The following is a 72089-nucleotide window of genomic DNA, read 5'->3' on the forward strand; positions in this document are numbered from 1 at the left end:
GGCTGACATTCATTTGCATTCAGAAGCCACTGTTGTATACGTATACACTAGAAAATAACCATGCATTTTGCACAAGGTATAGGTACAATATGTTTGTTAGGTAAAAACTTGTGTCTAAAGTTTCTCAAGCAGAGAATTATTTATATGTTATTGAATTGAAGGTTAAACATGCCACATCTGCCACGTTAACTGTACAAAAAATCACCCAGAGAGCCAAAGTTAATCGAGATACTAACAGCATTTTGGTTAATACGATTTATGGTTTTCATAATACGATGAGTAAATGTTTTCAAGAATTGATATTTTGTATTGACCACTTCTACCCTAGTTCAAAGTTGAATACAAACTATTTGTTGAGCACCCAACTGTACTTAACGAAGCCGTGCTCTTGGAAAAATAAAACCTATTTTCAAGATGGGTCTAGACTGAAAGTATGTGGATTAATACAAAAAAAATGTTAATTACGTATACAGTAATCAGATATTGCTGTCCTTTTTGGGAAGAGCCTTATGTTGTAGAGTACTGAGTACGTAGGTCAATCAGGGGAAACCTCTTCATGTTTTCAGACCACTTCAGAAACAAACCAAAAGTGAAGTTGACATACTTGACTGATGAGTAATAAACTTATCCACTCAGTGTTTACTTTGAACATTGATAATCGGCTCCATCATAATCAAGGACTTCAGATAGTTACTTCTGTATATCACATCTTTTGTAACATGCAAAATACCCTGATTTTCTTTTTTGACCTTTCACGTTTTTTACTATCGATAGGTATAACATTAGTTTGACATTTGACCCATTGTCTACCCTAAGTTTAAACATGGCACGACAGTAACACCACAAGTCTAAGTCAAATCAATTCACATTATTATCTTCACATAGTGTTTAGGTCCAATGTTGGTTAGGTAAACAGCTTGTGTTGCAGTTTCACAAAATGGCAGTTAGGGTCTGACCTCATTGAAATAGGATTCTAGGACAACTGCTCCCCGGACAATTGCCCCTGGACAATTGCCCCCGAAGGACAACTGCCCCCCAGACAATTGCCCCCGAAGGACAACTGCCCCCCGGTCAATTGCCCCCCCCCCGGACTAAAGCCCCCAAAGGACAACTGCCCCCCGGACTACTGCCCCTGAACGAAAAAAAAAGCTAGTACATGTATTACAGATGAACGGGTTTGTCATTCATTAAAAAGTCACCGTCGGCAACTTGCCGCCGCAATTTGCATACTTATACTCACTACATTCACATGTTTTACTCTATTGTTATCTATGATAATTGTTACGTCATTCATAAATGTCGGCATGATGATTTAACTTACCGCCGTAATTCACATAATTTTATGGAACATTCTTCTCCTCTTTTCAACCAGTTAACAATTCTTGACGTGTTTAAGTTACACAAGTATTTTGTAGGTGTTTTTGTTTACAACTTAATACACAATAATTTACCACACTCTATAACCCAGTATTGCACGCTGTTGAATTATGAATACAATACACGACAGAAGGTTCAGGGCAATTTATGTATTCCTCCAGTGAAGAAATCAGTTGAACAACAATCAATATCATATACAGGTGCAACTACATGGAACGACATCAAATACAATATCAGGAAAGAACGAACACGACATAGTTTCAAGTGGTTACTTAAAATGGATTTACTAAAAGAATATATAGCATAGTTGGCATTCTTTACCGAACTTTCTTCTCATCACTTGTAAAATGACTGGGATTGGGATGGGGGGGGGGCGTGTAGGGGGGACGTTTAGTAACACCGTGAATGTTTAACTATTAACCATTAATGTGAGGGGTCAGACTTGATTAGCAAAGCTATTTTCTGACTCCCATTACCTGTATAAATTTTGTATATATATATATCGTTTTCAAGTGATCTGAAATTATTTCTTGTACAGGTAATAAAAATCAATCAATCAATCAGTCAATTTATTTGTACTCACATTTGCACGTTTTACTCTATTGTCATCTGTGATAATTGTTATGACAATTATAAAAGTCGGCATGAGGCTTTAACTTAACGGTGACTTTTTAATGAATGACAAACCCGTTCATCTGTAATACTAGCTTTTTTTCGTTCGGGGCAGTAGTCCGGGGGGCAGTTGTCCTTCGGGGGCAGTTGTCCTTCGGGGGCAATTGTCCGGGGGGGGGGGGGGGCAGTTGTCCTTCGGGGGCAATTGTCCGGGGGTCAGTTGTCCTTCGGGGGCAATTGTCTGGGGGCAATTGTCCGGGGGGCAGTTGTCCTGTTACCTTGAAATAGTAGTCGTGTTAGACGTCCTTCAAGACAACAGGTGAGATAACGTCGGTCGACGTTTCATTCAGAGATTCAGAGGTAATCTAGATACCATAGCATTTTGACGTTATTTCATTTTCACATGTAATCTCATTTCCCCAATATGTATTTATTATTTAAGAATTAAGTCTATTAAGTGCATACTAAGAGTGAAAAGAAGGTTTCAGTTCACTTTATAATTATAATATATGTACTATAAATTGAAATAAGAGTGTATAACACAACTTTTTAGTTCTCTCTTCCAACCACTTGAAGGAATATATTCACAATCTAGACATAGGCACACGTCCCTAGGATTTATTGATAGTGAAGTAATTTACCAAATGTCTGATGAACAGTAATCAGTAATCATAAAAGGAAATTTTATAATTTTTTTATTCAGAATGAGCGGCGCTCACCCATGTTAATTTATGTTAGTATGGATATGACATTTGATTACTAGTCCACCATAGCACAGGTTATAAAGTTTAAAGTTTATCTAGTATATATTTATTATAGGTTATAGATATTGGATACATGACAACTCGATTATAGACAAATCAAATCGCTTTATATGAGTAGAGCTCGACAGCAACGAATCCCACGAACTTCACGTAGAACTGTCAAGCGAATATAACTCCTTTAATATTTTTCTAATCCATTCTACTGAACCGGAAAATTCCCATGGACAAAACTCCCGCTTAGTATTATAGATGTATTGAGTCTATTTAGTTTGTGCAGCGATATGACAAGTTCTTTACTGACTGAACTACATAAAGTGAACAAAGATGTTAACTGATGTTATTATAAGTTAGACACTGTGAAAGAAAGGACAATACAATTAGACAGACAGACAGACAGACAGACAGACAGACAGACAGACAGACAGACAGACAGACAGACACAAATAGATGATCAAACTTTTTTGGACTGATTAATTTGCTCTTAGTAACTTTTTAGTTATTTTTTAAATTCTTTATTATTCTGATGTATTTTAATTTTATTTTAAAGCAGATTATTTGAAGATGACACAGCAACTTCAAGGATACGTCGTCCACGGAAAAGATCCGTCTGGCAAAACTCCACCACTCTTAAGTGGGAAAGTTGATGAATTCGAGGAATTCCATGAAAACTGTAATCAAAAAGGTATGTTACTTATTTCAACAATAATAGGACTTGTGTCGAGTACCACTCACTAGTACTGTCAACATGCTGTCAGGTGCTCTAGAATGTGTTATTCGGCGACATCCCAGTCTCCGTTCGAGAATCGAAGATATAGAGGATCCAAAATCTGGAAAACTGTTAAATGTTACCTTGAGATAAAGGGAAACAACGTTTTGAATTTGAAAGTCGAAAAAATATGTTTAGATGAATGGGATCGGGAGGGTGTGATATCCTCAGAATTGTCTACGAAGATTAACTCTAAGAAAGGACCACTTTGTTGTGTTCGAGTACTCAAGAAACTCGGATAGCAGACAGATGCAGCAGCATTAATGATTGAGGAGACACGTCTTGTGTTAACGTTTGGCATGTCGCTTGGCTCTAGTTAATTTTTTGATCAGCTACTGGAGATGTTGAATCGAATTGTTGAACAGAGTACAGGAAATGCTGATGATGTGGTTCTAGGACCATCAATTGCTCGACCAGCATTGCATGAATGTTTACCTGAAATAAAGATGTCTTGGTGGCGAAAACTTGTCTTTAACATTAAACTACTTGTTCCTAATAACAGAGCATTAACCGCCAAGACCAAAGAACTCATAAGTAAGATAAAGACGGGGAATAGAGATGATTATATGCAAACGTGCATCTTTCCGATTGCTTCTTCACAGACATTAACGGGAAAGCTTCTAGCCACATACACCAAACCACTCTTCAAGGAGCAGCGACATGGGTGATTTGGTTGACATTATGACTTCGAATACACGTTCAAATTGTAATTGTATTTGTCAAGGTTTTTAAACCAACATTACACTGAGGTTCTGTCTATAAATAATACCGTAAACCATACAGTCCTAACCCAAATATTTCAAAGAGACTGAACTCCTCTTCATCGGTGGGTCTCCAGTTCTGTCAAAGAAATCAACTTCTGTTACAGGTTAAATGTTGAAGACAGCAGCTATTGTCATACAAATTAGTGCTACTGTCCTGGAATAATAATAATAATAATATTAATGATAATAATAATAATAATAATAATAATAATAATAATAATAATAATAATAATAATAATTATTATTATTATTATTATTATTATTTATTTATTTTTTTAAAAGTGAACGCTTTCCATATAAAAAAACATCTCAAAGCGCCTTACGACAAAAGGGCAATTAAAAAAATATGTAAAACACAATGGAGGAATCTGCCAGTAATAAAACCGTCATTCAAATAAAAAGGTATGTTTTAAGATTTGACTTAAAAACGCTAACATTCTTACTCAAACGGAGTGACAGTGGCAGCCTATTCCACAAATGTGGAGCACATGTCGAAAACGCCCTATCCCCATAAAAAGCTGTTTTAACTCCAGGTTGGTGAAGTGTGCATGCACCTTCAGTGGAGGATCGAAGTGTGCGGCCACCAGAGCGTATATTCAAGAGTTCCCTAAGGTACACTGGGGCCTTATTAGATTATCTAACACCTTGTATGTTAAGCACAGAATCTTAAACTCAATCCTTTTCTACACAGGGAGCCAATGAACCCTGTTCAGTACTGGGGTGATATGTTCAGTTTTCCTTGTTTTTGTAACCAAACGTGCTGCGGCATTCTGAATAGATTATAGTTTAGTAATCTGATAATTTGGTAGGCCATAAAGCAGACTATTATAGTAGTCAAGCCGAGAAGTGACAAAAGCGTGTACTATTTTTTTCTGTTGAACCCTGGTCTAAAAGGTTGTGGATTTTACCAATTCACCATAGAGACTATTATAGTATACGTAGTCAAGCCGAGAAGTGACAAAAGCGTGTACTATTTTTTTCTGTTGAACCCTGGTCTAAAAGGTTGTGGATTTTACCAATTCACCATAGAGCAAGAGACGCTGACCTGCATAGATTGGAAATATGTGATGTCATGGTCATTGATTCATCAAGTGTTACGCCAAGGTCACGAAGCTGAATGAACACTGACGCCCCCCCCCCCCCACTTGTATGTCGCATCCCCTTGGCCGGTCCCCATTACCAAACTTTGAAGAGAATCGTATAACCTCAGTCTTGCTGTCATTAAGAGCGAGCATGTTATCATTCATCCATTGTCGAATTTCGTCGACACAATCCCAGGAGCACACGACATACAGCTGAGAGTCGTCAGCATAAAACACACATTCTAAACAGTGTTGTGTTATCATGTCTTCTAAAGGTGCAATATACAGACTACATAACACAGAGCCAAGGACAGAGCCCTGGGGGACACCACAATTGAGGGATTGTGCTTCCGACATCACCGACCCACCACACATTCCCATTGTTCTATCTTGCAAATATGATGTGAACCATTTTAGTACAGTACCATTAATGCCAAACCTAGAACGTAACCTGTGAATCACAATGTTGTGGTCGATGGTGTCGATCTCATTCTAGTAAAATTAAAATCACGTCGTTCCGCCGATCGAGAGCCCGATATTCCTGGCCACCTACAAATACTGCCTTCGTACATTCAGACAATATTGGAGAAAACTAACAATTAAGAATAGAGATCATGAAGAGGGTCCTGTTGAGATGTCCAGCATTCCGATGCTATCCACTCAATCTAATGATAGTATGAACAATAGTAGTAAGGACATGACACCCTTGACTGTTTGTACGATTCATGACAACCCCTTAGAAGGCCCCTTCATTCATGAAAATAAGGACGCACCGAATGCGAATATTGGTGTACCAGATGTGACTAATACCCGGTCTCATAGTGTTGATACTAGTAAATCCAGCGCTAATATTAGTAATAAGACCTTACGTACTCCGGTTAAATATGATAAGGCTAATTCACAGTGTGACCCCTTGAGTTTAACTTGGTTTACAATATAAAGGTAGCGTCACTGGAATTTTGATGGTTGACTATAGTCAATTTTGATTTCTGACTTTGAAATTATTATTAATGGTAGAATTGGTACTACCTATTTATAATGATGATTTCAATTTTGACGTCAATTCGTAACATTTTATTGAGTTTTTTTGTATAATTACTTTTGAACTTTATTACTTATTGAAATGAGAACATTGAACTCTGAACGTTGAGATTTCAACTATGACTGTTGAAATAATATTGAACTCTACACTGTGAGACAACTTTGAACTTCTACTGATAAGAAGAAACATTTTCAACTATGGACATTTTGAGTAATAATTAAGATAATGCGTTAAGATTAGATATTTCAACTTGTTGAAGATAAGTATTTTACGTTTATATAAGACACTTTTTCCATTTTAAGATAATTAGATAAGAGTGTTTACGATTATAGGATAAGTATATTTTAACTTTCAATGCCGACGTGTAATTTTCTGTCGACATAAGTGATTGCAATAATTTTATTAACATACTTTTATTAACATTCTAACATTTAAGTGATTTCAGAGACTTTGAACTTTTACTAACATTTTAAAATTTTAACTACAACAAAAAAACAACAAAAACCAAAACAAAACAAAAATTAATTATTACCAATTTTCTATTCTTTGATTACATTTTACCTTACACAGAATGCCTTTGAATTTTGAATTTTACTCAAATTATTAACATTTCTATACCTTTTATTACTCTTTTATTATTCTTTTCAATTTCAATTGCTTGTTTTAGGGACAAAACACTATGGAGTAGGGGGTTGTGTTACAAAGTATATAACTGTATTATAAACACAGTAATTGTATCTAGGTTACCCGACCGTGTGAGGTCTAATTGATCAATGAGATAGTAATACGAGCTAGGCCATGTTATTACTTGTAATTAAGTGAATGCTGCAAGTGTCACTACAAGTGATAAATCACAACTTTTAATGAATTCAGCCTTAGTAGAAAAGGGTATTTTCAAAATAGATTATCTCTGAATTAAATTAACTGTAGTTCATAAACACTTCCTATATAAGGAAAAGAATTGAAGTTTACTGTAAACATGTTATTTACTAACCATATTTGTATTACGGAATGAAGATTTAGATTTGAATAAAATGTGAATGTTGGGTGTATGCTAATAAGCTACTTAACACAGGGAGAGATCTTGTAGGGCAGCGAGGAGAGCAACACGTCTTTAACTTACAGTAACTGATCTGCATCGTAGTAGGAATACTACGGAGAACCAATTGTTTCGATCTAGTCTGGACTGCTGTAAGTGAAGGAAAACGAATCCAAAGCTCTCGTATTTTTGGTTCAAGCATACACCTACTTCACCAAAAGTAATATTTTGTGTGCTTGTGAGTTTATCCCCTGAATACGTGTCCTGAGATTCTGGTACCTCTCAGATTGACTGTGTGCGTCTGAAGTTACAACTTGAATTTGGTCAATAACTACCAACACCAAAGACAAGTCTGTAGCAGTAGCACGTCATTCTTGACTCGAATGAGCGCAGCCATAGTACGTTCAGCCAGCTGTTGAGTATTGGTGGCTAATTGTTGCTATGTTACTGTTTTCTATTGATACTATTGATGAGTGTATCTAGTCGTTTGAACCACTTTGATTCACGTAGTTGACAGTAGGTTTTATCTGGTGTGTAGAGTTTTTTAAATTGCCATGATCCTGAGTGAGATAGTCCGTTAATGTAAGTTGGTACTGGTTCATATTTACTGAATCACCTATCACAAATCAGAAAAAATAACACGTATATTTTAACCAGTACCAATTCACTTCAACGGACTACATGTATCTCGCTCAATCAAACACTTCAGGACATTGTATTAAAGTGCCGCGTCAGCTGTAAGGAATAAAAACCAAAACACAAAACGACAATGGAAATTGCTTTGTACAAAGTCATGGCAAGGTGCTAACCAAATATAGTTATAAGCTTAGTTACTATGACAACACAGAATCATATAAAACATTAACGGTATAATCCTTTCTGACAGCAATGAAAGTGATTACTTTTATTATCACGTTACAACTGAGACTTCGTCAGTGCAATATAGTAGAATGGTCCTTCATTGCATTGTAGTTGCTTTGTCTGCTTATTTCTTTCGTTCTATTTTTTTCAAAGAATTGTGAACTATTTAATCTCTAGTTATGACTATTTTGTTTGAATCTCTTCTTGAAGATGAGACAATGATTGAATGTTTTTGGTCAGACTGTTGAGCCAGCTTTTAGGCAAAATAATTCTTTTTTTTCTTCTAAGGCTAAGACTAAGGCAACTCAGGAATACTGTATCTCATTATAACGTATTCTATGAAATCACATTACTGCCACTAAATATTTCACGAATTTAGAAGTAACATATATTGGAAGAAGTGAAAGGGGTTATTCTCGGTATTGTATTTCAAAGTAGTTATGACGGAGCTGATGATGAAATTATGCATCATTTCTTTGATGAAATAAATAAAAGCGTGCTCAAATTTGATGCGACAGCAATATGTGTATGTATGTATGTATGTATGTATGTATGTATGTATGTATGTATGTATGTATGTCTTTTACTCGTAGTCATAAAACCCCTTATGTTTCTCATATATTGCTCGATTAAGTAAAAAAATTAATAGTGTGGTATAATATATAATTGTAAGTAGAGCACTAAATATAAATAGAATAAAAAAATGGGTCGACGACCAGTGTGTGTTTTTAATTTTAGCTCATTGAACCATGCCGCACAAATATAACTTTAACAGCTTAATGTAAAGTAGCTAGTGTGTAATATTTGCGATCAAGTTTATCGCCAGCTGTCATTCTGCACATACGTGAAGTGGTAAGTTTACAACCTTTGAAAATATATTTACATGGTGAAAACCGTGACGTATAAGCTAGCAAAGCCGCCCCTATTGACAATATAACGCAAGTGTTAAAACTTTAGTTAGCTTCTTGTCTAGGGTAGTGATTCTTAGAATATTATTCTGTGACTTTACATCACCATCGCCGATAGATATCCATTGATGAGGGATCAAATCGGCTGAGAATGTATCAACTGTCGAAGGCGGAAATAGCAGTTGGTCGTGCCTTGAGAGGGTTATAGTACATTTACCACATTCTGGACAAAGCATAAAGCTGACAAAGATGGTACAATTTTGATCCGTGACATCCGACGAAATCCCAAACTCTATCGTAGATCCGGGCAGTTCACATTGGTAACCCAGTCTGCCAGGTTTCCATCCACCATCCATTCCGAGTGGAATTAATTCATGGTTTACATTGAGAGATTGTTTTGCATAGCGGGGATTTGTGATCCAGCAAGTGCTCCCAGGGATGCTGTTGCTCATCTGTACCCACTTGCCTTCAGGCAAAATGTTTAAACAATCTACACCGGACGTAAATCTTGTTTTATCAAGTTCTTGAAAAGTGATACTAGTTGATTCTACATCAATAATACCACTAAGGATAGCAATGGTAAAATTCAGTAATAAAATGGAAGTTATTTTGTGAGCAGTCTCACTAGGATGAATCTCATCATCTCCATACAGCAATCTGAACTTTTCCTTCAAGTCTGGACAAACAGCAGAACGAAAACTTATTGACGGGATGGAATAGTGTCGACTAAGAGGAGTGATCTCATCAGCCTCTGAGTTTAGACAACTACCGTCGTTTAAGAATCGACCAATTAAAAAATTGATGTAAATAATTTGTGGTCGTTGAGGCAAACACATGAGACGTCTAATTAAAGTCTCTTGGGGAACTACAGAACGATGGCCGTCATCATTGACAGCAAAATCTCCTATTATCATGTCCATTTCATTGAGCGGTAAATATTCTTGTGCACAATATTGAAAATAGTAACTACCTCTAGCATTTGCTGCTCCTCGATACACCTTAACTGGTCTACCAAGAATTCTTTCTAATTTCCTTCCATAGACGTTCACATACACCTCGTCTTGGTCTGGTAATAAATAACCATTCGTTATAGAGCCTCCCAAAGCACCTATATTTAACGGTCTATTGGATTGAAGAACCTCAATTAGAACAGACTGCAATCTGTCAATAGAGCCATGGTTGATAAGAGCCCTCATTACCATCTCTTCAGTTAGTCCAAGTGAAGCAGCTTCCGTGGCCAAAGCTACTTTTTCATCATGAAGACGTAACAAAAAGTCCGAAGAAATCTTTGATTCATATTTAGCGTTATGATGCCTTGACAGTTGTACATGCCAATTATTGTTGTAAATATCTCCATTGTGGCCCACTGTCAAAATCGTAACATTTGATCCTGACCTTGCGTTCTTCAATAGATGTGTTACCAGGGTTAGATCTGCAATGTAGAGATAATAACATAATGAAGTCAATGTGAAGACTGTAAACGTAAAAATATAACAAACAACGAAGGGACAGGCACGTTGCATTGGAAAGAAGGACGCCATCATTGAATTTAAGTCCGTCATCACAGCTTGACCATATAACATTTATTATGTTAAACTCACTCTGAATCATATTGTGATATTTGGATTATATGTAAGGCAACAGTCATCAGTGATTACAAGGGGGGGGGGCTGAGGTAAATCAAGCACCGTCTCTTACAATAAAATGTTACCCTCCTCAATTTCCTTTCTATAAAACACATGGCCGTCCGATTTGTTTCCCGCTACTACCACTCCATTGAATTTGTATGAGGGCAGTCAATTAATCAATAACATGGTTCTTTTATCTAAATGGCAGAGCTGGAGGCCAGAACATGGTTGTCAGCAGTGATTTAACTCGTGATATATTCTGATATCATGGTGCAATGGTGGCAGGGATGAGATCTTCCAGCAGTGTGATTCGCAACGGGTGGCAGCAGTGGGATGCATAAAATAACGCAAAGTTAGATAATACAATGAGTCAATAAATGCGACACTTATCTTATAACAGTCCCTTTTCCTAAAACAGTCCCCTGAAACCGATGTGTACAATATACCACCCCACCTTGTAGCTATTGAAGGTTCCCCAAGTTGTTGTTGTGAAATTGATATGCATGTGACAGCTTTTAAACTTTCAAATTGTATTTATCGTATTGTGTTGTATTACCCTCATTGAACATATGTTGCCAAGAACAAAAAATATAATACATGATTAATGATGCCAATGTGCTTTACAGCAGGCCAATCCATTCTATGATATAGGTACTCACCACTGCTATACACAGGGACTGTATACGTTACGCGTGAATGTTAAACTTAAACACGTGAATGGTAAACACCCCTATTTTAAACGGCGTGAAATGTGAATTGGTGAATATTGTGTTACTGGTGAATGGTAGTCATTTTGGAACGTGAATCGTCAGTGGTTACAAATAATATGAAATGTGTGAATGGTGAATTAAATTATTTTTGCGTTCAGGAAAATGGACACTGACACTTCTCCCTGTTTGGTTGAATAACACGCGCTTGGCCATCAAGAGGCTCCCGATCAGTGTAAAAAAAGATCTGATACATGCAATAAATGCATTGGATCACACTCGTCTCGTACTAACCTATGAGAAACACAAGAATGGCAAATAACTATGCTGATTGAATTAGTGTTTTCATGGATGTTACTGAACTATTACGACCAGTAAATGTACATAATTATAGTCTACGTGTCAACCTTCTCTCTACTCTACTGAAATACCAACAATATATGATGTGTCCCCACCTTCACCCCCGGGTACATGAGCAAAAGGTCGCAGATCGCCAAATTATCGAGGCTATACTTAATTTCACTGTGTGTGTGTGTGTGTGTGTGTGTGTGTGTGTGTGTGTGTGTGTGTAGCAGTCACCGCTGAGGGCGCACAAGGAGATCGGAATTTAGTGCATGGCAAATGATGAAACTGATCAAGTAAAATGAAATTGGGAGAAATCATTACGATTTGGAACTTTTAGTTTCACATTTTGAGCACTGCAGAACCAGTGACATAGACACGGATTGTGACGTTAGTAGAACAACCAGGGCATATAATCCATATTTTCTGTTCAAAGATAATAACTTGGTTTGTGCATGGTATAATGATGTGTAATATGAAGTAAACTATAATCATGTTACCTAATCACTGTCATACAAAATTTAAAAATTGTACATTAGAATAAAAATAACATTAAAGATATGATTTAGTTGATATAAGCTATTTAAACTAAAACTGCACTCGCTGCAACTAAAACTTTTCTCAAAATGTTTTGTTTGGTAGAATAACTTACTCATAATATTGTACACTGTAATCACCTGTGGGTGAATTTATTTTTGCAGCTGCATACAAGATCAATCAAATCAAACCAAATTAAATTTTGGGTCCGCACCCAAACATCAGCGCCCGCAACCTGTTTCTGTAATGCTTATGGATAAAATCGATCACTGATTAACATGTGAATGTCGAAAATGACACACCAGTTAAAATTAGTATAATTTCAACATGGTGAGTTTTAAACTTGCTACAACACTACCTACAGATAATTATAATATTGACCACTAATTAACAAATACAGTGTCTTTTTATAAGTAATTGACCTATATTTAGTGATTATCTCTTTGGTGTGAATTGTTTGATGAAAAAATGATCCAGTTTTACTCAAAAAAATACTTACATAGACCCCGATTGAGCTATAATTATTCTAGTAGGATATCAATGTCAATGCATGCTTTCTATAACATTACAAGTTGTCTTCTAGCATTATCAGTACAGTTGATTGCATAGTAGGGAGTTCGTCTACATTGTTTGGTACGTATGATAAATGACGTGCACATCATTGGACTATTTATAAGTTATACCTTAACACCAGCTTTGACTTCAGTCGATTGCGAGAGATGTTCACATACACTTCAATAAGTCAAATAATACTGTTACTAACTTTTAAAATTGCAGCAAAAAATTCGACTACATATAAACTCGACTTTTTGTCCATTAATTAATCAAGTCCTTTGTCAGATATCAAGAGTACACCAATTTCCATTTTCTAAAATATGGCCACCGTAGCCACCCGACCGATATGTTAAAAGTAAAAAGTGGAATGGTAAATGGAATTTTTCGTATTTCTATGTCTTGTAATTTTTATTAGTAATTTCACATCAACTCAAGTTATGTGTGCTAGATAAAAACTAAAACTTCAGTTGCTTCAGTGGTAATATTTATCAAATCACACTTTCGCTGCTCGTACATGTGTGTGTCACTTTCTCTCTCTATGTCTGTCTTTGTCTGAATCATAGTAACTATTACTACAAAGACGAAGTGTCAACTCAACAAAGAAATTGAATTTCGTTTACTGGTACATGTATATATAGTACGGCTTCGTTGTCGATAGAAGTAAATCCCATAATAATACCGGTATATACTTCCATTGGGTTAAGGTAGTTGTCAGTTTGCCACTTGTAAATACACGTGTATATCCTCTCCAAAAATCGTAACTCTGCCCTCTTGCCTAAAACTCCCAATCTTTTATTCTAAAACACGCGTATCTGTGAGGACAATAAGGAATATTTCCAATCTCAGTTTTGTTTCCTGTTCATAGACACTCACTAGTTGTTATTCTAGAACACTCGTTACTATGCATAAATTGTAATTCAATAATTGTTAGACAAAAGCGTCGGATGTTCGCTGGATAGGTATTTTTAAATGTTTTTTGGAGCTGGAAGTGTTGTTCTGAGCTATCGTCTGGGACTTCATGCCCCAGGTCCTCTGCGATCGATGAAATAGAAGTCCTCGAGTTCTAAGTTCTACGTCAAGTATTGGATGCTCAGACCTCAATTATACATCCATGGACTGCTGCTTGAATTCCCTACATTCCCTACAATTCCCACGCCCCCCCCCCCCCCCACCATAAGGAATAACGAAAGGTTAATGCGACCTGGGATGTGACGGTAAAACAAATACTGCCATCTTGTGTTAGCAATGCATGTGGGGAGTATTTTGTTTTCATCTTAGGAAAAATGGGTAAAGGGAGCCGATAAAAAGAGGGTCATATAGTATAAGCAATGCATGGGGGGGGGGGGTATTTTGCTTTCATCTTAAGTTAAAGGGTTTCAGTTTATTTGCCGAATTCTTATACCTAATTTGACATACTGTATTTGACCACAGACCACTATAGTGGTCTGGGATGTGACCGAGTTCGAGCACATGGTTCCAAGGTATTTAAAAGGAAATGTGTCGCGTCACGGTCGAGTGTACATGTGGGTATATACCTACGCAGAGTATCAGCACATTTAAAGTCGTCTGTAGTTGGTATGGCTTCAACAAGCCTCAAGTATTTTTTTTTAATGTCACCAAATGACGTCATTTGAATTCCAAAGTAATTGTCAGACATTCAGCATATATCCCCTTCTCACAGTATTATACTGTATAACTTGGCATCAATTTAAGAGTCTCTCTCCAAATAGTCTTCAAACAGAGAAAAAGGATTTAGTTTATATTTGGCCTAATCAAAACTTTGGTTACTCAACCTCGCCTACATTTTCACTGCCGACCCTAAACTTTTTTTTACATATTGGAGAAAAAATAACAAAATCGCGAAAATTGTGAAATCTCGCCATAAATAGTTGAGGCGGAAAGTTATGTTACTTAAAAACTGAGACAACGTAAAACTGTCCTTCCAATCTGTAATGGCTGTACATCTATGATAAAACCAATGACACAGAGACCATTTGGAAAACAACGGAAAACACAACTACCTGAACTAGACACTCATATATAAAAAATATGTAATTAAAATATAAAAAAACATACCCACCCTATTCTAAACTTCAGCGTAATCGGAACCATACAATTTTTTTTATTATTCCTAGTAATTATGTAGGTATCCGTTATTTATCTATTAGCTATTCGCTAGTTATCTATTAGCTATTCGCTAGTTATCTATAGCTATTCGCAGGTTATCTATTAGCTATTCGTTAGTTATCTATTAGCTATTCGCTAGTTATCTATTAGCTATTCGCTAGTTATCAGCTATTCGTTAGTTATCTATTAGCTATTCGTTAGTTATCAGCTATTCGTTAGTTATCTATTAGCTATTTATTAGCTATTCGTTAGTTATCTATTAGCTATTCGCTAGCTATCTATTAGCTATTCGTTAGTTATCAGCTATTCGTTAGTTATCTATTAGCTATTCGCTAGTTATCTATTAGCTATTCGTTAGTTATCAGCTATTCGTCGTTAGTTATCTGTCAGCTATTTGTTAGCTATCTAGTAGCTATTTGTTAGTTATCTAGTAGCTATTCGTTAGTTATCTAGTAGCTATTTGTTAGCTATCTATTAGCTATTCGTTAGTTATCTATTAGCTCTTCGTTAGTTATCTATCAGCTATTTGTTAGCTATCTAGTAGCTATTCGTTAGTTATCTAGTAGCTATTCGTTAGTTATCTATCAGCTATTTGTTAGCTATCTAGTAGCTATTCGTTAGTTATCTAGTAGCTATTTGTTAGTTATCTAGTAGCTATTCGTTAGTTATCTAGTAGCTATTTGTTAGCTATCTATTAGCTATTCGTTAGTTATCTATTAGCTATTCGTTAGTTATCTATTAGCTATTCGTTAGTTATCTAGTAGCTATTAGCTATTCGTTAGTTATCTATTAGCTATTCGCTAGTTATCTAGTAGCTATTTGTTAGCTATCTATTAGCTATTCGTTAGCTATCTATTAGCTATTCGTTAGCTATCTATTAGCTATTCGTTAGTTATCTATTAGCTATTCGTTAGTTATCTATTAGCTATTCGCTAGTTATCTATTAGCTCTTCGTTAGTTATCAGCTATTCGTTAGTTATCTATTAGCTATTCGTTAGTTTATCAGCTATTCGTTAGTTATCGATTAGCTATTCATAGCTTTCCAAGGGTCTATTTATCCCTGATATAATTTTTCCATAGATTTCCAAGCATCATAAAACTAAACATTATTGAGGAATTGACAAAATATTTGGACTTGGATTTGGAATATTTGGAGCTAAAAGAAATTTGGTTTAGCTTTGAATTGGTTTATGTCATGCTTAATTGTCCAACTATTTAGTTTTGGAAATTCGTTTGACCAGCCCTAAACAATGTATACAGTTAAATCTCTGAATCCAACGGATAGGATCGATGTGAAAGGTTAAGCACTAATATTTGTTATCAAAGGCCGGACCAAGGTAGTTCCAAAGAACACATATCAATGGCTTAAGGGAGCCTTCAATAATTACAAGGGGGGGGGGGGGGGGGGCGGGGGAATCTGACTCAGGCTATTGCATAAAATATGACCAACCCCCGATTCCGTCGTGTCAAAAAGTGGCCTTTTCTCAACTTTCTTTCTCGTCCATTGGGTTAAAATGTTGTCAGAAATTAAAAAGAACATGAGTCTCAAAATAAATGGTAAGGACTTAATCCCACCTCTGCCACCATATTGAAAATGTTAAAGGTATTGGTTATTTCCCACTACTAGCGCCATCTGAATGTGTGTAAAGACACTGCATTAGTAATCAATACCTGTGTTTTGGAAATCATTGACTGAGTTGACGACCACAAACTTCCAAACATTAGATTGGTACACTCCCGACATCGATTTTACTGAGGTTAACATCGTAGGTATTTTTTATCAAGGGGGCTCCAGACTTTTTTTAACAAAAGACTATAAGGGAAGACAGGTGGTTTTCTGGTGAACGAAATAAGTATTTTGAGGCCCACCCCAAGCTTAAATTAACGTGACTGATAATTCTCTAGCAGGACACTTTTGGGGGCAAACAACGTCTGCTCACTCAGACAAAATAACTTTTGATATCCGAAAAGCGTCCTGAGTGTTAAATCATTCTAGGCGAGACGTAACAAAGCGGTTTGAATGCGATGAGATTTTGTGGTTTTCTTCCTCAGTGTACTTGGCTGATAACTGTCACTCAACAACCAAGGTAAACACCTGAGCTCTGTATTTTACACTTTGGCCCAATAGAACCAAGTCGGCACACCCACGCGTCTTCATTGTTCAATAATTCAATTTATATACATGAATACGCCCTAGAATATGCATTAATGAATTACTTTTAGTAATTGGGTTTGGTCGGCAGTGTACATGTATGCCACCGTGACTTATGGTACATTTTAATGAAGGACGAACCCTCAGAAATTCGTTTTGACATTCGGCACCGTGTAATTTTCACACAAAGGTATTAATTCAACTATCATCCGTTAACAATACGTACGAGAAACCCGACGTTATGCAGGTAACCCACTGTTTGCTACGGCGTTGACGTACGGATGTAGACCTCAATAGGCGAAACTTTGTCAGGAACCATAAAATGTGTCGACTTCGTTAACAGCACGCCATCGGTAGGCAGAGCATCGTCTGCATAATTTATAAGCCTTCTTAATTGAATCCACGCTGGGACGATACGGCTCACTTCAGAGTGGAAAAGGTGTGATTAACTTGTCCAGTGCATTGTATGCAATGATACTACGTGTCTGTTTTACTTGTAATAGAGGAAGAGTAATGAAACGCAGCATTTGACCCGATCTGATTTCATTGAATGCCTTGTGTTAAGCGGCAATATAGTATCAACGAATGTCAAGCGATGGATCGTTGGAATAGCAGTAGCGTTAGCGTTATAGTGTGTTGGGTTATAATGCTTATATCTACCAACACACAGACCACAGGTGAGTACTTATATAATACGTTTTCGTGTTTATTCTAATTCTTCTTTGTGTAGTTCTTGTTATCTAAACAGTCTTTCAGTGTCTGGTACTTTTTACTCTTTGAGTGTTATGACGATGGAAACATTAAACGTTTCTAGTTCAATGGCTATAGAATGTCCGGTCGATAAAATCCGTCCCAATGCTAATATTCTAAATAGTTCCGACTCGATGTGTCTAAAAACGAAAATTTAAATTTGATTCAAATTCATGTGCAGAAAAATTAAGTGTTAACCTCTCACCTCTCAATATACAACAATATTTCGGTCACAAGAGTTGGTTAATTCAACAAGGTGGCTGAAAATTGAGATAGATGCAACTTGACTATATCATCTTTGAGTTACACAGGAAGTCTTCGGGTTTTTAGACCTTGCCGTGTAAAGTATTAATACCTCGTATTTGAAGTTGACACAACACTTTGCAAAAAGGTCAGTCAGAAAAGAACGATGAATAAGCTTTTAAAGCAATCCTATACAATGTTATCATACATAGATACTGTATCCATGGAAACAATGTAAGATTTCCTCCAAAGTATGCCATTATTGTTTGATGACAAAAGGTATTGTCGTTAGCAACAATGGGTAGTTATTTAGTTGTACTTACGTTTAGATGGATATCACACTACTGATCAGATCACAAAAGCTCAATTATTAATGATATCAAATACAACAATACTCATATGTGTCTGATCATGAGTTATGAACATGTGTACGTCTGTTATCGTTTAACGGACCATGTCATGCATATCAGTTACGCTTAAATAATTGTATTTTTTGTAACAGAACGATGACAAGTTGTGTTTAATATGTTTGACTTCCGTGTGTGTCTGATATATGCCGTCCGCACAATAATCACGGCTCCTCTTCATCTGTTTTAAAATCATGTGTTTATTTGTTTGGAATGTGACGCTATGCACTTGTCCTACCATACATATTTACCGGTTCACGGGCAAGATGTGCTCACGATGTATTGTGTCCGAGTTCTCGTAGGTCGTCACTTCACTGGACAAATTCGTTACACAATGGCTATGAATAGGGGCATTAACCCTAAAACATACTTAACTTACAATAGACTGGCAACATATTGATTGAACAAAGTGTCAAACACATTGACTATGCAACACCTGAATCACACGGAAAATAAATGTACACAAACTTTGCTCAAATTAAAAGAGATACATTCAACACTACAATATGTACACACCACTGACAAAACAGTTGGAAACGTTTCAACATAAACTATTTGCTGAGCTACCGGTTGAACGTACACTATTAAAGGATTACATGACTGTGTTCAAGGATATCCATAGATAGCCTAGACTTACTAGTATATTACAGAATTTGAATAATTACGATTGCTTGTTTATTGTGCAATCTGGCGAGTGCGCAAGACCCACTCTTATCAATGTTAGGTTAGAGAACATAGGAAGGCGGGAAGGACTGGGAGGATCGACAGACTTTCAATAATGTTCTCCCAAATATATAAGGGGAGCGAGATCTATAGTCTAACGTAGGATACCAAAAACAAAATGCCTTTAGGTAGGCCTCAGAACCCCCCTAACTTAATTGGCCAAAAGTACAATGGTAATTGTTTCAGATAGCCCAGTCAATCTCAAGTCAGTATATAATTATGTAGTGCTATGAATAAAAAAAGGTCAGTATGTACTGAGAAATGTCCTTTTATCGACACTTACTATATTTTATTGCCATGTATTTACTATTGCGAAAATTCTTCCATTTCTCGATCTGACGTTTTTACAGAAATATTTGTATTTAGGAGTATAACACAGATCACGCTGAAAGGAAATGAGAACTAAAATGGTTAACCGACCCCCACATTTATAACAAAAGCTATCGTTTCTATCGATATCCTGTGTACATTGACCTATCTATTCATATCTAAATCGAATTCATCAAATGTATAATGTTATATATCTTAATGAACATATTAAACAACGTATAAGGACGAACACAGTGATTCTACAAAAAAAAATATGAAGGACTGACAAATTTATGATTTATCTGTTTGGCAAATAACCATTCTGTTTTATACTGAGAATAAATAAAATAAAGAGCCAAGGCCAAGCGGCTCAATATCAAGTTACTCTTGTAGTTAGCATTTTGACAGGTTATGTGCATGTTATAATTTCGATTTCATAACTTCCAAAATAAAACCTGTCATCACCATATTGTATTTGCCGTCTACAGAATTTCACTTAAGAACGCTAGTGACGCTATGGTTGTAATTGCGTACCAGCATTTTGGTTCGTTTCTGCTAAAATACAACCACCACATAGATTGGAAGCAAGGTCGACACCTCTTTACACTCAATTTGTTTACCTTCAGTTTTATTTTTATTTGTACGTTATTTCTGTTTACCATATATCAACCTCTCTCCGTTAAGCAGATGTTGTAGACATGTATTTTGCATAATCGAATGAAACGCCCTATCAATGATTGTGCATTACACTTTCTCTAGCGAATCCTCACTGTTCAATAGTGTTGTAGGCTTATTATACTATTGTTGTTGTTGTGAGGCACGTTGTTGGACTTTTACTAGCTAAATATTCATCATTGATTTTTTTTAAATTACACTCAGTTGACTGAATGTATAAACTGATGGGTAAACAGTCACGCAAATATGAATGTATGAACAATGCATATCATTTATGCGACATAGAAAAAAGGACAATGTAATGCCACTGGTAGATAGATAGATAGATAGATAGATAGATAGATAGATAGATAGATAGATAGATAGATAGATAGATAGATAGATAGATAGATAGATAGATAGATAGATAGATAGATAGATAGATAGATAGATAGATAGATAGATAGATAGATAGATAGATAGATAGATAGATAGATAGATAGATAGATAGATAGATAGATAGATAGATAGATAGATAGATAGATAGATAGATAGATAGATAGATAGATTTAGGGAGGGGTATAGATGGATATATGAATATATAGATATTAATTACGTCAAACGATATCGTGTATTTATAGTTGTACATTTGTATTGACCCAATTAAGAGTCAGCTTTAAAGCTCAACCAGTTACACTAATTTAGAATCCAGAGCACGTACATATAAAAGCGTACCTTACATGGTTACATTACAGGGGGATAATGTAGAACTTTATGGTATTCTAATGTGTTCATTGCCATTCAATAAACCATTGTACTTAAGGGTTTTTTATGATACTTGCGGATACATGTTGGTACGACACTTCAAACAGATGGTTTTTACCATTTGACCTTATTGTTACCACATGAAAAATAAATGTTTTCTACATAGTAATGTTAGAATTACAGGTAATAAATGAATGTAGTGTATAACAAATTTAACAAATAAACTAGTGCCAAAAAGATATTTGATCATTCAACTTGATAGTGGTATACATCGTATAAGATTCTACACGTACACATTTGTAATTATCGCTAATGAATTAGTGGAGTCATGACTCCGTGAATTTACATATTGGCAACATTTCTCCTGTTTTCAATAACCTTTTCTTGTAATGTATATTATTTTACTATAGTTTACCTACGCCACTTTATATGAATGCTGATACAAAGTATGTCTAACCCCATATTTTGTTTTCCGATGATAATGTAATTTACCGCGGTATTAATCTTGTCCGAAGGCAAATAGTTTCTAATTTCGATTCATTAATTAATCTCCAACTCAATTAGATTACAGCGTTGCCTTAAACAGAATTAAAATGGACAAAAAAAACATTTCTTCTGGTAGATTTTATCAAACGTCGGTCACCAAATGTAAAACATACCCCGGAGGAATTTATTAGAATGTATACAACGTATTAAATTCCATCTCTTTTGTGTTCAGTGCGGTATGATGTGATTAGGTTGTTGTATTTACTTGGTGGTGTAGGCAACACGTCGCCATATTAGCTTTAATACAACAATAGTGTTTAGTTTTACCTCAGACATATAATGCTCATACCACTAGTGGTCTGAGGTTTTACACAAAGTGGTTCATTGTGTTTGCTCAATTTCTTTTATTAGGTTGTTCATTTTGCTTTGTTTTTTGATGGTATTTATAGCAAATTCTTTTTGTATATGTTGGCACTTTTATTTCTGAATACACAGATATATTGTTACAGAAATTGAACTCCGTACGACGACATGTCTAAAGTACAAAAAGCTAGTACGGCATCAGTAGTGATCATGTTTATTTCTATTTTACTCATATTCCTTATCAATCAAGTTGGGGAAACGTGCTGTAAATAGTGTTATCACAAATTGCAGCCACACATATATATGGTGAACAAAACAATTAAAGAATATTGATGTCGGTCGGGTGCAGAGTTTTTTTTATATTTATTACACTCTTTATCAGCTGGTATCTATATGACACACATTTCATTCTTACGTGGGGGTGGGGAACAGGGCTTGACTAGATGAGTGTGTCCACCAGATACCAATCAAAAGTTGAAAAATGTTGACGGGTGATTATATGGATCGAATCCCTAATGAATACCGTGTTGTTCGATTTCCTCAGTCAAGACACTTAAGAGACGTTACTGACAATGAGCTGTACAAAAGACTCCCCATATAATCGTTCACCACTGTTTGTTTAAGCCCTCGAGTTTTTGCATGCAAAGCAATTAGTCTGGGCCACTGACGTCGTTACTGTGCTGCTAATTAGTTTCAACTAAAGAACAATACAAGGGAGAACTACCATCTGAATGTACTCTATAGTATACTATAGTATTGTATAATAACTTTACTTTGGAAAAATAATCATACATTGTCTTAAGTCAGTGAACCTCTCAAACCCACAGATCGATGAAGTAATTAAGAAAACTCTTTGTTAAAAATCGACTACTGGAATAGGTAGCGCCCAACAATGTATTTCTGATAAACCCAACCACCACTCTTTGTCTGTAATAACTAACACCGCTCCTTGTCTGTAATAACTAACACCACTCCTTATCTTTAATAATAACTAACACCACTCTTTGTCTGTAATAACTTACACCACTCCTTGTCTGTAATAACCCCTTGTCTGTAATAACTAACACCACTCCTTGTCTGTAATAACTAACACCACTCATTGTCTGTAATAGCTTACAGCACAGAAAATATTGTCAATTGTCAACATTATCTTAATAATGACCGGCCGGTCACATGACATCACCAACGATCTTTTACACACTGTCACGATAGCGGGACATTATAGTAGCTCCACTTGTATCACCATATTATTGGTTAGATAAAGAAGTAACCAGCACGCTATTAGTCATTGATTTGTTACTGCAAATACTAGAATATTATGTCGTATAGGTGTATTTAATGTACAACATTTACATTGCATATTGTACAGTTTCGTGTGTTTATCTCTCTATTTTTAAAATCAAGTGCATTTCGTAAATAAACCAACTACTTTTTAGATTTGGTTTTACATCCATTTGCTATGAGTGTGAATAGTATTAGCGGGACACCGAGTGACTCGGTCAAATTAGTTCATTTCAAATTTAATCTTTACATACTATTTATGTTGACAGGGGTATCATTCAATTTCACAAATGCTGACAGTAATTTTAAACTGAATTAATTTGATACCTGTAATTTCTACTTGTCCATGTATATGAGAAACGTATCGGTTACATGGATGCTACGCCTTTCAGTTATTAATACAATAACAACGTGATAATGAAACAACAACAAAAAATAGAATTTTAATGTAAGTCACGTATATTTTCCTTTCAAAAGAAGTAAAATTTGAATATAATTACTGTAAAACAGTACTTACATTTTACTGTACAGTAGTAAGAAAACATTTAGATTTTTACAATATTGCAAGTTATTTTATGATTACTACAAATAAGTCCATCATTCTATAATATATTAACTGACTGATATTTAAATATTACAAATTGCAGGTTTATCACTTTCTAAAGACATCTGCTGACAACTACGACGAGTTATTATAATGTAGCACAACTCTATAAATACTTCTGATGCTATGCGTTAATACATCAACTGTTTATTTTGCATCCTACTGTCTTTAACAAGTCAACGATGTCAATTTTGATCCGCCGAATGAAGGGATCACATGTAATGCTTGCAATGAAACAAAGCGACAACCATGTTTTATATGTGAATCTACTTCGGTGACAACTGGTGCAGTGACACCGTATCGTGTAACATGGGCACAGTTGGTTCAATTATGGTAATTAGCTATATAAATCAAACCGTTTTTAAATGTGACAGAAAAGGAAACTGGAGAAAATATTGATGCATCGTTGTCAAGTAGGGAGGAGAGGGTGAGAGCACAAATTGGTTTTAGTATCCACGATGTGTCGTTTTTTATACTATTATATCAGTCATTCTTTACTTTACGCACTATAACAATATAGATTCAGAGAGTCAGCGCATGCTTTCTATTTCACGGTCATATAAACAAAAACACTAAACCTGGGAGATCAAATGATCCATTGCAAAATAAGGTAGAGTACGCCGGGGGGGGGGGTGATTTTCACTTTAAATCGTGGTTCTTAAAAACTCTCTAAACTTTGTGATATGGAACCTTGCTTCTTGTGTCTATCATATTGTTTTCAGGGATTCGACAATCATAGAGTTCACACAGTATTCGGCGGCCATATTGGATTATAAAATTGCAATATTTGATCTGTATTTCCCATTAGTGACCCCAGATTTTTTTCTTGATTTTGACTGAGAGTGGGCTTGAGTTTTCGCAAAAGTATAAATAGCTTATTTTCGAGGCGCATATCACGTGAACACTAAAATTTAGTATCATCGACCGTACGGTATAGCATTTCTAACAACCTTTTAGAGACGATATATATCACTCAAAGGAATAAATGAACGCTTTAATCAAATGTTCATCAGGACGACTAAGTCATAATCAGTTTAACTGAACGAATCGATAACATCCAGACTTTAATGAATGAGACTTTCCATCACAACCCTCTAAGCTCATCCCATTCATTGTTGTAGTAGTATGAAAATCAATACATCCAGTGTTTGCTTTTCATATTCCAATATGTATTGGAATTATGATATGCATTTAGGGGATGACAGACGTAGTCACAATCAATGCTCCATGACACACACAAAAACACATAGGTCAAACATACGATACAAGAGATAGGTCTTGCTAGATGGAATGTTGACAACAAGATCAAACTTTACGGTTTACACTTGAATATCAAATCTATGGCCGCAATAATTTTGGATTAAATTAAGATTGTATGAATAATTCAATGTGATTTTGTTTGGTCATTTACAGCACATCACTCTGCTTTCATTTAGAAATGTGCAGAACATAAAATTGAATGAATAGCATCTCTTTTCCCGTTCAAATTATGAAAGATCAACTAGCAACGTAAACGTCGGGGCTTCAAAGTGGAATCAACGCTCATATTTTTTTTCACATCATCCGATAAATACGCAATTGAGACAAGAATGAAAGAAGACAGATTTATCCAATAACGATATATTGATCTGGGGTAATTGTCATTTTGCCTGTATACAAAACAATCTTTTATTGTACAGTACTGTACTAAATACCACATTTCGTCAAGTCTACCCAGACTACGAGGCTTTTAATGGCGAGAAGTAATTTACATGTGAGCATTGCCTTTAAATGGATGTCGGATATGTCAATCCGATTTCATAGAGGTATTAAAAGTGGCCTTTTGCTGTTAACGTTTGGTCGATTATACGTGAAAATTCACTGTCGTGGCAGTTTGAATTGGCATATGCCTGATTATTTCAGCTGCATGTCAAATTGATATGTCTTCCTCGTTATTGGCCATTTTAAAATTCTATATCCCGAGATATCCTTTTTATTTCCATGTGAAACCATTTCGTACGAAATCCCCATACAACAGTACTAATTCACGACCTTTCACAATGGAAATGCTTAGATTTTCGATTTCTGTATGGAAACAATCGTGTATACCAGTTAAAATGTTACAAAAGGGATGTAGAAACAATGTCTGAATGTGTTATTTGTAAATTAAACTATCGACCAAAACGTGCTGCGGCCATTTAACTATCGAGGTATCAAATTAGTACGGTTTTGACAGAGAAAAAGACAGATGTTGTCAAGCAGATATGAAATAGTATACGATAACCATTGTTTTGTAAAGGCTATGCTTCACTGATGGGCAACAACCGAATAATTTAATTCGATCTCGGACTATAACGAGCTTACGTAATCCCATGAATGACGATAACATTCACGAAACATTTACCATTAATAGCGAACCTTGCATAAATTACTGAGTTTTCTGTCACCTAAGCATGCGTGTGCGTGCGTGTGTGTGTGTGTGTGTGTGTGTCAAGTACAAAGTGTTTTTTTCACATTTCCATTTTAGATTATATTTCATGCGCATGTGCAATAAAAATGTGCCCATTTCCAGCATTATGCAGTATCATACCAGAGGTCAGTATACCATACTAATATCCCGATTCGAAAAATGAAAACAACAAATGTTACAAGTATTAGGCCTAAAAAAAGTTGCGTGGTTCCGATTACGCTCAATTTTAGAATAGGATGTGGTTGGTAGATTTTTTACCTTTTTTTTATTATATTTTTTCATATGTGAGTGTCTAGTTCAGGTAGTTACGTTTTCCGTTGTTTTCCCTATGGTCTCTGTGTTATTGGTTTCTTCTCATCAGATGTAATAAAGTCATTATATATTGGAAAAAAAAAATATTTTGTCTTTTTAAGTTAAGTTAAGTGCCAGTTTCCACATCCACTGTAACAGTTTTTTTTTGCAAGGCTTCGCAATTTTCGCGATTTTATTATTTTTATTGGGATACGTAAAAACGTTTAGGGTCGGCAGTGAAAAACGAGTTGGGGAGGTAGGGTAACCGGAACCAAACAATTTTGTTTAGGACTGACTAGAATGTTGAAACTAATTTAACATATTAGTATTTGATTGAACTGACACATGCTCGTTGTAAGCTGTATGTATAAAGAAGTCATTTTGAAAAATTAAACCATACTGATTCCTTCCTTCCTTCCTTCATTCATTCAGTCAGTCAGTCAGTCAGTCATCAATCCATCCATTCCTTCCTTCCTCCCTTCCTTCCTGCATTCATTCATTCATTCATTCATTCATTCATTCATTCATTCATTCATTCATTCATTCAAATCAATGACCATACGTTAAATGTACTTTGTCTATATATTCAATTTTTGTAATAGACATAAATTTCATAATTGATGACCGTTATTAATGTCACATACTCGTAAAATATTATATTAAGCCAAAAAGAGTAATATTATATTACTACTCATGATTAGCCATGCCAATTTATCAGAATAAAAAAATACAATTATGTCGCTTCCATCTATGTTAGTTTTTACATGGAAGGTAATATTAATAATGTACATGATATATGAGATATACCGCTTTTCGATAATTAAAATGTAGTCTCCAAATATCGTTATAGTCTCCAGGAAATTTACGAGACGACAATACAATATATTTGAAGTAGTAATTAGTTTGATATTGTATTAGTAAAATAATTGCTCTGACCATCCTCAATTACATGTTACTTCGTTATTTTCTTAATTTAGGTAGGTATAAGATGACAATGAGTTTTCAAAGTAAGTTGTACAATGAAGCCATAGAGTTGAAGGTAGTCTTATTAAGTACAAAATGAATTATTGCAATTATCAGTATAATAGACCTTAATGTGTAAATGATATTAAATCATCGAGCACTAAGTTTTATTGGGTTTGCTTAACACTACCAATAGAAAACGTTAATAAAAGTATCAATATCCCCAAATTTTGTAATCAATATTATTGCTCCAAGCTAAATTGTTGTATTATACGGAAAGCAGATCACGTGAAGATCCATTGCCATATATTGTTTTACTACTTGCGTCATATACAGCAATTGTTACCGTCATATCCAATGATACAACAATTGTCATATCCTTGATACAGCAATTGTCACCGCCATATCCCTGATACAGCAATTGTCACGGTCATATCCCTGATACAGTAATTGTCACCGTCATATCCCTGATACAGTAATTGTCACCGTCATATCCCTGATACAGCAATTGTCACCGTCATATCCCTGATACAGTAATTGTCACCGTCATATCCCTGATACAGCAATCGTCACCGTCATATCCCTGATACAGTAATTGTCACCGTCATATCCCTGATACAGCAATTGTCACCGTCATATCCCTGATACAGTAATTGTCACCGTCATATCCCTGATACAGTAATTGTCACCGTCATATCCCTGATACAGTAATTGTCACCGTCATATCCCTGATACAGCAATTGTCACCGTCATATCCCTGATACAGTAATTGTCACCGTCATATCCCTGATACAGCAATTGTCACCGTCATATCCCTGATACAGTAATTGTCACCGTCATATCCCTGATACAGTAATTGTCACCGTCATATCCCTAATACAGTAATTGTCACCGTCATATCCCTGATACAGCAATTGTCACCGTCATATCCGTGATACAGTAATTGTCACCGTCATATCCCTGATACAGCAATTGTCACCGTCATATCCCTGATACAGTAATTGTCACCGTCATATCCCTGATACAGTAATTGTCACCGTCATATCCCTGATACAGTAATTGTCACCGTCATATCCCTGATACAGCAATTGTCATCGTCATATCCCTGATACAGTAATTGTCACCGTCATATCCCTGATACAGCAATTGTCACCGTCATATCCCTGATACAGTAATTGTCACCGTCATATCACTGATACAACAATTGTCACCGTCATATCCCTGATACAGCAATTGTCACCGCCATATCCCTGATACAGTAATTGTCACCGTCATATCCCTGATACAGTAATTGTCATCGTCATATCCCTGATACAGTAATTGTCACCGCCATATCCCTGATACAACAATTGTCACCGTCATATCCCTGATACAGCAATTGTCACCGCCATATCCCTGATACAGCAATTGTCACCGTCATATCCCTGATACAGTAATTGTCATCGTCATATCCCTGATACAGCAATTGTCACCGCCATATCCCTGATACAACAATTGTCACCGTCATATCCCTGATACAGCAATTGTCACCGCCATATCCCTGATACAGCAATTGTCACCGCCATATCCCTGATACAGCAATTGTCACCGTCATATCCCTGATACAGCAATTGTCACCGCCATATCCCTGATACAGCAATTGTCACCGTCATATCCCTGATACAGTAATTGTCATCGTCATATCCCTGATACAGCAATTGTCACCGCCATATCCCTGATACAACAATTGTCACCGTCATATCCCTGATACAGCAATTGTCACCGCCATATCCCTGATACAGCAATTGTCACCGCCATATCCCTGATACAGCAATTGTCACCGCCATATCCCTGATACAGTAATTGTCACCGTCATATCCCTGATACAGCAATTGTCACCGTCATATCCCTGATACAGTAATTGTCACCGTCATATCCCTGATACAGCAATTGTCACCGCCATATCCCTGATACAGCAATTGTCATCGTCATATCCCTGATACAGTAATTGTCACCGCCATATCCCTGATACAACAATTGTCACCGTCATATCCCTGATACAGCAATTGTCACCGCCATATCCCTGATACAGCAATTGTCACCGTCATATCCCTGATACAGTAATTGTCATCGTCATATCCCTGATACAGCAATTGTCACCGCCATATCCCTGATACAACAATTGTCACCGTCATATCCCTGATACAGCAATTGTCACCGCCATATCCCTGATACAGCAATTGTCACCGCCATATCCCTGATACAGCAATTGTCACCGTCATATCCCTGATACAGCAATTGTCACCGCCATATCCCTGATACAGCAATTGTCACCGTCATATCCCTGATACAGCAATTGTCACCGCCATATCCCTGATACAGTAATTGTGAAGAAAGAGTGGGGCAATAAAAAGGCTCAGATACGTTTTCTACTCACCAGTTTTCCATAACGCTGTTACCATAGATACATGACAACGACTTATAAACTACCCTTGTACCTTATAGGTAACCTCCCAAAGCTGAGTTATGGACTCTTGAGAAACACAATTCATCATCAAGAACAAAATATTATTTGTACGGCAAATATGGATAGGTTAATGAATAGCTTTTCTCATTCATACTTAATTTTAATTTATTTAATTTTTTTTAATTTTTTTTATTTATTTGAGATGTCTACAGGATTACCCCATTTACAGACACTCTGAAATTGGAAAAGACTAAAATGAATTCAATATTTACAAAACTAGTAAAGATATAAATAAAATAAAATAAAATAAAGAAGATGAAATTACCGAAACTTCCGTTAAATTCACACATCAACTATTTCATTAAGGACATCTTTTGTAAAAGTACTGAGACTGAAAAATATGTAAGTTTTTTTCCTTTGAGTAGAATTAAAACGTGCCATTTCAAAAAGTGTAGTAGGAACGGAGATTCCAGGTGGGCACGTGAAAAGGAACATTGGCAACAATATATACATTGAGTTAAAAGAGCAATTCAAGCATTTATATAAAAAGACCAAACTTGTGGACAATACTCTAGTTGACTCCGTACAAGCGATTTATATAAATTAACGATACAAAAACTGTCATGGAAATACTTGAATTGCAGGTACGCTTTATCATACTAACTAGGTTATAAGCCTTTTTGACGATGTCCAGATTATGTAACTCCAAGCTTAAATTAGTTAAGAGAACAACGCCAACGCCGTTAATCGTATATTCATGAGATGATAGTTTAGATGCGTTTCGTGTACAAAGCACAACTTTTCATTTCATGTAAACAACAACAACAACAACAACAACAACAACAACAACAACAACAACAACAATAGTTGGAAAAGTTGAATTACCAACAAAATGCCTCAAACGTACAACAAAATCAACCAGACGATCTCATTCACGCACGTTCGATGGAATACCAGCAAAAACTACTACATACAAATACTCCTATTATCACCGCACTTTAAATGACTGGAATAATATCACAAATGACTCTGCATCTACCGAAGTACTCAAAGAACAAGTGTCAGAACACGTAAACTCTTTTCACCATTACTAGTGATGTCCACACAAGTACACACTCACAAATTTGGTGTGATACTTATTAGTATTTCCAAGTCAGCAGAAACAAACAACAACAACAACAACAACAACAACAACAACAACAACAACAACAACAACGCAAAATTGAACATTTGAAGCCTATAACTTTGACTACGGTATCGACTGACATAGAACTGAACGCCACGTCGTGTTTTAAAGACTGAAACCGTAATATGACCTCTAATGTAAACATTCCACCCAAACAATAACACTTGATTAACTCTTTAAAGCCTGATACCCTGTATATAGGGTGTAATTACACAGAGTTACAGAAACCAGGTCATTAAAGGGTTAAGAAGGCAAGTTGCGATAATAAGTAACAAAGGCCTTTGTCGGAACGCTTGTATCTCAGTACCCACATGATGTATTCCAGGACTGTTTTGTTCCTATTATTTATCTTTGTTATTTGGGGCTTGGGGAGCTTTACAAAGACAGGATGTAGTCGTGATGATTCCCTTGGTAAATATTGGATTAATTTGTAAGTGTAATTTGTTGGTGATTAATCATTACGGACCAACATTTTCTGGTGTTCTACTTCAAATAGTCTTTTAAACAAAGAAAATAACTTAAAGAAAAGCATGACCCGAGGCTACCTACAGAGGTCATCTGAATGACAATTGCTGCTATGCAGTGCGAATTTTAACGTGTTCCTCTGTTGTCACATAAAAATAGTCCATTTTGGCCTTGTGTAATTATGTTGTGAATTATATACATATCATTGGCTTACTTTGGTTACCTCGATGTTAACAAAGAGAACGAAATCGCCAAACGTAAATGACGGAACCAACACAATGTATGTGAAATGGGGAAATATTGTAATTCATACCCAAATCGGTCTAATCAAATCGTAGATAAATTACAGAGCACACTAATTACAGACTCTTTGAAATGTAAGGAGGTTTAAGTAATAACTATGTACAAGCGTACTCGCTAATTGTTTCACTTCAGAAAGTAAAGCAATATTACAATTCAAACTAATTTGTTCTAATGAGGGAGAAATGGTCATACCTTTGTTAGAATTCAAACACATTAGGATATTGTACAAGGAATTGGTGTAGATTTCTGTAACACAATGACATGTATATTGATGTTGTGATAAATGGACAGGGTACTGGTATTGCTTACAAATATAGTGGCACTGGAGCTGCAGTATTATTGTTGGATATATTTGTTTTTTCCAAATGTCAGTATGGTTTTTTTAAAGTAGGTCTCTGTGTGTCAACTATTTCGAAGTATCAAAATGTATATCCCCATATCAAATAATCAAATTTAAAGTGTCCAGGCTGTCGGCCTTGGACATGGCATTCGTATCATATATCCATGAATTCAATGGACATTCGCTCTTTAGTTTCAAAAAAGTTCACGATAATAAATACCATGTGTATTATAATTAGCTGGTATCAAAATATGTGAACATGTCAAAACAAGATTAATAGTTTTGTGGTGGTTAAATAAAACATAGCAAATTTGCTAGTTATGGCATATGTGTGTGTTTGCTTACAATATGTTAATCATTCAAGGCAGTTTAATTTAGCAATGGCCAGCGGTATAATGGGCTGTGAACCATGGTTGTAAACAGACATAGCTTGAAAATAGTGACATATTTAATGAAATGAAACAACATTTATATATACATTACTTTTGGGTTACCCCTGACGTATATAAAAGAACGCAACATTGTTTTAAAGAGGGATAGCTTCAGTGCTCATTGGCATCCATTTTGGAATCAAATGATACTAACGTTAAGCATATTTGATAGTCTGCTGGCATGCTATGATATATGTGTGTACGGTAAATCCAAATACAAAATATTTCGAGGTTTTTTCATGTGTGTTGTATTAAAACAGTTTAGCAAGTATCTTTGTTATAAATAATAGTCTAACAAATCTATTATCACATAAGAACATCGTATAGTTTACTATGCTTTAGTTTTCACATCGCAAGGCTGCTCACTAGTTTATGCAATAAACATTCTTTTTATTCGAGTATACGCAATTAAAACCCACACGTGTCTAACCCTGCAATATAATCAAAGGCGAAAGTTGTATGAATGGAGTTAATTGAGAGTATAAATCCATCGATCGAATAATTGAATTTTGATTGACAGCTTAATTATTGCTAGGAAAGCTAATGTTGTACTCTAAATAAAGCTATATTTCAATGCATTTAGGTTGCTTGATTGATTTACATTAACAAAAATAATTGCAGTGTTGGAGCTCCTGAACTGGTTCGTTCATATGCCCTTACTGACAGCAGGCACCTTACTGACAGCAGGTACCTTACTGACAGCAGCTACATTAAGTAGTTACATTTACACACCTCAAAAGTCGAACAAGCATGATGTTTCATTTTTGGTTATTGTCAGTTAACAGTATTTGAAAGTTATGGTGAAATCAAAATATAAATAGGTAAATTTGGCAGTGATATACATATCCAAGACAGTGAAACATCAACGGAATATTAGTCTACGTATTATATCTAATCATATTAAAACATAAATTATTCATTTCTCATTGTTTCGTCTTCATACATTCTTCATTGACTTAAACCGCCGTATCCTATATGATTACGCTTATTTTTTCTGTCTGATTTATCATACTTTGCAAGGTGAAAAGTTTACGTCATGTTTCATTTACATAACGATGAATATATAATCATCATTTCGCTCAGTTGCAACTCTCGGCTTGTCATGACTGTGTTAGTGAACCCGAGACTTGATGAGGGTTGACTGTATTATTGATTCAATGGTGTACCCTTAAGAGCAAAATGAGAAATCATAATTTGCAAGAGTTTTTTTTATGTATTTACGACACAACTGAACCTGGTTGAAGGAACCATTCAATGCTGTATCCAAGTTCAAGTGCTTCACAGTTGCAAAATTAAAGGCATACATGTTCAATCCATATTAGACACTGCACACCAGATGACTTCTGTATATATATCATTAATTCATTTTTTCTTTCTGTCATTTATTCATTCCTCTATTCGTTCACTTATCTATCTATATCTATCTATCTATCTATCTATCTATCTATCTATCTATCTATCTATCTATCTATAAATCTATATATCTATCTGTCCATCTATCTAATCTATCAATCTATCTATTTCGTCATTACTCATTTATTAATTAATTAATTGACTTATTCATTCATTCATCTATATATCTTTATTAATGTATCCGTGTAATTTATTTATTCATTTGAAACTTATGATTTCATATAATGTTTACGTACATCACATTCAGGAAAAAACATGTTGTAATAATAACTGTGCATCAAGTGAACATGACAGGAACTCGCAATGTAATGATCAGTAACAGCGTTGAAACAAATCTGATTTAAAAAGGCGAAATAGTTCCTGATGATATGACGCCACAAAACGATTCACTAATGTACGTGTCTTTAGGTATTATGTTATTATAATCACCTATGACCTTTTAGTATTTTTTGTGTTGTCTAATGTGTCATTTTATCGGAGACGGAGAGTTATTTTAATTGAAAAACACATCATTACTGATCGAAAGACTAGTTTCGTTTATTGGTATCATTGTGACTTCTAAAAACTGGTACTATTAGTGGACACTTTACTGATAGCAATTAAAACGTCAATCACAAGACTAGTAAACTAGCTAACCACGTAATATACTCAAAGGCAAAGCCATCCATTGTGTTATCCATGTAAACTATACGTTATGAAAAGTATGGGTGGTATAGATGTGAGCACACGAATTACTTCAAGAACGATAAACGTTTTGCTTGATATTGTCATCAACGACTAAAATAAATGTATTCAAAGGTTTAACAAACACATTTTGATTTAAGCTGGACGTTTTATCGACTGGGTGAGGACAGCAAAATTTTGTTTTTCATTACATGATGTAAATTATTTCCTGGTTTGATCGGAAGTGAGTTTTATTTTGGGACACATTTTATGTCAGTGGGTACGTGGCAGGAAATGGAAAGAGTACATGGTCCTGTGATAGCGTAATGAATTGGGGAATTGACTTTGTCTTTGACATTCAATGTGTTTCGCGATCAAATTAAAGTCAATGTATAGAATCGGCGTGTGGATAATAATCTTACTTAGTGAAGGACTTTTACTGTTCATTTAAGACAGAAACAATGTTCGATGATATAAATGTAAAGAGACAATATACTCCGTTATGATTAACAAACCAGCCTGGATCTAGAGTCTAATAACGATAATAATGTTTTCTGTAGCACTTGACACGGACCTAAACAGACACAACGATTCGTTATATTTCCCCAACCTCCTGGGGAGCATAAACCACAGGCAATAAAGATATTTTCACACACTATGATTTCTTGAGCGTCATTGTATGATTTTACATCACGAACAATTCGCTTGGTTGCCAAGAATACCAAATTAAAGTTTTTGCACTTCTATTGTTTTATCAGCGGTATATCATTGCCCCATTGTTCTTAGCATACATGGATATTCATTAGATGAACAATAACTATTCATGGCTATATGTCTGAAGGAATAAGCACTTAGGAGTCATGAATATTCATTGTTCATCTAACCCATATTCATGCATGCTAAGCCCCATGAAGGAACAGTGTCCTACTTCGATGTGAAATCATGGACTAACTCTCTAGAAACCAAAGTTAACGAAAATACCTTTATTAGCTGGAGTGGACTTTACCGTTAAACAGGTGATCTGCCACTCAATGCATCCATTTGATTAAAATTAGAAAACTTACTTTGAAGACAAACGTTTGATGAACGTGTGATTGAAACCTGTATTTAACTCTAACCGTATTTCATTTTTAATTTCATTCATGTAAAACATTTCTAAAACCTTATCCGTACATTTGTGTATTATTATCACAACTTGAAACTGTCAACAGGGGAATATGTAATGATGGTAGTTTGGTAACATATGGCATAAGATTAAGTTATACTGAGCACTTATGAACAGGTAGACGCACCAAATGACGAAAAGCAAATCTATCCGTTATGTAATCATCCAGGAAACCCATTAGTGGAAGTTAATGTTTCATTTCAATCTATACATAACTAATGCAATCCATATATAATATCCTGTATCAGCTTTTAGGATCACTGTTACATTGCACAATGGTTGGCGGATAATGCATGTAAATTATAATCCTCTAACTAAGAAATGTCTACACAAACTGGACTGTGATAGATGGAGATTGGTGATGACGTTGGAGACACAACGTTTGTTAGTTTGTCGCCTTTGTCCTCATAAAACGAACGCTATTAACATTGTGATTTAACCTTAAGTAATATAAATTGATTCCTGCATCGATTTCCCTTCAGTGTTGGGTGAGGAAGTGTTCAAATTTGATAATACATTTAACCTTAATTACAAAGTGGAAATACTCGACTAGTGTGTATTGATAGTCACAATTAACACTTTTAGAAACTGAAAATTTTTACTCCGCTATCCATCAAGCCAATAAAATGACAAACAAATTTCATATTAAATGTGTGGTTTGTAAAAGTGTCAACAGATGCTTTCAGGAGAAGCAGACCATTATAATGATGTTTCCAACAACCTTTTATGTTTTTGTATAGTACTACAATAAGCCAGATGTAGTAACAATATTAATCCCTTGTGATTGTTCGCAAGACCTATTGTACTTCATCTTTCAGCCATATTCCAAAAACAAAATATTTGCAAACCTTATAAAATTCATTTACTTTATCACAAATAGCCTAGCCTAGCAATGTATTTTGCCATTATCTAGATCACCAGCATGTTACAAAACACTGGATAAGCAAAGGAAGAACAGTTTTGTTCTGGCTGGAGAAACTGAACAACATATTATTTAATCAAAACCTTTGCTAAATTTTCTTGTTGTGATTTGATGGCCTTTATCAACAAAGCAGCATACTTATTGTATGTCTAAGTATATTCTCAAGATTAATGCCAAGGTCAAAACCCCAAGCCTGAATTCCTCATTATTTTTCTGGTGTTATCATGCTGTCTGTTGTACATGAAAGCTAAATAATGAAAGACGATGTTTATAGAAAGATAAAAGCTATACTAAACCGATATTACTTCGTACTGTTTCACCCAAGGTAGAAATTTGATCTCACCTTTAATTTCATTTGTCGCTTTGAAATTGACATTAAAAGACATTTTCTTCAGATGATTAATTCAGAATAGAAAACAGAATACAAATCTCCATTAATTCATTCAATCTGTCACCTTAGGTAATTGAGAAAAGACCACCATCAAAGTGCCGAAACATATGACTTATCACTGGAGGTTCAAATGTTTTTTGTAGGGAATAAATGTACAGAAAGGAATTAATAATGTATACACAATATCTTCTCTAGTTAATGACACATGTGTTTGCCTTTTAACATGATCGCATTTTATTGCTTTATTGCTTTGTTGTTTTGAGTGTATAACTTTTGACCTTTAAGTTTAAATGCAATCGAAGAACAGGTTGCGAAATTTATTCCCCAAGCTACAAAGTAATTTATAGGGTTTACTATTGTTTTGACAAGGTAAGACTTTTCATACGGATTCATAAATAATTTCATATTTTACACAAGTGGATATCAGGTTGCTTTTTAGCACAACTGAACTGATAAGGTTCAGTTGTGGTATATGCATGGCAAAGTGGCTGTGTGTGTGTGTGTGTGTGTGTGTGTATGTGTGTGTGTGTGTGTGTGTGTGTGTGTGTGTGTAAACAACTTAAAGTCAAAAAGCCCTGGACCGATTGCCATGATATTTAGTGGGAGTATTACCTAGGGTGTCTATTGGGAAATTGATAAAATCAAAATGATCTTACCACTGGTGTGTGATTTGGGTAAAAGAAAATATGATTTTGTTAAAAAAAACTAAAACTCAATAACTATAGGGCAGATCGGTCTGAAATGTGGTGGGACAATTAGGGGTGTATAGATTAAGAATTGTTCATAACGTGATGATCCCATCAGTTGTATGCAAATTAAGAATTTAATGCAGATGCATCTGGGGATGTGTAGATGATGGTATGTTCACAACCTAATGATCCCATCTGCGATATATAAATTATATCTTGTAAGTGCATGGTGAATAGGGTTCAAACTTTCTGAAGGTATAATTATGCAGTTATTGTTGAAAACAGTTTGGCACAATTGGTCCTAGCAACCATGATCACACCCTTAGCAACAGTGAAATGGTGATGCATATTACAAAGATAACAAGGAATAAATGTTATTAAAAATTATGCAAATATACCTAGCAACAGGACCACGCCTAAACAAAAGGCTAAAAATGTATGCAAATATGCCTAGCAACAGGATCATGCCCATAGCAACAGCTTAATGATGGTTTGTATTGCAAAGATGAAAATTGAAAAGGGTATGCAAATTAATAAAGATTCCAAAAATTTATACAACAATGCCTAGCAACAAGACCATGCCCTACCAACAGCCACCTACAGTTGTGTTTCAGTGCCATTGGCGGTACTTTTAATAACTTACATGCATGTACCCCTGGTAGAGTAACTCAGTCAGAATTGCTATGTTAGTGAGTGAGTGAGTGAGTGAGTGAGTGAGTGAGTGAGTGAGTGAGTGAGTGAGTCAGTGAGTGAGCGAGCGAGCGAGCGAGCGAGTGAGTGAGTCAGTGAGAGTGAATAATTAAAAACATTTACTCTTTGATACTTTTAACAAATGAAATTGATAATGCACATTCAGTTATCTGTTTTAATGTTAATTGCATAAAATAACCACTTTGGTAATCACGCTACCTTTTATAAAGTAACTCAGATTTGACTAATCTTCGGCTTATAGATGGTAGTGGACGGTGACTAATGATTATACTAATATTCGGTTTATAGATGCTAGTGGACGGTGACTATGATTATACTAATCTTTACTTTATAGATGGTAGTGGACGGTCACTTTCGATTTTACTAATCTTTACTTTATGGATTGTAGTGGAAAGTCACTATTGATTATACTAATCTACGGTTTATAGATGGTAGTGGACGGTCACTTTCGATTTTACTAATCTTTACTTTATAGATGGTAGTGGACAGTCACTATTGATTATACTAATCTACTGCTTATAGATGGTAGTGGACGGTCACTATTGATAATACTAATCTACGGCTTATAGATGGTAGTGGACTGTCACTATTGATTATACTAATCTTCGCTTTATAGATGGTAGTGGACGGTGACTATTGATTATATTAATCTTCGGTTTATAGATGGTAGTGGACTGTCACTATTTATTATACTAATCTTCAGTTTATAGATGGTAGTGTACGGTCACTATTGATGATACTAATCTACGGCTTATAGATGGTAGTAGGTGGTGACTATTGATTATACTAATCTTCAGTTCATAGATGCTAGTGGACGGTCACTTTCGATTTTACTAATCTTTACTTTATAGATGGTAGTGGACAGTCACTATTGATTATACTAATCTTCGGTTTATAGATGCTAGTGGACGGTGACTATTGATTATACTAATCTTTACTTTATAGATGCTAGTGGACAGTCACTATTGATTATACTAATCTTTACTTTATAGATGGTAGTGGACGGTGACTTGAGTATACTAATCTTCGGTTTATAGATGGTAGTGGACGGTCACTATTGATTATATTAATCTTCGGTTTATAGATGGTAGTGGACGGTGACTATGGTTTATACTCATAAAAAGCTCACGGGAATATTACACTGCACTTCTCGTAAAGTTAATCTTAAATTCTTCCATTTGCGATATATTTTTAAAATTAGCTTTCTTCGGTTTAAGGGTAATTTATTAGGTAAGTCTTTCCATCGTGTCTTACTTTCGACATAGATTGATGGTAATTGTGCCCCGTTGACATTTGGCTACTAATTTGTCTAGATCAGCAGAGTATAGGTGATGTGGAGAAAGAAGCATAAATTAAACAATCACTTTGAAAACAGTATGAAGTGTCACTAGGTAATGAAGCACACTGTGTACTGTGACTCCAAAAAACGTAAATGTTACGACATGTGAGAAATCAATTAAAGAACTAATTAGGATGTGTGTTACCATAACGGACATCTAGATTCGGTTACGTTTCAAAATAAGTACGTAATCTTACTCTTACAAATGAAGATTGGAGTCTATTAGGATATTATTAGGATTAATTATTCATTGCAAATGAGTTTTTGTGATTATTAGCACATTATATGATAACGTGGTCGTTGCAACGTGTTTCATCATAATTAATTTGATCTTTTCTCTTTTTAGTAAATATCCAATGCAGTAGATATATTTCTGTATGCACACATCGACATCTAGCAATGATGTCAAAGGCTTTATGAAATACATCGTACGTTCAATATAGTTTTAGAGAGATACATTTCCCTGATAATATATATTCCAATGTCGATACGATTAAGCATTCATTGAACTATAGAAAACACGGTTTTGACTACAAGGAAATAATAGATAGTTTGGAAGATTACATTTAATTTGTATATAGATAGATAACAGCTATAATCTCATTGTATGTTCTGTAAACGAAAAACCATCACAAAATATCGCTTGTGTTTTCATGTTGTCGACGTGTTTGCAAGACAATAGTATCAAATGAAATTGAAAACACTGACAAATGTAGATTGAATTGAATTGACTAATTTGACGACGTGGTCACAACGTTTTAGAAATATTGTCATCAGATCGTCGTATAAATTGGAAGAAATTTGCTGTGTGTTTTCGCAATAATTCACTCTACCTTTATGTTGGATCATTTATTTATTCTCTCACAATATAGGTCAATTCAATTTTCTTAGTGACCTAGAGAGTACATCACTATAATTAGCAAAACGTTCACCTGGTAACGTAACTGTTTGGTGATCGGTTGATTCATTGCTTGCTTGCTTGCTTGCTTGATTGATTGATTGATTGATTGATATCGACATAATGCAAATGATTATATACGACGTACATACTAAGATCAAACTGTAAAACACATGTTAATGTGTTTGATGAAAGTTGCGCAGGCTAAGTTTACAAACTGTTATAAAAGGATCTTATACTAAATGTACGCATATAGAGTAACACTTACACTGACCCAGTATGATTGTAATGTTGATATTTCGTCCGCTGACACAAGGCATTTGATTCTGCCATTTGTATCAGTTGATGTCATAATAGACCTTTCCTCGTATACTAAGTTATATCATCGACATTTGCTGATTTAATATGCCCGAATACCAGGTTAGCAATAGATGGTTAAACTGGTGATCAGTGTGTTAATGTAATATGCCCGAATACCAGGTTAGCAATAGATGGTTAAACTGGTGATCAGTGTGTTAATGTAATATGCCCGAATACCAGGTTAGCAATAGATGGTTAAACTGGTGATCAGTGTGTTAATGTAATATGCCCGAATACCAGGTTAGCAATAGATGGTTAAACTGGTGATCAGTGTGTTAATGTAATATGCCCGAATACCAGGTTAGCAATAGATGGTTAAACTGGTGATCAGTGTGTTAATGTAATATGCCCGAATACCAGGTTAGCAATAGATGGTTAAACTGGTGATCAGTGTGTTAATGTAATATGCCCGAATACCAGGTTAGCAATAGATGGTTAAACTGGTGATCAGTGTGTTAATGTAATATGCCCGAATACCAGGTTAGCAATAAATGGTTAAACTGGTGGTCAGTGTGTAAATTACCACAAGCACACTTTATTACCATTAAACATAAAATGTCAATCGTTCACATGGAAGTCTACATACTGCAAGGTTCCCATTTATACAACTAGGTTGACTGGGGAATGACATCAGCCCAATGAACAATGTTCGAGGTTCTAACTAATCCCTATACCTATCCAATCAATATGAATCGGTAGATTGTATCATGTTGAGTATTGCAACTTTCATGACATCAAAATGAATATTTTATGAATTGACAAGATGGATTTTATTTCACAATAACAATGATGTGTTACAGTGATTATCATACTGGATGAACAAAGTTGACCGCTTGTTGGAAACATAATACGTTTATGAATAATTCAAATCAGACAGCAGCTGCAAATTTCTTTCTAGCATTATCTTCAAAACGTCCAGAAATTGTCATGAATTAATTTTAGATATGAATTAATAATGCCCAGCCATGATTAAGTACTTTAAATATTGATAATGGTTATTTGAAGTAAGATCTTTAAAAAATATGTCTGTTTTCTTTAATCAATGTGCATTATGACGTGTTGTATAATTGTTGACACATAAAATAATTAGCTCGGCCAACTTTAAGATATTTCTATTGTAATTAATTATTAAAGTGGGAAAGTTTCAAACTACCGTATTCATTAATATTCTTTTTCTAATGGTACATCAATGGAAGTAATATTTGATTCACACAATACCAGCAATATAATCATAAATATTAATTTCGTCATCACTCTTCAAACTACCGTCATCGTCATCGCTATAATTTCCGTAGTCATGGAAACAAAACGATTGCAACAACAACAAAACATCCTCATCATTGTTATTTGATAATAATGAACATCCAAACACCATATTGATGACGATTCAAACAGAATGCTATTTAGGAGATTTAAAATCACCAAAAAACGTAAACATATCATGATACTGATAACAAATACAAAGCGTCCAATCATGGGAAGTCAACAATACTAACAGCTGGTACCAAATATTTTGCATTTGAACAATATGAACATAAAATAATCACCATTACGTATCCAATTAGCAGATGATTGTTTACAAATCCAAATAAACAAGGCTACAATATATAATACAGGCATGTTAGTGCACATACGTGTCTAAATGATGATACAATATTCTCTTTTTTGTTATTGGGTGTGCAAAGATTGATATACAAGTTCCCTCCAAGTTTTATATTTCTGATTTCCATCCACAAAAGCAGTACAAATATATAATTATTCTTATTTGCTTAGTTTAAATATGTTAGCCGGAGAGTCCACTTCTTTAGGAAAAGGAGCATTTGTTACTTTTTCTTAGCAATAAAATTTCACACTGAAAAATCTTTTCATAACAGCTGCGCAATGATCAACGTAAATGTCATTAACATGTTAGGAACATAAAAATATCGTATTTGTGAATAGATTAGTATTCGAAAACAAAATTCCCTGAAATTTAACAAAGATATAAAAAATAACTGTAGTTGATTGCACACAAAACTCATTGACGCCTTTGCATTCCAAATAGTATCACACACATATTAAATCGTCCTCGTGTGTTAAAAATCGCTACATAAAACTTGCATAAAATGTTGTTATTTAAAGAGATGACACGTAATGACTGATCGATGAGAAATTATGTTCAAAATGTATAGCCATCTTGAGTTGAAAGAATCAGCTCTATTCAACTATTTGGTTTGAATCAGCTCTATTCAACTATTTGATTTGGTTTGAATCAGCTCTAGTCAACTATTTGATTTGGTTTGAATCAGCTCTATTCAACTATTTGGTTTGAATCAGCTCTATTCAACTATTTAATTTGATGCAGCTCTATTCAACTATTTGGTTTGAATCAGCTCTATTCAACTATTTGATTTGATGGAGCTCTAGTCAACTACTGTATTTGATTTGGTTTGAATCAGCTCTAGTCAACTATTTGATTTGGTTTGAATCAGCTCTATTCAACTATTTGGTTTGAATCAGCTCTAGTCAACTATTTGATTTGGTTTGAATCAGCTCTATTCAACTATTTGGTTTGAATCAGCTCTATTCAACTATTTGATTTGAATCAGCTCTATTCAACTATTTGATTTGAATCAGCTCTATTCAACTATTTGATTTGAATCAGCTCTATTCAACTAATGAATATAAAGAGATAACAGTGTATAAATTTGTATCTATGATACCACGAATCGTTCAAATTATACTTATTTATTGTAGAAGATATTAAAACGATTGTGTGGATGTTGTAGAATATCAAAAGTGTGTAAAAAAACCTGCTGTGTTTCCTGAAGTTCGTAAAAATTCAATCAGATTCCAATTAGTTTTTCTTTCCGCGCCTTTTATAATCGGATGCAAACTTCAACTCTCCTTTTGTCACAACATGAACTAATTAAATCAGGTTCTTTCATAAAAAGGTTAAAAGATTATTAATTCGGAGCTTTTGTTTAGTACATTTTTTAAATGTTAAATTAAAAATCCTTGAAAGCATAATTTATTAGTAGTACTTCAGTGGCCCGTAGAGATTGCAGGGCCGTTTTCATTAAAATCACTTAATAGAATAAGTAATCAAAGTTTTAGAATGTTATTACCTGGGATTCGTTCCATCATGTTAATTGATACGTATGTGTGTCATCTCTCATTGGTTGCATAATTTAATACCATGTCAGGATGTACTTTGCAAATTGATTCATATTGCATTCTAAGTTTCTGAAAATGCCCTCTCTTTCTACCGGTTTAAGTGTCCGATCAAATGAATGTATTCTGCCAAAGTGCTTACTGCATTAATTTAGCCTAAACAACTAACCAATCTGCAGACAACGTAAGCAAAAGACAGATTACATTTTTTCTAAGAGGATATTTTTTTCTGTGATGTATACGAAAAGTACGGATAGTACAAGTATACTGGGTTTTTTTCAAACATTAATTACAAACAAGTGTGTCATGCCATATATGTTTACATCATCGAATGTTTCGCCTAAAGCTTAGAGATTTGAAACCACTAATTGGAGATGAAAACGCTATAAATGGATCAATCTATATATGCAACTAATAGCCTTATTATCTCGAAGATGTATATATTTCAGTGGATGCGAAATTGAATATACTCTTCCGCTGTATCCATTGTGCTTTATGCACTTAATGAAGACTGTGTACACACAAAGTATCAACGAACATGTTACAAAAATAGCGTCATGGAATAATGATTATATCAAGTGGAGCTCAATCATCATATCAATTTCTACTTTCATGGTCGACTAGCAATTTTATACTATTGTAGAGATTAGGAAAAACATCTCGAAGTTCATGTGTCAGAATACTACGAACGAGGTAGTAGATTAATATCTGTGTCCCCTACAAGAATTCCTGTATAATAAATTAAGTTGGAAGTAAAAAAAAATATTTATATGCTGACCAGCTGTCGATAATTTATCATACTTTCTATAAAAAAAAGCATACACTATTTTATAATTAAGACCATAGTTGATTATTGTTAATGGTAACTATTTCAACGTTGCGTTTTGTTGTACCTTATGGATTAAATTGATTGATGACATGAAATAGGCGTACTTTAAACTATTAAAGAGACCAGCTGTAAAGCCAATCTTGGCATTAACGTTGTGTTCACATTGTGTTTATTCGTAATAAGAGTGTGGTGTCTTAAATCTTCTCCCATAAGCTGAATTCTGTAAATATAATAGCAGACGACCTTTATTAAATTAAACGAGCCTCAAACTATGTTGTTGTTGTTTTTTTATTTATTTTTTTTATTTTTTTTTTGGGGGGGTGTAAAAATTCGAAAATATTACCCTGGTAAAACTATTGGGCCAGGCGCAATATATTGATCATATTTGCACAACAGGAATCGCTATCACTCATCACTTCAACATCAATAGGTTTGCTATGTCTCCATCTTAGTGACCGAAGCCTCAATTACCAGAGTCGATGTTGTATCTCAACCGTTATTAGATGTGTAAGTACAAAATGAAACTTGAGCTTAAAGTCAGGAACTTGTTTCTCTCATACTAAACGATCACAATGAAATCGAAAGCGAAACTATTTTGTGAAAACATGTCCAAACTCGATCATTTTAGCACTAACTCTTTAAGCCTTTTAGTCAAATTTAATTCATATTTTCTACCCAATTATCTTATTTAATACCGCCCTTCTATCATGGGAGTAAACTGACGGAATATAATAAAAGTGAAAAATTACAAAATGTTGCGATACCGGGTCGTTTTGTCACTAATTAAACCTAATGTGTACATTCCACATAATTTTGTAGATTTCTCAGAAATGTAACTTTCAGCATTTGTTATTAGAATATATTGACGAATGCTATCCACGAAATGAAAATGTAACAGCTTGACGAATATTTACAGCGGAGCTGGTTTTCCAATTCATGTATGTTCACCACTATTAATCATACAGTACTGGTGTGAGTTATTATAATGTCCATCAGATGAACTGATGTTATTAGATCATTAATAATTTATACGTGGCGATTAAATTGATATATTACAGTATAATAATAAAACACAACGAATTAAGAAGATTAAATTGTGGTCATCATCCTCAATCTAAAGTGTCCTGTGTCGGATATTATATATTTTGTGACGTGTTTTGTGACGTAGATGTAAATGACAGTGTTATTAAAGAATACAAACCTTGTATATTAACCGTAATTAATTATTGTTACTTTGTAACATTGACGTCGAAATTAACAACATTGATTTTAAGAAATGAAGTAGCTCATACTAATAAAAATCAATCTGGGAAATCGATTGAAAGTACCTAAGCGATACATTTAAATTAGCAATATTTTACGTTTTGGACTTTGTTTTCAATTATTAATACTCAAGGAGGCCATATAATTTGATACCACGATCGGTACATATTTGTGTTTTGACTACGATCTCAGACCGTCTTTCATATATGTATGTAAACAAGACGATTTCATTTTTCATCCTAAAGTTTTGTGTTCTTAGTCGTGTACTGTTATCCTTTTCCCTTTGTTTTACATTTCTTTATTCTGTGCGTTTGCTTTTAAGGCATTATTCCCATTGCATTGGCTTCGGACCAAACAATTCGCACGACTACAAATTTAATGTGAACATCTATGGGTAAAACCATAGGTCTTAAAATCCAATGTATACATAAATGTCACCTTAGTCTTTACATAGTGATGCTATGCATTTATGAAATCGTGAACTTCATATTGCCTACTGTAATACAGTATATATTTCTTTATAGATAGATATTTAATTAATGTCATTATCCTTCCTATAATTACAGAGTCCCGTTCTCCGTCTAATGAAACACAGTCCCATTGGTCTTCTGAACTTGTTCGAGCTCTTTTTCGTGACCATCAGAAGTATGTTAGACCAGTGTTAAATAGATCGACAGCAGTAACAGTTAAGCACAGAATGACACCTATACAAATATTAAATATAGTAAGTATGGTTCACTCTCTTCAATATATGTTATCTAATGTACTTCACGTGAACCTCATGATGGCCACAATGAAAACCACTGTGATCTTGCAGTAGACACAATATCTTTGTATGACCTTGGTTTTGTCATTGTCATAAATCTGTTGCTCACAAAAAGAGGGAAATTTGAAAGGAAATTGTCATTATTACAAAATACATAAGACAAGCCAAAACTGAAGCTATAAGGTACGTAGCAACATCAAAACAACAAATAAGTCTATAAACAACAGACAACTAAATGATGCCAAAATGAACATGGATACCAGTTATGAAGAAGCTGAGAACGATATGTAAGACTGCAGAATAGCAAGTAAAGAACATGTCAGATAGAAATTATATGTCATGACACATTTCATTGTTTATTTCAGGATGAAATGAATCAGATAATTAGCATGAAGACATGGATGAGTCAGGTATGTTAATTTGTTGATTTGTTGAATACGTGAGATATCGAAACATTAATCATTACCGATCATGATGAAAATATTCATGAGAAATGGCAAAACACAGATTAATATATAAGAACGAACAAAGCCAAACGTATGCTAACTTTATGCCTATTACTCATGCCCACGATCGTGTAGGATCTTGGAGAACAATTAGAAAGTCTGAGCAGTTTGAGCATAGAATTGGAAAAAAAAACATATGAAACCATACCCCCTCCCATCAAATGAATCGTCATTAACAAATAGTTGCATTGACATCACATTACTCTTCATTTTTGAGTACTTGTTGTGTACGCTACGATGCTATAAATGTCATTTCTAATTCGCCATATTCTACGGAACCCATTTAAGGTATTGTTTATCCATCATTAAGTTTGGTGCAAACTAAAATAAACACTTTAAATTACATCGACATGGCTTTTATCATTTTTAGACGTTTTTAATACTGTGCCACAGCGGTAAATTATTAGGTTCTAGTTCTTAACATTTCAAAGAAATTAACAAATAATAAATTCAGGCGTACACTGCCAGAAATTCTCGTTTAACTTTAAGTATCATCATTTGTCATAATTTTTAGATTAATTATAATAAAGCATATTAAATTGGTCAGAATCATAATCCACAATTGTAAATATCATAAATATCACATGATAAATTGATCTAACAGGGGAAATATGACAGTAAACGAGAATAAACATTAAATGATATATTGATTACAGGGACTGAACAGTAAACAATTCTCAATATTACCTGAACCTAACCCCAAACATTACAATTAAAGCTGCACTAGCTGCAACTGAAGCATTTACTTTATGACAATGTTTCATTTGATAAAATAACTTATTCGTGATATCGTACACTCCTTATTAGCATTGAATCATCTGTGGGTTAAAAGTATTCTTTGTAGCTGCATACATCCCGACTTCAAACTGTTACTGTTTTGCCTGAGGACAAATTGTCCACTCATTAACGTGTGCAATGTCTGATTATTGCTATTTCAACACTTTTCAGTGAATATATTGTGGTTGTCTGATCGAAAAATGGTACTACAGTTACAAACTAGCTTGCGCTCAAGAGTTAAACTTGCCATTACACTACCTACAGATGATATTGACCATTAATTAGCAGATGCAATGCCTTATTTTATAATTAATTAACCAAATTTTAATGAATAATTTTTTGGTCTCTTGATGATAAAATATCCCGATTGCAGCTAGTGCACGTTTAATAAGGATACGGTATTATAATTATTATAAATTGATCACAAAGAATTATCTATCAACAATCCTCGATATGTGACGTCACCATTCCATTTGTAGTAAGCAACACACCGTCATGGGATTTATCATATTTCTAGAAGTATCACCATGAAATGTGTACTGATTTCTTCGCGCATGCGTTCTTAATTATTCAACATCCGGATTATGAGAATGTAAATAATCGTTTATTATTATTATCATGAGATAAGTTAGAATTGAGGTTTGATTTTTATTTCATTGTCACATAGATTTGGAAAGACGAATTCCTATCGTGGGATCCTGCCGATTTCGGTGGCGTTGAAGAAATACGAGTCCCCATCACTGAAGTATGGCAACCGGACATCACACTTGTCAATGGGTAAGCGATTGTGTAGAGAGAGGTCCGGATATATGAACTACGCCCTCTAGCGACAGTTGTTCTTTGGCTTTTGACTTTTGACTTTTCAAAACAAATGACAAATTTATTCATAATTAATAATTTACCCTTCTATTTCTGAACTTCACCATATGGAGCGATCGCACAGCGTGTAAAATTTATTTAAAAATATGAAGGTTTATACTTAAACTTAAAGTTTGCATATTCTCGTGTTGAACATGGATCTCCCCTTGTATCATGGGTTTCTCACTTCTCCTTTTATCACAGAGTCAACCCAGGTTTCCAACGTCATTATGACACCGATGCTATCATTACCTCTGACGGAACAATCACAGCTTTGCAACCAGACGTTCTCCAAGCGTCGTGTAGGATAGATGCCCGATATTTTCCCTTCGACAAGCAGGCGTGCCTCTTTGTATTTGCCTCATGGTCGTATCCCGGTGATACGGTTGATCTCGTATTAGATCCAAACTCGAACACGGACCTCTTTATAAGCAACGGGGAATGGCAACTACTTGGTATGCCTAAGGAACGAGAAGCCGTACTGGATCCGTGCTGCACTGTACCCTTCCCTAAGCTTACATACACCATGCATCTGCTGCGTCGATCAGCGTTCTACATCTTCAACATTATTCTCCCGTCATTCCTTGCGAGTGTGCTTGTAGCTGTAGCCTTCTATCTGCCTTCAGACTCAGGGGAGAGAGTGACATTATGGGTAACAAGTATATTGTCCCAGTTTGTGTTTCTCAATGTTGTGTCGGAGTTTATGCCACCAAATTCAGAACATCTTCCATATTTACGTAAGTATGTCTATTGTAAAATTGAGAGATTGGATACGTTTACTCTATCACTACCTAAAACTGATAGGTGACGTAGCCACACATAAATTATGTCAAATTGTTAGACAAAGGCGTGCACTGAGATGGGTTCTTTTTAAGTTATTGAAGTCTGATTAAACGTAATATATTTCATCCATGCTTTGACATCCCTCCCTCCCCTCACACGAGCTTATTTAGTTTTATAAAAATTCCTTACTCTGTCACTCTTGCTGTTGTAAGGCTTTAACTCCCCCACCGCTAATCACAGAAAAGAAAACCATCTAAATGTCATTACTTGATTTACACAGAACCTGTTATCAACCTCGCATTGTGATTGGTCGAGAGCCCTGCAGATATAAATGTACGGAGGCATAAATAGTAAACATTACGTCATACTACAGAGCAAATGCTCACTCTGATTGGGTAATAAAGTTAAGGCTGTAAACATTGCATTACATTGCAGCTCATAGTGGTCTGAGATTGAGTCATCACAGAAGTGCGTACGCTTGGCAGTATAACGCGGAAGTGGTTTTATTTTTGAAATGAAACAGTATTTTAGATATTCAACAAATGAATTCGTAGTCGCAGGTGACGTATAAGTATGTTATTTGCCAAATACTGTTCAAAATCTTGCTACTCGAGGTCCTTTTTTCCGATATACGTATAACGGCTCGCCTCCCATCAGCTGACCTCTAGTAGCAATTTATGAAACGGTATTTGACAAATATAAACATATACTTAATATATGTTTGACGGTTTGTATGACGGTTTGTATGAAAGTAAAATATGAATAAAGAATAGCAAAGATAGATCTAAAAAGTATGTTCCGTTGTTTGAGCTCCATACTGCTGTTATGTCGCTTACGACAGCAATGTGGAGTCGCTTATACAATTGTAAACGACAGTAATATGAAAGCAGTGCAAACGGAAAGATGAATGGAATCCTGATCAGTCTATAGCGAAGACTGACTACATACATACATACATACATACATACATACATACATACATACATACATACATACAAATGAAGGTATGCTGACAGTGTCCCAGCCACATATTGTAATCCTTCTCAGAAATACTTCGACGTTAAATTACGTCGTTCAGTGGAAAAAAATGTATTACTTGATTTACTGATAACACACACGTTTTGCATGATTTTTCATTGTTTGTGTCAAATACTGTACGTATATCTATTTTGTCTTCAGGAATGTTTACTGCGTTACAGTCTTTGAAATTGTTGAACTTTTATTCTACAAATGGACTACATCCACATATTACTACGTTTCCTTTTTTTCTGTGTTTCAGAGCGATACTTCTTTGCATCCATAGGATTGGTTGCGTTTTCATCAATCGTAATAGCAGGAACGTTAAGTATGCATTTCAAAGGGCCACATTGTCAAGAACCACCGAACTGGCTGCGATATTTCGTTTTTAGGTGCTGTGCACCACTTGTGTGTGAACGACTTCGAGCTGAACCGTATTTAAGAAGTATGAGGAGGAAAATTAAAGAGAAGAAAAAGAAGACACGAAACGGCAACAATAAACGAAAGAGTAAAAGTAAACGAACCAAGGAGACACAATTTGAAACGTACAATCACGGGTTTGTGGACGAATTCAAAATTGGTGACAATGATTTTTATAAAAGGCCAAACGGAGTGTTCGTCGTTGACGGTGCTCTTCACAGAGCAACTACAAACGTGCCAAACCACGTGGAGGCATTTTCAAGCTCATCCGGTAGCGAGTGTGAAGAAGACGAACAAAGCGAACTGTCTTTTGGCGAAGAGAGACGACGAGTGTATGAATGGAGAGCATTGGCTCGAATTATCGACAGAGTTTATTTAATCATCTACGTCACTGCATTATGTGGACTTCTCTTAGGGTTTATGATAGCACTATACATCCAAAGCATAGATATTCCGGATTACTCGGACATTAATTAAGTTTCTTATTTTTACGCACACGTTTTCTTCTTCCGGTTAATGATTGACTAATATATTAGACAACATTTGACTAGATAAATTAACATATGTTCAAGATTTGCATGTAACCAGACATACTATATTAGGGCCAAAATGAAGATAATAAGAATATTGTCCACATTATATACCATTATACCACACACGAGCCAGGTTCAACAAAAAAATATGGAATGTATACTCTGGTCGTACTATGTCACGACAACGCGCGTCTATATATGTCACAACAACACGTGTCTACGTCATTAGTTCTGCTGTGTTCGAAATACGAGACAAAACGCTCAAAATTGCCATTACTTTCTCGATTTTTTTTATATTACTGGCGTAGGTATAATTATACTGTTCCCCGATATTTGTGACCTAAGGATTGCCACTGCTCGTCCAGCGATTCACAGTGACAAGGGTCCCTTAGGTCATTCATATTTTCCTTGGCTGAACGGAGAAAAATATCGGGGAATAACATCTAATTATAGGGCAATCTATTTAGGCAAGATATAGGAGAACATAACATGAACTATGAAGACTGTTAGTGAGAGAACATTAACCAGAGATATTGATTTAGAATACAACAGCCAAGCTGCTATCCAAAGGAACCCCCATTTGTCACCATATATGAGAACGAGATGCAGAAAAGAAGCTACGACCGACACTCGTAGTCATGTATAAGCTCTGCTAAATCTCTTAGTATTATTGGTCATTGTATTCTATGGCTAGGCCAAGTACAGTATAGTACTTCTGAGCAAATTGTGGGTAGGTGCTATGTAAAACAAGTTCAATATCATTGATTAAAAATGGCCAGCTACACACTGTGACTCTGCATAGATAAGATAATAAACCAGGAGTGAATTTACTTTTCATTTATGAAGCCTATTAATTATATCTACTATGTTAATGTATAGTCAATTATTTTGGACGAGTATTTACATACATTGCAAAATAGAATCAATTTCAATTACATACTACAACGTATCCGTGTGCTATCTATACAATTTTCCCATGTTTATATATTTATAGATGTTCCGTATAAATCCATATTTAATTCATATTATAGCTAATAAACATTGAAAAAAACATTGAGTACAATGTCTATTTGTCAGTTTTTCCCTATTAATACATTTTGGAATACAGAAAAGAAAAGTGTGGGTTTTTTTTCATGACGTCACCTGCATTTGGTGTTGACTGCTAAGTAAAAAGGTCTTAACTATTAAGTAAGTATTATTAACCATCTATAACAGCCACAGTGACTGTTAAACGCATGCTTCAAAGTGACTGTTAAGTTACTATCTTAGCTCGCACAAACTGTTTACACCATACAGAACAGTGACGGTTAATGGGTTATCTGAAAATGTCTGTGTACATACGTCAAAGTGACGTTTATTTCATACGTCAAAGTATGTTAATGTCATACGTCAAAGTGAATGTTAATGTCATACGTCAAAGTGAATGTTAATGTCATACGTCAAAGTAACTTTTAATGTCACACGATAGAGTGAATGTTAATTTCACACGACAGAGTGAATGTTAATGTCACACGACATAGTGAATGTTAATGTCACACGACATAGTGACTGTTAATGTCATACGTCAAAGTGAATGTTAATGTCATACGTCAAAGTGACTGTTAATGTCATACGTCAAAGTAACTTTTAATGTCACACGACATAGTGAATGTTAATGTCATACGTCAAAGTGACTTAATGTTATATGTCAAAGTGACTGTTAATGCCATACAACATAGTGACTGTTAATGTCATACGTCAAAGTGAATGTTAATGTCATACGTCAAAGTAACTTTTAATGTCACACGACATAGTGAATGTTAATGTCATACGACATAGTGAATGTTAATGTCACACGACATAGTGACTGTTAATGTCATACGTCAAAGTGAATGTTAATGTCACACGACATAGTGACTGTTAATGTCATACGTCAAAGTGACTGTTAATGTCACATGACATAGTGACTGTTAATGTCATACGTCAAAGTGACTGTTAATGTCACATGACATAGTGACTGTTAATGTCATACGTCAAAGTGACTTAATGTTATACGTCAAAGTGACTGTTAATGTCACATGACATAGTGACTGTTAATGTCATACGTCAAAGTGACTTAATGTTATACGTCAAAGTGACTGTTAATGCCACACAACATAGTGACTGTTAATGTCATACGTCAAAGTGAATGTTAATGTCATACGTCAAAGTAACTTTTAATGTCACACAACATAGTGAATGTTAATGTCACACGACATAGTGAATGTTAATGTCATACGTCAAAGTGAATGTTAATGTCATACGACATAGTGAATGTTAATGTCATACGTCAAAGTAACTGTTAATGTCACATAACATAGTGAATGTTAATGTCATACATCAAAGTGACTGTTAATGTTATAGTTCAGAGTGACTGTTAATGTCATACGTCCAAGTGAATGTTAATGTCACATGACATAGTGACTGTTAATGTCAAGCGTCAAAGTCATGCTTGAAACTGACTGTTAACATAATACATCACAGTGACTGTTGATATCATAGGTCATAGTGACTGTTTATATTATACATCACATTGACTGTTAATGTTAATGTCATACGTCACAGTGAGTACACCCCAGTGACTGTTAATATGATACATCATAGTAACAACTGCTAATATCATACGTCAGAGTGACTGTTAATATCATATATCACACTGACTGTTAACGTTACACGTCACAGTGAATGTTAATATGTGCTTTATTGCCTTTGGCCACAGGCCCATAGCAAGAGATCTGAACAGTGTTTTTTCAACGGGCAAAACATTGAAGTTGTGTTGGATTATAAGTACCTAGGCATAGTACTCTCTAGTGTTTGGTTTAAAGCCAGGCAAAGAAATCTATTTTCCCTGTAAATCGATTTACCAGAAAATTTGGAGAACGCCGTGTTCACCTTTACTTTAAAGTTTTTGATGTCATGATCAGCCCAATTTGAACATTTGGTTCAGAACTATTGGGTATGAAATGTACCCTAGTATTGAACATATTCACTATAACTATTGTAAACGTTACTTGGGCGTGAAAGGCAATACCCCAAATGTATCTGTTTTAGGAAAACTTGGAAGAACACTTATTTTTGTTATTACATTTATTAATTGTATCAAGTGGTGGCTGAAAGTGTTATCATGCCAATGTGTAGAATTGCTAAACATTCCTACTTTCTTTCGGTAAGATAAACTTGGCAACGCACATTCGATGTATTTTGAACAGACAGGGCCAAAGCCCTGCCTGGTTAATCAAGGTGTTGGAAACAAACAGAACTTTATTCTTGCCTATCACAAAGGGTTATAAAGATTCCTGGCAACTGAGATGGTGGGAAGAATGTTCAAGTACAAATTGTTCATATTTATTCATTTTGCCAAATCAAAAGATATCCCATACTAGAAAACTATTTTCTTAATATTCAAATTAATGTACATCGACAGACATTGTACTAGTTGCACTATTCAAGTCACCAGCTGGCAATAGAAACAAGTCGGTGTGAAGGATTTGACTGTACAGAGAGGATTTGGGAACTGTTCGAGTCTTGTTCTATAGAGGACGAGTTTCATTTTTGAATGATCACTTTATCAGAGTCGTAGGGAAAAATTACTACCACAGTGGGCATTTCGACATCCAAATCAACAATTTTTGGTGACTCTTTTTTTCAAGTGAGTGTTAATGTAATACATTGTGACTGTTAATCGCATATGTTACAGTCACTATATACGTCATATGTAACTGTGACTGTTTACGTCATACGTCACTCTTACTGTTTACGTCATACATCACTCTTACTGTTTACGTCATACATCACTCTTACTGTTTACGTCATACATCACTCTTACTGTTTACGTCATACGTCACTCTTACTGTTTACGCCATACGTCACAATGGCTGTTAACGTCACGTATCACATTAACTGGTAAAGTCATACTTCATATTGCAAATGAATATCTTGTAATACTGTAATTTTTAATACATTTGTTAAACAAAGAATCTTAAAAAGCATGACTTATGGAACTCTGACAGATATTTACTTTTGGACATTCTTTGAAAACAATTCGAAAGTGCTAGAAGAAGATCTTCAAAGGGGGGAGGTGTCGGGAAGATGTATGATAAACAAAACTATGGGTGTCTATTGTATAAGCTTAAGGTAAGTAGCTTAGTTTGTACTTTTGTTAAACAACCTAGTTGCGAGCTTGCCTTAAGCTGTGCTGTTTTCGTAAGTGTGCTTAGAACCCCAAACACCACATACAGTGATAAATGCATTCGTCAGTGTATATGGAAGCCCAAATGGACATAATTGAGTTTTAAACAAAACGTTGTCTGGCTCGATAAACATCTTACTAACATTGATACATTTTATCATGGAACGTTATAAACACCTTATTAACATTGCTATATCTTATCGTGTGGCATAACAAAAATGGACGTACAATTGTTACATTTTAATCTATTAATAGACACTGGCGACATCTGCATTGGTATTTAGGCACCATTCCCTGAACTCCCTACCCAAGTGTACATGTCACTTCATGGCTTATTTGCATAATTTTATTTCGCTCGAGAAATCGCAATGTGCAGAGGTGGTGAAAGTGACTTTTTAACTTACTTACACAAGCCTCGCCCTTGTTCCCCTTTAACACGTATGGAAAAAGTATATTGTGTTTCAATGTATAGTATTTGACAGCGATCTACCAAGATAATGATCGTTCACACAAAGAAAATGAAACTATGTTGGTGAGATATTTGTGAAGCGTTTTGTTTCGGGTCAACTGGCTTCCATTATAACTTCACAATGTTTCATTGATCACTAAAGTGTAAAGCAGGTATTGGGTAAATAGTGGCAATCTAACAACACCGTTGTTATTCCAAAAAATTGATTTATTGATTCTCTGTAAACTCCATGTTCTCTAGGGAAGAACTGGATATATTTTGTAATAACTTTAATCAACGTTGACAATATTGTTATTATAAGATATCGTCTTCGTGTGATTCATTACATTTGCTTGCCAAATAATTACTGGACAACGTATTTGAAAATTAGCCTTTCTCTTATCTGCATAACATAGATACATCCTACAACATAACATAGGTATATTCTACAACATAACATAGCTACATCCTACAACATAACAACATAACATAGGTACATCCTACAACATAACATATATACATCCTGCAACATAACAACATAACATATATACATCCTACAACATAACATATACATCCTGCAACATAACATATATACATCCTACAACATAACATAGATACATCCTACAACATGACAACATAACGTAGCTACATCCTACAGCATAACATATATACATCCTGCAACATAACAACATAACTTAGATACATCATACAACATAACATAGCTACATCCTACAACATAACATAGATACATCCTACAACATAACATAGATACATCCGACAACATAACTTCAGTAATGATTTTAATTAATTTTGAGAGACAATAAATATCATCTGAGGATTTAATTTTTCCAATTTACCCAAATATTATATGAAACATCTGACATAAAAGATAAATGTGCCGCAACGAAAAAGTATTAAGTTAACATTTGCAATCAGCACAATATATTAAGTTTGATTGTAGGTGGTGTCAGATCTGTATGTGACTCATGGGATGAATATCGTTGGGTTTCAATTGAATACGATCACTTGGGATACACACGCAGACCTTTGAATTTGCAGATGATAATAACTAATATACTCGAATATTGGAGATGAAGTTTATTACAATTGATTTGAACGAAATACATACATTTGCAGACGACAGTCATATTACATTACACAAGTCTCTTTGTCAGTAATGATAATAAATATATTGATGATGATGATGATGATGATGATGATGATGATGATGATGATGATGATGATGATTTCGTGACATTTTAATTTCATGGTATGTTCGGGGAGGCTCCTACCTATCTCAATACCAACATATTATCTTGGTCATACCAGGATACAAAATATATCTTATCTCGGTCCAATATACAGTAGAGTTCAAAATTGATCAAAATTGATACAAATACTAAATATTTGTGTCTGTATTTCGAAAATGGTACAGCAAGTTTGCTATAAACGTTGGTACATTAGTGAATGTGAAACAATGCACTCTCTCGGTACGTGTAGAAACAAGTATAACTAATGTGTATGGCTGGCTACAGGTATTGAAATGTCGACAACGATGACTAACTAACACAGCCCACACCAAAGACAACATCACTAGGTCTAAATGATCAACTTAAAAACAATCTTTTAGTCTCTGGTGTCATTTAAAATTAATGATATTCATGATTTGAGGTTGTCACGACAAGATACGAATCTTTGATGTACTGCACGTCAGCACAAAATTAATTATCAATTGCATGTGTCTTAATATTGTCAGCAGTAAAATAAAGTCACAGTGACGGTGTATTGTTTAGACGACGGACATAATAACGTTAGATTGGATTGTTTTTGAGAAGGTTGAGTGCAATTGCCATTGGAATGGAATCTGTTGTATTTTAATTGTAATAATATCAAGTAATTTCCTTATTGGCATAGCGATCTACAACGTGCAAAGCTGTCAGAAGAAACTATTGGCATGACGAGGTCATTCTGAATGAAACAATGAACGAGAAATATTTGCATATCAAGATATGAAAATGATAATTTGACATTTAAGCATATAACAGATGCCTTAATTGTCATATATTATTGCATGTGAACGAATCACAAAGTTTGTATAAGTTATCCCACTCACTCATCCCAAAAATATTCTGGGAATTTACATGGGATTGAGTAAGGCAACATTGAAAAATTAATTATTTATGAATACATAAGTACTTAATGTTATCCAGCTTGTATGAGGTCGACGTTGTCTAATGTATCACAAGACAGTGACATCTTAGAAGGCGAAGAAGTGCTGTGATGTCAACGGATCAAACAGGTTTTCGTCTACAGCATGTGAGACATCATACATTGGCTGATACTATGGGTGTATTTTTCATTTTGACGGTGGTCGTCACATCCTTGTCAGGTAAGGTTTTTTAACATTTTTTTTTGAAAAAAAATAATGTTGATGAATACTGTAAAAAGGACAGCGATGATGGAATATTTCTCATTTTCCCCGTAAAGGATGAGAACTTTCAACCATGACTTTCAACAACATGCCTTGAGCAAATGTCAATGAGTGTAAAGATTACGAAACTCTACTACTTGTATCAACTCACAAGAGATATTTAGCCTGCTTAGTGGATTATGAATGGATCGATATATCTTTTAGTGTTTATCACTTTTAAATTAAAGTGTGCATCACGCATTGTATGTATATATATTGTCCTTATTTCCTATAAGTGTTGGGTGTTAGGGCTGATGCCATAGCACAGAACTTAGAATATATATTGCGGGTTTTATAGAATCACGTAACAATTGAATATGGCACCAATATTTATATAACAACAGATTTGTCTAGATAAAACGGTCTCTGTTTCAAAGGAAAACTTAAAACAGACAAGTTTTTAGTTTTATATCTTATTATATTGTACACACTGGATGTCAATATTGTGAAAATCTGTCAAATTACAAGTAGTAAATTAGCATGATGTATTTTACTGTAATATCGTAAGGCATCATCATCATCATCATCATCATCATCATCATCATCACCATTATCATCATCATCATCATCATCATCATCGCCATCGCCATCGTCAATCAGCATCATCATCATCATTCATTCATTCATTCATTCATTCATCCATCCATTCATTCATTCATTCATTCATTCATTCATTCATCATCATCACCATTATCATAATTCATCAACATCATAGTCATCATCATCATCATCATCATCCTCATCATCATCACCACCACCACCACCCCCACCACCACCACCATCATCATCGTCGTCGTCGTCGTCGTCGTCGTCGTCGTCGTCGCCACCGCCGCCGTCATATGACACATTTATCGTGAATACTAATCCTTAAGAGTGAACTTTGTCAGAGAAGATTAATTATAATTAAAGTCACAATTGTGAAATATTAGTTATTAATATGTTAATATATAAAATGGAAATTTGACTTTTTATCTGTTCATTTATTGATGTCAATCATTTACAAAAGATGGCCATTTACACATTCATGCTGATTTTGGTCAAATCATACGTTACCCTTTACGATATGACTGTAATTATGGACAACATTCCACAATAAAGACCTTTTTAGATGTCTGTCTTGGAAATCTCGTTTAAAAATGATGGCATGTTTGAAAGGGAACATTTAATAATACAGTAAAATTCTTCCTGGATGTTAATTTGTTAAATGTAATGATCACTCCATGTTTTTAATTATGCCATCAATACCGATGAATAGCTATGACAGACTCATTTAGGATTATCAATAATAAATTCCATCGAAAGCACAGTACTTCCCATGAGATAGATTATTTTCTTATTGAATTTTATAACAAAACCATGGTTAGATGAAATGTGGCTGCAGTATAGAATGTATAACAAATATATGAACTCTGACCTTGGTGTGATAGTGTTTGGAGAAATATTAGAAGTCTTGCTAACTATAGATATTAATATTATTGATGGACTGCATCATTTTTTTAGAGGTTGAAAAAATGCCAAAATATCTCTGGCTTTTATCATTGTTATCAATTTTCACGACACGCACGTGCTGTGCAGATGAGTATACCGTACAAGTATTCATATCATAACCTCTTATTACTTTATCAATAACGTCAAAAACCAAGTCACACGACATTTGCGATTCTTATCTCTTGCACATAATAATGTACTAACATTCATAACATAAACTCAAAAGTACTACTTTGTATAATATAGCTTTATTCTTCAGCTTCACAATTTAGGTGATTCTAAGAGATGACAGAGTAAAGTTAACGATAACACATGACAAAACACTCGAAGGAGCAATAAAGAACAGGCACTGGGTTGGGAACTCTATCAAGAGGCCCGTTAGTAGATGCATACACACTGAATTACCCACTGTTCACTTTACACATGTTATCGAACCTTTGGGTTGACAGAGAAAACAACGACATGTATTTAGCCAGGTCGTGACAATCTAATTTGCATAGGCTTTCATACACGAATACAGGATATTGTGCGATGAAATTTTAAAGAACTCACACAGTTGGATTCAAACATATCGAAAATTTACATCGATTGTCTATATCAAGATAGATATACATTCAGACGAAATGGGACTGCAATTTGTCTCACCTTCAGCTCAACGCTATGTCATTCCACGAAACATATTCAGATTAGACGTTAAAAAAAATAATTGTGTGGTTCCGATTACATTCAATTTTACAATATGTGGGTAGGGAGATTTTTTATTTCATTTTTTCATTTTTTTGTATATGAGGTGTGTCTAGTTCAAGTAGTTATGTTTTCCGTTGTTTTCCATATGGTCTCTGTGTTATTGGCTACTTCTCATCAGATTTTCTCAACAGATTGTCTTTTTAACTTGATGTCAGCTTCCTCGTCCGCTATTTCTTGCGAGACTTCACAATTTTCTCGATTTTATTTGTTTTCTTCTCGAATACCGAAAGAAAAAGTTTAAAGTCGGCGTGAAAAACTAACGAAAAAACGGAACCAAACAACTTTTTTATTAGGCCTTATTATATATGACATCATTAAAACGAATTATTCCAGAAAGGAACATTTTCTTTGATCGCCAATTTAGAATAATTTTCATTTTCATTAAATGACTAGTTTCAATAAATTGCTATGCATGATATCTACACGTCTGCTACATGTCTGTACCAATGATTCACGGAGGTTTTTTATGTTTCGTTCTGGTTTCTTTTTCACCGTTTCACATTTTGCTAAAATATCACCAGATCACGGTAAATATTTTGTTTGTAGACCGTCTGAAATCGTTGGGTCTACCATTTTCGTACACAAACACACCTCGTAGTCCCAAAATCAATCTCTCCCCTTGCAAACTCGTGTCTGGGAGACTGTGTACTACAGATAGCAAACGAACGATTTTCAATATTCTATTCGCATCGTGAAAATGCACAAAGTCTGTATATTACTATACATTACCTGAAACCTTACCTACCTATCAACCTGAAAATAATATCAGAGAAATGATTAGTTTAGACAGAACATTGATAATAGTCCAAGCTACATAGCATTCGGTGCACGTTTTCGACAACAAGTTCGACATGTTCTGGTTATTTATTGATTCTAGGTATAAAAATATCTGATCCCTGCTAACGTTGTTCAGATACTTAAGATTCAACTGCCAGCGTTTCAATAAAAATCCCTCCTACTATTTCGTCTATGGGGAATAATAATCACGAATCTGTTCTGTCTACATAATGATCATTGTGGTATTCATCATGTTTGTCAGTTGTAAGTACTGTATGTATAGGTTCAACAGTAGATCAGAGCAAAGTAACATAGGAAAACAAGACATAGTTAAATAACGACACATTTGCAGGCCAAACCTGTCAAACCTATTTACCAGCGGCATAAAATGTCTCTTGAGTAAAGGACTCCATCAATTGTCTAGCTATATGTCACATGGGCAAGTTTCATCATGTTAAAATGTCCCCTATGACTTATTTGTTTAGAAAATGTAGACTTCCTTCAGTACGAAGACAAGTTTAAATTTCTCATCCAATGTGATAAACTTGTAGAGATGACAACTGTCCGATTTTCTGCTGGAAAATAATCACTATATTTTTTTTAATTGTATTCTCGTGTGTACGCTGTGATGATATCATTCTAGGTTTAAGAAGATCTTTGATCATGATTAAAGCTATCCATTATTAATTCTTTTAAAGCATACAACCACCTGTATTCATACTTAAAGTATACAACCACATGTATTCATACTTAAAGTATACAACCACCTGTATTCATACTTATAGTATACAACCACCTGTATTCATACTTAAAGCATACAACCACATGTATTCATACTTAAAGTATACAACCACCCGTATTCATACTTATAGTATACAACCACATGTATTCATACTTAAAGCATACAACCACCCGTATTCATACTTAAAGTATACAACCACCTGTATTCATACTTAAAGTATACAACCACCTGTATTCATACTTAAAGCATACAACCACATGTATTCATACTTAAAGTATACAACCACCCGTATTCATACTTATAGTATACAACCACATGTATTCATACTTAAAGTATACAACCACCTGTATTCATACTTAAAGTATACAACCACCTGTATTCATACTTAAAGTTTACAACCATCTGTATTCATACTTAAAGTATACAACCACCTGTATTCATACTTAAAGTATACAACCATCTGTATTCATACTTAAAGTATACAACCACATGTATTCATACTTAGAGTATACAACCACATGTATTCATACTTAAAGTATACAACCACCTGTATTCATACTTAAAGTATACAACCACCTGTATTCATACTTAAAGTTTACAACCACATGTATTCATACTTATAGTATACAACCACGTGTATTCATACTTAAAGTATATAACCACCTGTATTCACACTTAAAGTATAAAACCACATGTATTCATACTTAGAGTATACAACCATCTGTATTCATACTTAAAGTATACAACCACCTGTATTCATACTTAAAGTATACAACCACATGTATTCATACTTATAGTATACAACCACGTGTATTCATACTTAAAGTATATAACCACCTGTATTCATACTTAAAGTATACAACCACATGTATTCATACTTAGAGTATACAACCACCTGTATTCATACTTAAAGTATACAACCACCTGTATTCATACTTAAAGTATACAACCACATGTATTCATACTTAAAGCATACAACCACCTGTATTCATAATTAAAGTATACAACCACCTGTATTCATACTTAAAGTATACAACCACCTGTATTCATACTTAAACTTTAAAGTATACAACCACATGTATTCATACTTACAACCACCTGTATTCATACGTAAAGTATACAACCACCTGTATTCATACTTAAAGTATACAACCACCTGTATTCATACTTAAAGTATACAACCACATGTATTCATACTTAAAGTATACAACCACCTGTATTCATACTTAAAGTATACAACCACCTGTATTCATACTTAAAGTATACAACCACATGTATTCATACTTAAAGCATACAACCACCTGTATTCATAATTAAAGTATACAACCACCTGTATTCATACTTAAAGTATACAACCACCTGTATTCATACTTAGAGTATGCAACCACATGTATTCATACTTAAAGCATACAACCACCTGTATTCATAATTAAAGCATACAACCACCTGTATTCATAATTAAAGTATACAACCACATGTATTCATACTTAAAGCATACAACCACCTGTATTCATAATTAAAGCATACAACCACCTGTATTCATAATTAAAGTATACAACCACCTGTATTCATACTTAAAGTATACAACCACCTGTATTCATACTTAAAGCATACAACCACATGTATTCATACTTAAAGTATACAACCACCCGTATTCATACTTACAGTATACAACCACATGTATTCATACTTAAAGTATACAACCACCTGTATTCATACTTAAAGTATACAACCACCTGTATTCATACTTAAAGTTTACAACCACATGTATTCATACTTATAGTATACAACCACGTGTATTCATACTTAAAGTATATAACCACCTGTATTCATACTTAAAGTATACAACTACATGTATTCATACTTAGAGTATACAACCATCTGTATTCATACTTAAAGTATACAACCACGTGTATTCATACTTAAAGTATACAACCACATGTATTCATACTTATAGTATACAACCACGTGTATTCATACTTAAAGTATATAACCACCTGTATTCATACTTAAAGTATACAACCACATGTATTCATACTTAGAGTATACAACCACCTGTATTCATACTTAAAGTATACAACCACCTGTATTCATATTTAAAGTATACAACCACATGTATTCATACTTAAAGCATACAACCACCTGTATTCATAATTAAAGTATACAACCACCTGTATTCATACTTAAAGTATACAACCACCTGTATTCATACTTAGAGTATGCAACCACATGTATTCATACTTAAAGTATACAACCACCCGTATTCATACTTATAGTATACAACCACATGTATTCATACTTAAAGCATACAACCACCCGTATTCATACTTAAAGTATACAACCACCTGTATTCATACTTAAAGTATACAACCACCTGTATTCATACTTAAAGCATACAACCACATGTATTCATACTTAAAGTATACAACCACCCGTATTCATACTTATAGTATACAACCACATGTATTCATACTTAAAGTATACAACCACCTGTATTCATACTTAAAGTATACAACCACCTGTATTCATACTTAAAGTTTACAACCATCTGTATTCATACTTAAAGTATACAACCACCTGTATTCATACTTAAAGTATACAACCATCTGTATTCATACTTAAAGTATACAACCACATGTATTCATACTTAGAGTATACAACCACATGTATTCATACTTAAAGTATACAACCACCTGTATTCATACTTAAAGTATACAACCACCTGTATTCATACTTAAAGTTTACAACCACATGTATTCATACTTATAGTATACAACCACGTGTATTCATACTTAAAGTATATAACCACCTGTATTCACACTTAAAGTATAAAACCACATGTATTCATACTTAGAGTATACAACCATCTGTATTCATACTTAAAGTATACAACCACCTGTATTCATACTTAAAGTATACAACCACATGTATTCATACTTATAGTATACAACCACGTGTATTCATACTTAAAGTATATAACCACCTGTATTCATACTTAAAGTATACAACCACATGTATTCATACTTAGAGTATACAACCACCTGTATTCATACTTAAAGTATACAACCACCTGTATTCATACTTAAAGTATACAACCACATGTATTCATACTTAAAGCATACAACCACCTGTATTCATAATTAAAGTATACAACCACCTGTATTCATACTTAAAGTATACAACCACCTGTATTCATACTTAAACTTTAAAGTATACAACCACATGTATTCATACTTACAACCACCTGTATTCATACGTAAAGTATACAACCACCTGTATTCATACTTAAAGTATACAACCACCTGTATTCATACTTAAAGTATACAACCACATGTATTCATACTTAAAGTATACAACCACCTGTATTCATACTTAAAGTATACAACCACCTGTATTCATACTTAAAGTATACAACCACATGTATTCATACTTAAAGCATACAACCACCTGTATTCATAATTAAAGTATACAACCACCTGTATTCATACTTAAAGTATACAACCACCTGTATTCATACTTAGAGTATGCAACCACATGTATTCATACTTAAAGCATACAACCACCTGTATTCATAATTAAAGCATACAACCACCTGTATTCATAATTAAAGTATACAACCACATGTATTCATACTTAAAGCATACAACCACCTGTATTCATAATTAAAGCATACAACCACCTGTATTCATAATTAAAGTATACAACCACCTGTATTCATACTTAAAGTATACAACCACCTGTATTCATACTTAAAGCATACAACCACATGTATTCATACTTAAAGTATACAACCACCCGTATTCATACTTACAGTATACAACCACATGTATTCATACTTAAAGTATACAACCACCTGTATTCATACTTAAAGTATACAACCACCTGTATTCATACTTAAAGTTTACAACCACATGTATTCATACTTATAGTATACAACCACGTGTATTCATACTTAAAGTATATAACCACCTGTATTCATACTTAAAGTATACAACTACATGTATTCATACTTAGAGTATACAACCATCTGTATTCATACTTAAAGTATACAACCACGTGTATTCATACTTAAAGTATACAACCACATGTATTCATACTTATAGTATACAACCACGTGTATTCATACTTAAAGTATATAACCACCTGTATTCATACTTAAAGTATACAACCACATGTATTCATACTTAGAGTATACAACCACCTGTATTCATACTTAAAGTATACAACCACCTGTATTCATATTTAAAGTATACAACCACATGTATTCATACTTAAAGCATACAACCACCTGTATTCATAATTAAAGTATACAACCACCTGTATTCATACTTAAAGTATACAACCACCTGTATTCATACTTAAAGTATACAACCACATGTATTCATACTTACAACCACCTGTATTCATACTTAAAGTATACAACCACCTGTATTCATACTTAAAGTATACAACCACCTGTATTCATACTTAAAGTATACAACCACATGTATTCATACTTAAAGTATACAACCACCTGTATTCATACTTAAAGTATACAACCACATGTATTCATACTTAAAGTATACAACCACCTGTATTCATACTTAAAGTATACAACCACATGTATTCATACTTAAAGCATACAACCACCTGTATTCATAATTAAAGTATACAACCACCTGTATTCATACTTAAAGTATACAACCACCTGTATTCATACTTAGAGTATGCAACCACATGTATTCATACTTAAAGCATACAACCACCTGTATTCATAATTAAAGCATACAACCACCTGTATTCATAATTAAAGTATACAACCACATGTATTCATACTTAAAGCATACAACCACCTGTATTCATAATTAAAGCATACAACCACCTGTATTCATAATTAAAGTATACAACCACCTGTATTCATAATTAAAGTATACAACCACCTGTATTCATACTTAAAGTATACAACCACATGTATTCATACTTAAAGTATACAACCACCTGTATTCATACTTAAAGTATACAACCACCTGTATTCATACTTAAAGTATACAACCACATGTATTCATAATTAAAGTATACAACCACCTGTATTCATACTTAAAGTATACAACCACATGTATTCATACTTAAAGTATACAACCACCTGTATTCATACTTAAAGTATACAACCACCTGTATTCATACTTAAAGTATACAACCACATGTATTCATACTTAAAGCATACAACCACCTGTATTCATAATTAAAGTATACAACCACCTGTATTCATACTTAAAGTATACAACCACCTGTATTCATACTTAAAGTATACAACCACATGTATTCATACTTACAACCACATGTATTCATACTTAAAGTATACAACCACCTGTATTCATACTTAAAGCATACAACCACCTGTATTCATACTTAAAGTATACAACCACCTGTATTCATACTTAAAGTATACAACCACCTGTATTCATACTTAAAGTATACAACCACCTGTATTCATACTTAAAGTATACAACCACATGTATTCATACTTAAAGTATACAACCACATGTATTCATACTTAAAGCATACAACCACCTGTATTCATACTTAACGTATACAACAACATGTATTAATACTTAACGTATACAACCACATGTATTCATACTTAAAGCATACAACCACCTGTATTCATACTTAAAGTATACAACCACCTGTATTCATACTTAAAGTATACAACCACCTGTATTCATACTTAAAGTATACAACCGCTTGTATTCATACTTACAACCACCTGTATTCATACTTAAAGTATACAACCACCTGTATTCATACTTAAAGTATACAACCACCTGTATTCATACTTAAAGTATACAACCACATGTATTCATACTTACAACCACATGTATTCATACTTAAAGTATACAACCACCTGTATTCATACTTAAAGCATACAACCACCTGTATTCATACTTAAAGTATACAACCACCTGTATTCATACTTAAAGTATACAACCACCTGTATTCATACTTAAAGTATACAACCACCTGTATTCATACTTAAAGTATACAACCACATGTATTCATACTTAAAGTATACAACCACATGTATTCATACTTAAAGCATACAACCACCTGTATTCATACTTAACGTATACAACAACATGTATTAATACTTAACGTATACAACCACATGTATTCATACTTAACGTATACAACCACCTGTATTCATACTTAAAGTATACAACCACATGTATTCATACTTAAAGCATACAACCACCTGTATTCATACTTAACGTATACAACCACATGTATTCATACTTAACGTATACAACCACATGTATTCATACTTAACGTATACAACCACCTGTATTCATACTTAAAGTATACAACCACATGTATTCATACTTAAAGCATACAACCACCTGTATTCATACTTAACATATACAACCACCTGTATTCATACTTAAAGTATACAACCACATGTATTCATACTTAAAGTATACAACCACCTGTATGCATACTTACAACCACCTGTATTCATACTTAAAGTATACAACCACCTGTATTCATACTTAAAGTATACAACCGCTTGTATTCATACTTACAACCACCTGTATTCATACTTAAAGTATACAACCACCTGTATTCATACTTAAAGTATACAACCGCTTGTATTCATACTTAAAGTATACAACCACCTGTATTCATACTTAAAGCATACAACCACCTGTATTCATACTTAACGTATACAACCACATGTATTCATACTTAACGTATACAACCACCTTTATTCATACTTAAAGTATACAACCACCTGTATTAATACTTAAAGTATACAACCACATGTATTCATACTTAAAGTATACAACCACATGTATTCATACTTAAAGCATACAACCACCTGTATTCATACTTAACGTATACAACAACATGTATTCATAATTAAAGCATACAACCACATGTATTCATACTTAACGTATACAACCACCTGTATTCATACTTAAAGTATACAACCACATGTATTCATACTTAAAGCATACAACCACCTGTATTCATACTTAACGTATACAACCACATGTATTCATACTTAACGTATACAACCACATGTATTCATACTTAAAGTATACAACCACATGTATTCATACTTAAAGCATACAACCACCTGTATTCATAATTAAAGTATACAACCACCTGTATTCATACTTAAAGTATACAACCACCTGTATTCATACTTAAAGTATACAACCACATGTATTCATACTTAACGTATACAACCACATGTATTCATACTTAAAGTATACAACCACATGTATTCATACTTAAAGCATACAACCACCTGTATTCATAATTAAAGTATACAACCACCTGTATTCATACTTAAAGTATACAACCACCTGTATTCATACTTAAATCATACAACCACCTGTATTCATACTTAAAGCATACAACCACCTGTATTCATATTTAAAGTATACAACCACCTGTATTCATACTTAAAGTATACAACCACCTGTATTCATACTTAAAATATACAACCACCTGTATTCATACTTAAAGTATACAACCACATGTATTCATACTTAAAGTATACAACCACATGTATTCATACTTAAAGCATACAACCACCTGTATTCATACTTAACGTATACAACAACATGTATTAATACTTAACGTATACAACCACATGTATTCATACTTAACGTATACAACCACCTGTATTCATACTTAAAGTATACAACCACATGTATTCATACTTAAAGCATACAACCACCTGTATTCATACTTAACGTATACAACCACATGTATTCATACTTAACGTATACAACCACATGTATTCATACTTAACGTATACAACCACCTGTATTCATACTTAAAGTATACAACCACATGTATTCATACTTAAAGCATACAACCACCTGTATTCATACTTAACATATACAACCACCTGTATTCATACTTAAAGTATACAACCACATGTATTCATACTTAAAGTATACAACCACCTGTATTCATACTTACAACCACCTGTATTCATACTTAAAGTATACAACCACCTGTATTCATACTTAAAGTATACAACCGCTTGTATTCATACTTACAACCACCTGTATTCATACTTAAAGTATACAACCACCTGTATTCATACTTAAAGTATACAACCGCTTGTATTCATACTTAAAGTATACAACCACCTGTATTTATACTTAAAGTATACAACCACCTGTATTCATACTTAACGTATACAACAACATGTATTCATACTTAAAGTATACAACCACATGTATTCATACTTAAAGTATACAACCACATGTATTCATACTTAAATCATACAACCACCTGTATTCATACTTAAAGCATACAACCACCTGTATTCATATTTAAAGTATACAACCACCTGTATTCATACTTAAAGTATACAACCACCTGTATTCATACTTAAAGTATACAACCACCTGTATTCATACTTAAAGTATACAACCACATGTATTCATACTTAAAGTATACAACCACATGTATTCATACTTAAAGCATACAACCACCTGTATTCATACTTAACGTATACAACAACATGTATTAATACTTAACGTATACAACCACATGTATTCATACTTAACGTATACAACCACCTGTATTCATACTTAAAGTATACAACCACATGTATTCATACTTAAAGCATACAACCACCTGTATTCATACTTAACGTATACAACCACATGTATTCATACTTAACGTATACAACCACATGTATTCATACTTAACGTATACAACCACCTGTATTCATACTTAAAGTATACAACCACATGTATTCATACTTAAAGCATACAACCACCTGTATTCATACTTAACATATACAACCACCTGTATTCATACTTAAAGTATACAACCACATGTATTCATACTTAAAGTATACAACCACCTGTATTCATACTTACAACCACCTGTATTCATACTTAAAGTATACAACCACCTGTATTCATACTTAAAGTATACAACCGCTTGTATTCATACTTACAACCACCTGTATTCATACTTAAAGTATACAACCACCTGTATTCATACTTAAAGTATACAACCGC

General features: G+C 34.3%; 1 protein-coding gene across 1 annotated transcript; it reads left to right on the forward strand.

The window, feature by feature from the left end:
- The first annotated feature begins 17660 nt into the window (after window positions 1–17660).
- On the forward strand, window positions 17661–53192 carry LOC144449145 (neuronal acetylcholine receptor subunit alpha-10-like). Its single transcript, XM_078139612.1, has 6 exons — window positions 17661–17940; window positions 47085–47242; window positions 47650–47694; window positions 49235–49344; window positions 49630–50162; window positions 51488–53192. The coding sequence occupies exons 1-6, from the start codon at window positions 17814–17816 to the stop codon at window positions 52120–52122; spliced, it is 1608 nt and encodes a 535-aa protein (XP_077995738.1). The 5' UTR covers window positions 17661–17813; the 3' UTR covers window positions 52123–53192.
- Window positions 53193–72089: the final 18897 nt, after the last annotated feature.

The sequence above is a fragment of the Glandiceps talaboti genome, chromosome 18 (assembly GCF_964340395.1).
Source record: "Glandiceps talaboti chromosome 18, keGlaTala1.1, whole genome shotgun sequence".
Taxonomy (NCBI): Eukaryota; Metazoa; Hemichordata; class Enteropneusta; family Spengelidae; genus Glandiceps; species Glandiceps talaboti.

Excerpts from the sequence above, each read along its gene's own strand:
- LOC144449145 (XM_078139612.1), top strand. The coding sequence starts at position 17,814 with ATGCCTTGTGTTAAGCGGCAATATAGTATCAACGAATGTCAAGCGATG. Across the intron at positions 49,345-49,629 it reads GACATCACACTTGTCAATGG|AGTCAACCCAGGTTTCCAAC; the intron begins GTAAGCGATTGT and ends CTTTTATCACAG. Across the intron at positions 50,163-51,487 it reads AGAACATCTTCCATATTTAC|AGCGATACTTCTTTGCATCC; the intron begins GTAAGTATGTCT and ends TCTGTGTTTCAG.